This window comes from Cololabis saira, chromosome 20 (assembly GCF_033807715.1).
Source record: "Cololabis saira isolate AMF1-May2022 chromosome 20, fColSai1.1, whole genome shotgun sequence".
Taxonomy (NCBI): Eukaryota; Metazoa; Chordata; class Actinopteri; order Beloniformes; family Belonidae; genus Cololabis; species Cololabis saira.
The window spans coordinates 38,243,141-38,315,229 of NC_084606.1; the positions used below are offsets into that span (position 1 = coordinate 38,243,141).

At 41.6% G+C, this 72,089-nt stretch overlaps 4 protein-coding genes across 4 annotated transcripts in view; 3 read left to right on the forward strand and 1 right to left on the reverse strand.

Annotated features, from left to right (window-relative positions):
• Positions 1 to 3,960: 3,960 nt before the first annotated feature.
• ing2 (inhibitor of growth family, member 2) lies at positions 3,961 to 8,994 on the forward strand. Its single transcript, XM_061709870.1, has 2 exons — positions 3,961 to 4,225; positions 7,258 to 8,994. Exons 1-2 carry the CDS (start codon positions 4,081 to 4,083, stop codon positions 7,959 to 7,961), a joined length of 849 nt encoding a protein of 282 aa, XP_061565854.1. The 5' UTR covers positions 3,961 to 4,080; the 3' UTR covers positions 7,962 to 8,994.
• Positions 8,995 to 15,585: 6,591 nt separating this feature from the next.
• On the reverse strand, positions 15,586 to 25,793 carry rwdd (RWD domain containing 4). The gene is made up of 7 exons (XM_061709758.1): positions 25,590 to 25,793; positions 24,110 to 24,190; positions 23,857 to 23,966; positions 21,143 to 21,293; positions 19,969 to 20,077; positions 18,362 to 18,536; positions 15,586 to 16,093 (listed from the first exon to the last, which is right to left on the reverse strand). Exons 1-6 carry the CDS (start codon positions 25,611 to 25,613, stop codon positions 18,472 to 18,474), a joined length of 540 nt encoding a protein of 179 aa, XP_061565742.1. The 5' UTR covers positions 25,614 to 25,793; the 3' UTR covers positions 15,586 to 16,093; positions 18,362 to 18,471.
• A 1,519-nt stretch (positions 25,794 to 27,312) lies between these two features.
• On the forward strand, positions 27,313 to 41,674 carry LOC133420557 (trichohyalin-like). The gene is made up of 4 exons (XM_061710253.1): positions 27,313 to 27,392; positions 32,994 to 33,087; positions 37,827 to 37,914; positions 41,011 to 41,674. Exons 1-4 carry the CDS (start codon positions 27,332 to 27,334, stop codon positions 41,641 to 41,643), a joined length of 876 nt encoding a protein of 291 aa, XP_061566237.1. The 5' UTR covers positions 27,313 to 27,331; the 3' UTR covers positions 41,644 to 41,674.
• Positions 41,675 to 68,905: 27,231 nt separating this feature from the next.
• Positions 68,906 to 72,089, forward strand: part of LOC133420880 (uncharacterized) — a 130,353-nt gene continuing 127,169 nt past the window's right edge. Inside the window, exons 1-2 of the mRNA XM_061710761.1 lie at positions 68,906 to 68,923; positions 70,187 to 70,301. Of these exons, the coding sequence (XP_061566745.1) occupies positions 68,906 to 68,923; positions 70,187 to 70,301 (133 nt within the window). The remainder of the gene's footprint in view (positions 68,924 to 70,186; positions 70,302 to 72,089) is intronic.

A 72,089-nucleotide genomic window follows, 5' to 3' on the forward strand; every position in this document is an offset into this window, starting at 1 on the left:
TCTTTTGCGTTACCTCGCAATATTTTTGCGCTTTCTCGACATTAGTTTTGTGTTCTCTCACATTAAGGGCATGGGCAGGTCATACAGCATTGTCATTCTAGTACTACAAGGTACTACTAAAAGTAAATATTCCACATCATTATTGCGAAAGAATGTAAAACTTATTGGGAGGTAATGCAAAGTATTGTGAGATAACGCAAAAGTGTAGTGAGAGAACACAAAAACTATTGTGAAATAACACAAAGTATTTGTGTGGTAAAGCAAAAACTATTGTGAGGTAACGCAAAAGAAAAAAGATGTGCCCCTGTCCCCCGAAGGGGCAAACCTGTCCCCGAAACCCTGGACAGAAAACATTATGAAAAAGTATATGAAAAAATATAATTCCACTAGTTAGTTTAGTTTAGTTTATTTCAGTCATGACATCACAAAAAAAAGAATAAAAATGACAACAAGGAAACAAATATACTGTTCAAAGGAAATATTCCAAAAAAGTTTCCAATATACAAATAACTACGGAATAGTATCAGCGTCATGCAGGAGAAAAAATATTTGAAAAGGAAGATCTTTTTTTATTGTGCACTTCGAGAAAAAAGTTGAAATGTCGAGAAAAAAGTTGAAATGTCGAGATTAATGCTGAAATACAATTTCAAGAATAAAGTCGAAATTTCAACTTTATTCACGAAATTTTGACTTTTTTCTCAACATTTCGACTTTTTTCTCGAAATTGTATTTCAACATTAATCTCGACATTTCGACTTTTTTCTCGACATTTTGACTTTTTCTGCATAATGAAAAAAAAATCTTCCTCATCTAAAATATTATTAAAATTTTTCTCCTGCCTGGCTCTAATACTCTTCCATATTCCACAGATGAGCACAGCACATTTAATTTTATTATAAACAACTACAGACACACAGTATGAGTTGCTTTTATGCAACCCTTTGAATTTTCTTTCTGATAGTAAGAATTTTGTTAAATTGGGCCTTTTATATTCCTGCTCCTTGGTCCCGATATGAAACAAATGGTCAAATTTGGGCTCAGCATAATGTTTTTACACCATGTCTTGGAAAATTCCCCCAATGTTTTTGTTTTTTTTTGGGGGGGGGAATATGTTATGATGGTACTGTCCAGCAACGCTGTGGTTTGAAGGGTTTTTTTTTTTTATTGAAACATAGATACAAACAAACAAGGCACATAATAGTCTTATCAGAATTACAAACTTTTGCCTTGGGTTGAGCAACATCAGTATTACAAAATATACACTGAGAATCTAATTATTGTACAACATAAAATAAAAATGAAAAAAAAAATAATAATAACTCACAAGAACCATCTCATATTAAATCATATATTTCAAGTAAAGAAAACAGTTTGAGGGATTTCTTTTCTTTAACAAGACTCAAGGACTTAAGAGCTTTAGCTCATTTCTCCAATGGGTCAAACACGGTTTGGTCTTAAAAAAATCTACATTTGTGAATGAAGAACTTTCCCAATAACACCAAACTATTAAAGACAAAGTCCAAATTCTTGTCTTCAACAAAAACACCACTGTTTCTTGACTGATAAATGTATCTCAATGTCCTTGGACTGTAGCCAGCTCTGCAGCTCACTCCACAAATACTGCACTGAATCACAATGAAAGAAAAGATGTCGCAAAGTTTCAATTTCCCACAATTATTCAATTCAAAATTAAATTTTAATCTTTAAAAACTCGTTTGTTGGGTAAATTTCATTTAAAATTTTGAAGTTTACCTCTTTTATTTTCGGTGGAAGTGGAAATGAAATTTTTTTTTCTTATTTTCCTAATCACTTTTCTACGGAAGAGTATTAGGGCCACTTAAAAAAAAGAAAAAGAAAAAAAAAGTCAGAATTCTGACTTTTTTCTCAAAATTCTGAGATTAAAGTCAGAATTCTTACTTTTTTCTCAGAATTCTGAGATTAAAGTCAGAATTCTGACTTTTTTCTCAGAATTCTTTTTATTTTTTTTAAGTGGCCCTAATACTCTTCCGTACTCTTCCGTACTTTTCCACTTCAAATTCCTTTAGGATATACCATCTTTTTATTGGGTTAGGGTAATATTCTTCTAGCAAAATGTTTCTAATGACTTTGTTAGTACAGGACTCAAAAGTACTCAATATAGTACTCAAAACAAGTATCTCTAATATCAGTCTTCTAGTACAGGACTGTCTCAGAAAATTAGAATATTGTGATTTTCTGTAATGCAATTACAAAAACAAAAAAAATATCATACATTTCGTTTCATTTCATTTTTATTTATTCTGATCATGGAAATATGCAAACAAAAGAAACAAACAAGTAAAATGACAACACAATCAAAAGCTTATTCCATAGGAGCAGGAAGAAGAAAATCTTATTCTACCTGCCCCGCCCTCAAAACTAAACTGAACAATTATAACAGATGGTCTGCACAATTACTTAGTTAACATCACAAAGAAAAAGAAAAAAATCAAAGATAGATGGTCTGTCTCCATACGCATATATTATACATTTTAACTATTTCATCCATACATTGCTATTTTTTTCTCTTTAAATTTCTTTTTAAACTGAAATATGTTTATACATCTCTTTAAATCATAATGTAATGAATTCCATAACTTAATTCCAACAATTGAAATGCTCATCTGTTTTAAAGTGCAAATAAATGTTTAAAATTAAATTTTCTACGACTATCTTCATTATTTGAACTGAAAGTAAACATGTATTGTAAGTTTTCTGGTAATGCTTTACATTTAGCTGTTACATGATTGTGAGTGTCTGTAACTTAACCAAATCATGGAGTTTCAGTAATCTTGATTCAATAAATAATCTGTTGGTGTGTTCTCGGTAATGCCTATTGTAAATAACTCTAAGTTACATTCTGGATTCATTACAAATCAACTGAAATATTGCAAGCCTTTTATTATTTTAATATTGCTGATCATGGTTTACAGCTTAAGAAAACTCAAATATCCTATCTCAAAAAATTTGAATATTCTGGGAATCTTAATCTTAAACTGTAAACCATAATCAGCAATATTAAAATAATAGCTACATTTAACAGTGAAGACAGTTATATTTGCTGTTTTTGTTGAAGACAAGAATATGGACTTTGTCTTTAATAATTAGGTGTTATTGGGAAAGTTCTTCATTCACAAATGTAGATTTTTTTAAGACCAAACCGTGTTTGACCCATTGGAGAAATGAGCTAAAGCTCTTAAGTCCTTGAGTCTTGTTAAAGAAAAGAAATCCCTCAAACTGTTTTCTTTACTTGAAAGAAGATTTAATATGAGAAGGCCCTTGTGAGTTATTTATTTTCTTTATTTTTTTTTATTTTATCTTGTACGATAATTAAATTCTCATTGTATATTTTGTAATACTGATGTTGCTCAACCCAAGGCAAACGTTTGTAATTCTGATATGACTTTTACAGGACTGTCTCAGAAAATTTGAATATTGTGATAAAGTTCTTTATTTTCTGTAATGCAATTAAAAAAAAAACTAAAATGTCATACATTCTGGATTCATTACAAATCAACTGAAATATTGCAAGCCTTTTATTATTTTAATATTGCTGATCATGGCTTACAGTTTAAGAAAACTCAAATATCCTATCTCAAAAAATTAGAATATTCTGTGAATCTTAATCTTAAACTGTAAACCATAATCAGCAATATTAAAATAATAAAAGGCTTGCAATATTTCAGTTGATTTGTAATGAATCCAGAATGTATGACATTTTTGTTTTTTTAATTGCATTAGAGAAAATAAAGAACTTTATCACAGTATTCTAATTTTCTGAGACATTCCTGTACATTTAAAGTCACAAAAATGTAAACCTTTAATGCAGATCTGTCCGGGGTTCAAAGGTGCCGCCTCGGAAAAGCGACGAATGAGAGGAAACTGTACAACACCATATAAGGAAAATACACACGCATGCGCACTAGCGTAGTTTTGTTTGAAGTGAATGCTGTTTGGAACAGCCCTACAAGCTGCAAAGTCGCCAAACATTGGATTTTAACAGCACATTTTCCCTCATTTTCTCTCCGTTTTTATCGTGCTCCTCTATGTGGCATCGAAACAATGTTAGGCCACCATTATCAAAATGTCGATAAGTCGCAACAACTGGTCAACTATGTGGAAGATTATCTGGAATGTGTGGAGTCCCTGCCTTTGGACATACAAAGAAATGTTTCTCTGCTGCGAGAGATTGATGCAAAGTATCAAGGTACTGTGTTTACATGCTTTATCGTTTTAATGCAACACAAAGAACTGACGGCAAATGGAGAATAGTGTGCAGAAATGGTGGAGCAGGCGTGAGCCTTGTGTTCCTCTCATGCACAAAGCTCCTTGTTCCTTCCTTCTTTTCAGGAACAATGTTTTAACTGTGTGAGAAACAACATAGTGTTGGATAAAGAAGTCAGAAATCCATCAGCTGCTGTAAGTCCTGAGAGCCTCCTGTCTGTTTGCTGGGAGAGAATAAACTCAATGAAAACAAAGTCATCATTTAATTCAGTGTGAAATGGTGCATTAGCTTTTCCGATCATGCTGTTTTGTCCAAAACACTTTATCGCAAATTGTGCCCCGATGTCCTGGTTCTGCTGCCACTAGTGTTGCGGGAGGATTACTGGTCAGACGCCGCAGAAATGCTCCACTAAACCCAGCTATTTACCGGAATAAAACCACTCTTTTGTGTTTTAACATACGCCGAACCCCAGAACGCAGAATATAGATCAGTAGGATATCGATAACCTTGTTGATTGTTGTGCGGATCCTTGTTTGGTGATTAAATTCACCAAAAACACTCGTTTTCATTATGTAATCTGGCGCTAGCTTCGGGATCCGTATAAATGCTTTGGGCACAATTTATTTTGATGTGAAACACTTTGCTCTTATCAGAGAACAAGCAGGCTTTCTGTTGGCACCGGGATTACTCTTGTCAGGTTATAACAAAAGCTTTCACTACAGGAAAACAATCCTCATTGTGGATTCATGTAGAAGCAGGAATGAGCAGCGGTTGAGAAGTAAAACCTCCGTTTGTAAAGAAAACACCAAAGGCCCCCTCAAGCCGGACAAAACACGGCATGGACTGCGTTTTGCATGTTTAATAACTAGATTTTACAGCTCGGCGATCCCTAACGAGGTGCTTTTTCCTCCATCTGCTCCTTGGAGTGTGAGCTGCAGAGCTGGCTGGCTGTTCTCCCGACCCCCCCCATCTCCCTGACGTAATTTCCTGTAGGCAGTTCTCTGCAGCCCCCCCCCCCCGTAGACGTTTATCCGTATCCGCCCCATGGAGCTGCTGCGATACGTCAACGACGCCGCCATATTGGATGTGGCAAGACTGCGCTGTAAACTAATACAAGTAAATGGACTTATTTTCATAAAGCGCCTTTCTACGGAGAAATTATGTATTTATTCATTCACACACGCACTAATATACTTGGGAAACAGTTAGGCACCAAATATAATATATTTAATTTTCTCAGATGGCAAAAATAAGAACTTTATTGATCCCACATAGGAGTAATTCATGTTCTATCAGCTGTAGAGAACAAGGTAGTGCCGAAAAACAATATATATCTCCCTCACAAAAATAAGAAAAATAGAGAAACATATTTTCTCATCAACAAAGTAAATATTTTACATAAACATATTTAAAAATTTTCAAGTAACAAAATAACATTTGAACCATTTTTCAGATTTTGTCAGTTATTTTATGTCTGAAAAATGGTTCAAATATGTTATTTTGTTATTTGAATTTTTTTTAATTTGTTTTGTTGATCTAAGAAAATTAAATATATTATATTTGGTGCCTATCTGTTTCCCAAGTATATTAGTGCGCATGTGAATTAATAAATGAGAAGTAAAATGTCTTTGTAGAAAGGCGCTTTATGAAAATCCCAGTGCATTTACTTGTATTAGTTTACAGCGCAGTCTTGAACATGTTTTTTAGAGGCTTCTCTTTTACTATTGCGGTCTAGGGGAAAAAAGCTTTCTGGGCCCCATGGGATTTTTTGTTGCAGTACCGCGGTTGGCCACTGGGAAAAATCGGCGTGCCTTCTGAGTGCGAGATTCGGGGGCTGGTTGACCTGCCATTTACCTGCCATTGTTTATGTAATAATTGCTCGGGGGTTTATGTTCTGGGTCTCTGGAAAGCGTCTAGAGACAAATTCTGTTGTAATAGGTCAGGGATCGGCAACCCGCGGCTCTGGAGCCGCATGCGGCTCTTTAGCGCCGCCCTAGTGGCTCCTGGAGCTTTTTCAAAAATGTTTGACCTTTTTTCTTTTTTTTTGCTTTTTTTTTGCTTTTTTTCCTTTTTTCTTTTTTTCTTTTTTCTTTTTTCTTCTTTTTTTCACTTTTTTACTTCCTCTTTCCTTTCCTTTTTAATCTCGACATTTCGACTTTTTTCTCGATATTTGGACTTTTTTCACGAAATTTTGACTTTTTTCTCGACATTTCGATTTTTTCCTCGACATTTTGACATTTTTCTCAACACTTCGGTATTTGTCTTCATTCTAAGGTTTATACAAGACTTTTCATATTTTGCGGCTCCAGACATATTTGTTTTTTGTGTTTTTGGTCCAATATGGCTCTTGCAACATTTTGGGTTGCCAACCCCTGTATTATGGCCCTTTTGCACTAGTCCTTACTCGGCCCGACTCGGCTCGTCACGCCTCTACCCATGTGTTTTTCCACAGCCAGGTGAGAAGTGTGCAGGTTGTGGTGAATCTGCTGTGACGTGCTCGATTGCGCAACCGCTTTGTTCATGTCGGCGCTGATGAGAAATCAGCTGGATCCGCGAGCGGCTGAGAGTAAAACAGCCCGTCTACATCCCTTTTCTAATTCTCTCCTCAGCCACCAGGTTTATGAACATCTGCACCTCAGAGTTGGATCACCAAACAGACGTTTTGCGCTGTATAATAAAATCGCCGCGAGCCGCGAGTCGCGCTCGCGCTGACTCCCGCTTCCTGATTCAAACGTCTGACGGCCCCGCCCCCCGACCAATCAGTGGCGAGGAGGGTGGTGACGTCAGAAATAGTCCCGGCTCAGCCTGCAAAGAACCTCGCCAGAATGGTTACAGAAATAGTATCGGCTTGGAGCGGCTCTACCCGTCTCAGCCCCTAGTGCAAAAGCACAAGACGGGGCCGTGGCGGGTAGAACCGAGCTGAGGCGGGACTAGTGCAAAAGGGCCATTAGACGCTATACAAATACAATTGAATAGAATTGAATTGACAGCTTCATGTGTGTGTCCTCTTGCAGAAGTCCTGAAGGAGGTGGACGAAGTGTTTGAGAAATACAAAGCCGAGCAGGACGCGGCTCAGAGGAAGCGGCTGCAGGTCCAGCTGCAGCGAGCCCTGATCGTGAGCCAGGAGCTGGGCGACGAGAAGATCCACGTGGTGACCCAGATGACGGAGCTGGTGGAGAACCGGTCCCGGCAGATGGAGTCCCACTCCCTGGTCCTGCAGGAGCCGGGGGAGCCGGAGCGGGTCAGCGTGGAGAGACGCTCCAGCAGCGTCCCGGAGGCCCCGGCCCCGGAGCGCTCCTCCACCCGCCGGCCCCGCCGCCAGCGCATCAGCGAGAGCCGCGACCCGGCACACCCGGCCGCCAACGGCTCCCTCCTGGACGACTCCCTGGAGGAGCTGTCCCTGCCGCCGCCCCGGGAGAAGAAGTCCAAGTCCTCGAAGAAGAAGAAGCGCAAGGCCAAGCAGGAGCGGGACGCGTCGCCCGTGGACTTCGCCATCGACCCCAACGAGCCCACCTACTGCCTGTGCGAGCAGGTGTCGTACGGGGAGATGATCGGCTGCGACAACGACCAGTGCCCCATCGAGTGGTTCCACTTCTCCTGCGTGGGCCTCACCTACAAGCCCAAGGGCAAGTGGTACTGTCCCAAATGTAGAGGGGACAACGAAAAGACCATGGACAAAAGCCTGGACAAGAACAGAAAAGACCGCCGGTCCAGGTAGTGATGAGTCTGGAGGGAGAGAAGACTGTCACACGCTGGGGATAAATGACTTTTTGGTCGTATCGGAGCACAATTAAACATCATTTAGCTACGGAAGAGTATTAGGGCCAGGCAGGAGAAAAATAAAAATAATATTTTAGAGGAGGAAGATTTTTTTTCATTATGCACTTTGAGAAAAAAGTCGAAATGTTGGGAAAAAAGTCAAAATTTCGTCAATAGAGTTGAGATGTAGAGAAAAAAGGCGAAATTTCGACTTTATTCTTGAAATTGTATTTCAACATTATTTTCGACATTTCGACTTTTTTCTCAAAGTGCACAATAAAAAAAAAATCTTCCCTTCTCAAATATTTTTTCTCCTGCCTGGCCCTAATACTCTTCCGTATTTAGCAGTGTAGCACCCTATTATGTAATAATTTCCTGAAAATGTAATAAAACTTGCACTTAACTCAATCAAAAATGTAATAAAACCCAATAATGTAATAACTTCACCAATAATGTAATAAAATATCCTGACTGATATTGTAATAACATTTTTACCAATAATGTAATACCTTATTATATTATTGGGAATTTATTACATTTTCAGGTGGGTCTATTTTTTTCTTCCCAAAACTGATAATGTAATACTTGACCAATAATGTAATATATATGTTAATTTTCAGTCCAGAGTTCTACATTTTGTGTTTTAAGTATCTAAGAATGTTATATACGCTGGATTTGAAACACCAGAATGACTATTAGGTTAAATCGCGGAGCACAATTAAACATAATTTAGCAGTGTAGCACCCTATAATGTAATAATTTCCTCAAAAACGTAATAAAACCAAATAATGTAATAACTTCACCAATAATGTAATAAAATATCCTGACGGATATTGTAATAACATTTTTACCAATAATGTAATACCTTATTACGTTATTGGGAATTTATTACATGGAACTCAAAGTCTGCAATTTAACCCAATAGTCATTCAGGTGTTTCAAATCCAGCGTATAAAACATTCTTAGATTCTTAAAACACAAAATGTAGAACTCTGGACTGAAAATGAACTATTACATTATTTGTCAAGTATTACATTATCAGTTTTGGAAAAGAAAAAAAAAAGACCCACCTGAAAATGTAATAAATTCCCAATAACATAATAAGGTATTACATTATCGGTAAAAATGTTATTACAATATCAGTCAGGATATTTTATTACATTATTGGTGAAGTTATTACATTATTGGATTTTATTACTTTTTCGATTGAGTTAAGTGAACATTTGATTACATTTTCAGGCGTTATTACATTTTCAGGAGATTATTCCATTCTAGGAGCTACAAAGCAGCAGCACTTATGATTAAATCAAGAGCAAACATTGATGGATTTGTTCTGACGGCTCCAGCTGCTCAATCACTCACTTGAAGCTGTCATGCTGTGATTTCTATTTCTTTCTTTTTTTGGGACATAAAAATGAAAGCATCCTCAGATATATTATACCTTTACTTTGTGAATTAAGGGCCTACTAAAAATATTCCTCCTAATGCTCATTACTTTCTTCACTTTGGGGCCGAGCTGTATCGTTCTTTGTTTTTGAAATTCTTAAGAGTATTCTGTACTTTGAATCTGTGTCTAAACTCTTTTTATACGGTAAAGGCTTGTAGAAGATGGTCTACAAATGTAATATGTTTATAAGAGACTCATATTTAATTTAGAAGCTGATTGTGGACGAGCACGAGAAGAGAGTGTCACGTTTGTGTTTTCGGTGGTTCTCTTTCACTGTTGTGTACATTTTTAAATTCATTAAAACACTTGTCACTCAGGTGCCATTCCATTTTCATTTGTTGTGAAATTTGTAATATACTTGGGAAACAGTTAGGCACCAAATATAATATATTTCATTTTCTCAGATGGCAAAAATAAGAACTTTATTGATCCCACATAGGAGTAATTCATGTTATATCAGCTATAGAGAACAAGGTAGTGCCGAAAAACAATATATACCCCCCTCACAAAAATAAGAAAAATAGAGAAACATATTTTCTCATCAACAAAACATATTTTACATAAACATATTTAAAATTTTTCAAATAACAAAATAACATATTTGAACCATTTTTCAGATTTTTTTCAGTTATTTTATTGTCTGAAAAATGGTTCAAATGTTATTTTATTGTCTGAAAAATGGTTAAAATATGTTATTTTGTTATTTGAAAAATTTTAAATTTGTTTTGTTGATGAGAAAATATGTGTCTCTATTTTTATTATTTTTGTGAGGGGGATATATTTAGTTTTTCGGCACTACCTTGTTCTCTATAGCTGATAGAACATGAATTACTCCTATGTGGGTTCGATTTTCATTTGTTGTGAAATTTGCAAAAAAACGAGTTTCTGTCTTTGTCGTCACTTTTATTTCATCCACACATTTTTGCTAATTTTATTTTTACATTTTACAAAAAAAAATAGCTAAAACAATATTATAAAAGCCATTGCAGTTTGTCAGCTAGAGAGAAATTGAGAAATTGTTTACTTTTTGAAATGAACTAATAATGGCTTAAGTGAGGGAATATGACTTTGGTGGTGGGGGGGTTTAAAAAACATTTCAAAGTAAAAGAATCATAGGTCTTGTATTACAGGACTGTCTCAGAAAATTAGAATATTGTGATAAAGTTCTTTATTTTCTGTAATGCAAAAATTTCATCCATTCTGGATTCATTACAAATCAACTGAAATATTGTAAGCCTTTTATTTTAATATTGCTGATCATGGTTTACAGCTTAAGAAAACTCAAATATCCTATCTCAAAACATTAGAATATTCTGGGAATCTTAATCTTAAACTGTAAGACATAATCAGCAATGTTAAAATAATAAAAGGCTTGCAATATTTCAGTTGATTTATAATGAATCCAGAATGTATGACATTTTTGTTTTTGTAATTGCATTACAGAAAATAAAGATTCTAATTTTCTGAGACAGTCCTGTATTAGATGGTGAGTGTGAGTGTCTCCCCTCAGCCTGCCAACTCAGAGAAGGAGGAAAGCAACCAGATTCTGCAGTGTCTGTACAGCCGCCCGGATGAGCCGTCCAGTGTCATGTGATAAATAAATAAATAAGACGGGACGGACTTTCAAAACTACTTTTCTGTTTTCAGCGGCCGTTTGCAGGATGGATAGTGAAGAGGTAATGTATTTATTTTTGGCTAAACAATATAATATGACGATGTTGAAAATCCAACTTGGTTTTATTAGTGAAGTCTCCCCCGCCCCCCCGTCCTGTTTCACCTTTTTCCTGTCACATTTTTTAGAGGGACTTTGTCATAAATTAGTAGTCCAACATGCTTACTGACAAAATAAAAAAATACTGTATAACCTGTGAATAACTGAATTCCCATTCCTTATATCCTTATATACAGGCAGGTAGAAGCAGCAGAGGGATGACCAGAGGTGGGGACCGCAGGCAGGTGGAAGCATCAACGGGATGACCAGAGGGGGGGACCGCAGGCAGGTGGAAGCATCAACGGGATGACCAGAGGGGGAGACCGCAGGCAGGTGGAAGCATCAACGGGATGACCAGAGGGGGGGACCGCAGGCAGGTGGAAGCATCAACGGGATGACCAGAGGGGGAGACCGCAGGCAGGTGGAAGCATCAACGGGATGACCAGAGGGGGGGGACCGCAGGCAGGTGGAAGCATCAACGGGATGACCAGAGGGGGGGACCGCAGGCAGGTGGAAGCATCAACGGGATGACCAGAGGGGGGGACCGCAGGCAGGTGGATGCAGCAACGGAATGACCAGAGGGGGGGACCGCAGGCCAGCATGCAGCTCCCGAAGCTCCGGCCCTCTACTGGTTTCCCCTGAATGATGATGGTGACGGCTTCTCCTAACTGTCTCTGTTTATGTGAGAAAGTCACGATCATCTCCTTTGTTTTATTTATGTTAAGCTCAAGGCAGGAGCTGCCACACCGCTCCACAAAGTCCTGCAGGGCTGAGCCGCGGTGTCGTCTCTGGCCGGAGAGGACAGGGGACAGGGACAGGAGGATCTGCAGTCATCTGTGTACAAGATGTAGAGGAGTGGAGAGAGGACACATTATTATTATTATTATTATTATTATTATTATTATTATTATTATTATTATTATTATTATTATTAGTAGTAGTAGTAGTACTATTATTATTATTATTATTATTATTAATAATAATAATAATAATAATAATAATAATAATAAGGCACCTTTCAGGACACTCACTTTTTTTTTGTTTATTTTGGTCATCCAAAAAACAATGTTATTACATCGGTGCAACCAGTACTGGAGATGAGGGGGGACGGCATCCCCCCCGAAATAAAAACGGTCCAAATCATCCCCCCCTGAAATAAAAACGGTCCAAATCATCCCCCCTGAAATAAAAACGGTCCAAATCATCCCCCCTGAAATAAAAACGGTCCAAATCATCCCCCCCTGAAATAAAAACGGTCCAAATCATCCCCCCTGAAATAAAAACGGTCCAAATCATCCCCCCTGAAATAAAAACGGTCCAAATCATCCCCCCCTGAAATAAAAACGGTCCAAATCATCCCCCCCTGAAATAAAAACGGTCCAAATCATCCCCACTGTAAAACTGCCATCCCCCCTTTCCATCCCTTATGTCATTTCATCAATGAATGTGGTTTTACTGCTATTTCAACATTTAGAGTCATCACCAGAAAAATAACACCAGAAAAATAACTTATTTGACAATTTTCACCTGTTTCAAGTACATTTTCACTTGAAATAAGTAGAAAAATCTGCCAGTGGGACAAGATTTATCTTCTCATTACAAGCAAAAAAATCTTGTTCCACTGGCAGATTTTTCTACTTATTTCAAGTGAAAATCTACTTGAAACAGGTGAAAATTGTTGTTTTTTCCAGTGATGAGTCTTGTTTTAAGTGTAATGAGATTTTTTTTACTAAAATGAGACATTTTAACTAGAAATAAGACAAATATTCTTGTTAAGATTGTGAGTTTTTGCAGTGATCCATGTTACTTATCCTGTGAAGGACAGAGTCATATTGATAAGTTCAGAAAAGTGTTTTTTATTGTTGTGTTTTGATGTATTTGATGTAAGCCCAGTGGATATTTAAAGCTTACAGAAGGCTGCATTTAACTGCTGCTATGTCATTCCTGCAGTATTTCTGCAGCTGTTTTGGTCACTGCTATTATTTGTAATATATTATATTATTTGTAATCAGCACAAATTATCTGTCTCCATATGATCAAATCCACCATCCCCCCTGATTTTTTTTACGACTCAAGTACTGCTCACGCTGATGTTACATTCAAGTTGTCAAAGACTAGTAAAAACAGAAACAACTCACCACAGCAGGTCCAGTCTCAACATCCCGTATCAAACCTGCAGGAACTTCTAGTCTCCTGTTATCTCCTGTTATCTCCTGTTATCTCCAGCTACAGGTCATCATGACTCCTGATGCTCATCACGGCTCAGAAACCTCAGAAACCTCACTAACACAGGAAATCAAGGATGTTAATGATTCAAGATAACTCTCTTCTGTGTCATAAAGGAGTTTTTAATAGTCTTATTTACTGCAAAATGATTGTCTTTCATGAGCGATCCTTGTAACCGAATACCTTTTTTAATTGTGACATTTTTATTATTCTAATGGTGAAATATAAACTGAAAGAAACTGTGACCTTATATTATACTTTATATTAAGCCAAATAATAAGTTGCGCTTTCTTTCTGTCAAGGTTAAGATAGTACAGCTTGTGCTCTTATTTTCAAACATCTATTTAATAAATAGATTCCTTTGATTGGATGTAAAGAATGTTTTATGTGAACTAACGCTGTTCTTCTAAGTAGAACTGGAGACAGAGAAGTTTAGCAAATGTGCAAGTTAATGAATGAACGTGCTGACTAAAGGGCTTTCTAGAACTCTTTTACCGTAAATCAAACGCATGACACGCAGACGTGAGTTCATCCAGACTCAGTCACACGCTGCTGTTTCTGAGAGGGTTGGGACTAACTAAACTACTTTTGATTTCATTCACTTGTGATTCCGTCTTAAATCATGACGAGGAAACAGAGAAACAAGACAAATAATTGTTCTTGTTTGATTTGTCCACATTAACGTCTACATTTAATTTGGGTTGCTGCTTATATTTACGTGTTTCTGTTTGTATGTGAGTAACTGAGTGTGTGTGTGAGTGTGTGTGGGTGTGTGTGAGTAACTGAGTGAACTGTGAGAAACCTTGGTGTTGTTTTCGACCAGGATTTGTCGTTTAAACCATATGTTAATCAGGTTTGTAAAATAGCGTTTTTCCATCTCCGTAATATTGCAAAGATTAGGAAAATCCTCTCGCAGAGTGATGCAGAAAAACTAGTTCATGCATTTGTATCTTCTAGACTGGATTACTGTAATGTGTTGTTAGCAGGATGTCCAAGTAATTTGCTGAATAGGCTCCAGCTGATCCAGAATGCAACAGCACGAGTGCTGACAGGAATCAGCAGGAAAGACCACGTCTCTCCAGTGTTAGCGTCGCTCCATTGGCTACCCGTAAAATTCAGAATCCAATTTAAAATGTTATTACTTGCGTATAAAGCCCAAAACGGCTTAGCTCTGCATTATTTGCAAGACCTGATAGTGCCTTATGTTCCTGGCAGAGCTCTCTGTTCTCGGAGTGCAGGTTTACTCGTAGTTCCTAGAGTATCTAAATGTAGATTTGGAGGGGGGGCGTTCTGCTATCAGGCACCATTACTATGGAACCAACTTCCAATCTGGGTTAAGGAGGCTGACACCACCTCCACCTTTAAAACTAAACTTAAAACCTTTCTGTTTAGTAAAGCCTATAGTTAGTGTTTAGTAAATCTCTAGCTGGTGTTGGTAAATCTCTATTTAGTGTAAACTCTAGTGTGTTAGAGTCGCTCCTGTAGTTTCTTGTGCTGGCCCCCCCTTTCTTCTCTTTTTTCTCTTTTGTACATGGTGCAGCATTTTCTGCTGGTGGCGAAAAGCATCTCTGAATGCACAACACTGGATCCTGCAGTGTGGGAGTGAGAGGGGCAGGATAACGGCCCGGTCAGGCGGGGAGAGATTTGTCCGTCAAGACTCCTCTCCCTGGCCCTGCCCCTTCTCAACCTTTCCCCGACCCTGCACCTAACCTGGGGCTTGATGATTGGGCCGGAGCTTCGGGAGATGCGTACTGGCCTGCGTTCCCCACCCCTGGTCATCCCACTGCTGCTTCCACCTGCCTGCTGTGCTGCTGACGTCCCCCCCAGTCTGGCCCTCGGCAGGAGGGTCCCCCCTTATGATCCAGGTCCTGGTCCAGGTTTCTTCCCTCCTAAAGGGGAGTTTTTCTTGCCACTGTTTGGCTTAAGGTTTTTCTCCCACTAGTGGAGGTTTTACCTGCCATTGTTAATGTAATAAATGCTCGGGGGGTTTATGTTCATGTTCTGGATCTCTGGAAAGCATCTAGAGACATCTGTTGTATTAGACGCTATATAAATAAAATTGAATTGAATTATCGTGGGCCACATATCGCCACAGTATGGAATCGTGAGTTGCCCGTATCGTCCCACCCCTAATCCACAAACTTATGTAAAATTGACAAAAATAATCAGTAAATGACAAAAGGACATCGGACAAACGGCGGAAACAAAATCCATTTTATTTACATATAAAATTGAAGGATTACCGTTTTCACAGGGGAAAAAGTTACTTTATCAAAATAAAAATAATGAAGAGTAACATTTTCTATGTCATTTAAAAAAATCTTTTCAAAGTCACGCGGTACCTTAAAGTAACAGAAGGGTCTTAAGCAGCCGCTCCGGGTTCCTGTGGAACAACAACCGTCTAGCAGCAGCGACTACAGCCAGGAAACACCAGAACCAAATCCTAACAGCAGTTTTCTGTTCCCCGGACTTCTGTGCACAAACACCAGGAAATAAGCTCAGAAATCCCCTAGGAGCCGGTGTGTTTGTGTTTCTGCAGCCCCTGCTTTGGTTTTTCTACGGTGGAAGCAGCAGCAGCAGCAGCAGAGCGGGACGTGAGGCTCTGCTGGAACGTGAAGGCGTCTGTAGGGGAAGCAGCCACCGCTGCAACACGCTGACACCTCTGCAGATTCCTCTAGTCCTCCTCCTTCCCTCCCGTTTTACTCAGCTGCAGCAGAGACAACAGTCACATTTCACAGGCCGTTTCAAATCCAAGAAGAAAGAACCTAATAGGGCTTGGTCACCAAGGTGCATTCTGGGACGCGGCGGCCATGTTGGCAGCCTCGTGAGTGTAAACAAACAGCAGGGTAGTAGCACCAAGTGAACAGACGGATCACAAAAAAAAGATGTTGGATGCCGGAAAGCAACTGGAATTTACCGGGATACCTTAAACAAGGAAGCCAGGGAGCGGTATATGGAGAAAATACGGTTTGGATCCATATGAAATCCCTACTAAAGAGTGGAGCTCCTCGTCAGAGCTGCACTCTTTAGAAGGATTTACTGCCGCAGTTTTGCACAACCCACGTCTTACTACCTTGTTTAGGAGTGTTTGGCAGCTGCTTTGGTAAATGTTTGACTCGCCATGTGTTTCAATAAATTAGTATAATAGTACAACATACAGTACATGTTTTGTATTACTTGTATTACTTTTTTTCTTTGACTGCTATATTATGCTGAAGAGGCTCCGAGGCGTGAGCAATATTTTTGTTTTCCTTGTGGGATTATTTTTTTCCTCTGCAGATACAAATAGAGTTAATATCTTTTCCTCAACAAACTAGTTTTATCTGAAGATTGGGGTTAATCGCACAGCAGAGAGCTGGCCAGCAACTGCGTTTAGCTGGAGAAGTGGGGAATAAAACCTGTATGAATGATCCGACCCCGATCGTGTGCGTGTTAGTTTGTGATCATGTGAGGAAGGTTATGTTTGGTCGTTTTACAGCCGACGACTCTTTTACTCTGTTATCTCAGATACTCGGCCTCCGTGGTTCTGCCTCCAAGCAGGAAAGCGGTGAAAATTTAAACCATTATTGATCGTTTCCCCACGTCTGTTACGAGGAGCTGCTGCAGCCACAACACAGCATCGGGTTACCATGGTTACAGAATAACGGAAAGTAACCATTACAAGTACCGGTAGGCTAAGACCGTGTCCTAACTGCATGCCAGTGTCCGACTATTGCGTCGCACTGCGTGGCATCGGACGCTCTCTGTCCACACTGAACGCGTCATCGTCCCCCACGTTATTTTGATTGACAGCTGAAACTCTCTTTTTAAAAGGCTGATTTATGGTTCTGCCTTACACCAACGCAGACCCTACGGCATAGGTTACGCGGCGACACTCACCGAACTGTGCGCGTCGCTGCGTAACCTACACCGTAGGCTACGCCGTAGATTTTACGCGGAATCATAAATCAGCCTTTATTCACTGCACTACCCGCCTGTGCGCTTCTGAAAGAAACTCCTAAAAGAGTAAAGAGACAAGTAAAAGATGGGTGAGTACTTGTAATCTTCCTACGTTTGTACTTTCTAAACAGAAATCAAGCTTGATATTGTGATATTTAAATGTTCTTCTATTTTCTTCCTGTTGCTCGAGTTAAAAGCCAGTTTAAAGCGCTGTAGGAAACAGTCATGATGAGGAACGGCTGATCCAGTTAGTTGAAATGAGAAGTTATCTCTATGATACCTCCTCATTTCACTACAAAAACCTCAGTAAAGTGGTAGAAAGAAATGGGACGCACAGCTCAGGAGATCGGGAGCGCAGAGAAAAGGGCCTTCTTCTCTTTTTTCTGATTAAATGCATCCGAAATAGACAAACAGGCGATCTATGAGTAACTTCAATGAGAAATAAAACACAGAGAGAATATGGATAAAAGGAGGTGCCGGATCCGATCAAATCGGTACTGGATCTTGTTCCGGCAGGATCCGGCACAAATTGAGCCCTAATAAGATTCTTATTATTATTATATCTTATTATCTTATCAGAACCTTCCAGCTCCCTGGTGATCTCCCTCCAGCAGCTGCCACTTTATTGAGGTTTTTGTATTGAAATGACTGTTTCCTACAGCGCTTTCAACCGGCTTTCAACGCGAGCGACAGGAAGAAAAAAGAAGCAGGGTGTCCGACAAATGTCCAGCTCAAAATGGCGAACCACATCGCGCCGCGCTGCGCCGCGCTGCGCCGCGCTGCGCCGCGCTGCGCCGCTCGCAACCAGTATGGACAGTGCAATAAAAAATAAAGCAATGGAATTGTTTTTGACGCCGACGCTCGCTCGCGTCGCATGCAGTGAGGACACGGTGTAAGACACAACGAAGAGGGAGCACGTCTGTACACAGTGCAGTGGTCTGAAGAGCTGCTCAGGTAGCATCCAACATGGCGGCTCCGCCAGGTAATGACGTCAAGACAACCAAGCCCTATAGGTACATGGATGTTTTGTACTTACATGCTGGAGTGTGATGAAGCAGCAGCCACCCCGGGGGAGAGAAGAGACGGGTCACAAAGTCAGTAATCAGACTGCAGAGAGGATGAAGTTCAGCAGCGTGTGGAGGGAGTTCAGGAAACACCTACCTTGACCACGTCCACCCAGTTCCAGCCTCGGGGCAGCTCCCCCTTATGATCTGGAAGAAAAAGGCTTTATTTCATGTGCCAGCTTGAAATAAGAGACGCACCGATCAATCGGCAACCGATCGGTATCGGTCCGATAATGGCCCTATCAGTTTTGATCTGAGCTGATTAGACATTTGAAAGTTTCTCACACCTTGTGTGACAGGACTGTCTCAGAAAATTTAAATATTGTGATAAAGTTCTTTATTTTCTGTAATGCAACTAAAAAAAAACAAAAATGTCATACATTCTGGATTCATTACAAATCAACTGAAATATTGCAAGCCTTTTATTATTTTAATATTGCTGAAAAAATTCAAAGACACAAATCGCCTTTTTACTTTGACTTAAACTCGGGTCAATACAAACAAATGGTGTTTAAGCACCTTTATAACACACAAATATGGAGAAGTGGAACAGAAGCCTCCTTCTCATAGTGTTCATTTTAATAGCTTTTGTTTTAAATGGTTTTAAACAGTTAAAGTGTGCAAGTGTTGCATAAGGAACAGCTGTTGTGCTGCGCCCTCTGCTGGATGTACAAATACCACACGCTCAATACATGTTAGTACTACGACGGAGGATTAGGGCCAAAGTAAGAAGAAAAGAAAAAGGAAATTACGAGAATGAAGTCATAATGTTGCGAGAATAAAGTCGTAATATTACGAGAATAAAGCCGTAATATTACGAGAATAAAGCCGTAGTATTACGACTTTATTTCTCGTAATATTACGAGAATAAAGTTGTAAAATTACGAGAATTAAGTCGTAATATTATGAAAATTAAGTCGTAATATTATGAGAATAAAGTGGTAATTTACGAGAATAAAGTCGTAATATTACAAGAATAAAGTGGTAATTTATTAAAATAAAGTGGTAATTTACTAGAACTCTAACAGGAAGAGCTTCTTCTCTCTGTGTTAAAATGAGGAATATTGAGCATCTTGTGACGTTATATTTTGGTATCGGTTTGACAAATAAGGAAATACTTTTGGCACATCAGCATTGAATTATTATCAGTATAAGGACTTTAAAATGATTGTGCAAACGACCGCGTCTATTTGGAAGAAAGAACCACAGACTTGGAAGAAATTGCGTCTTTTGTGGAAAATCTTTCTGATCGTCCTCATTGTTTCCTGAGAAACAACAAAACCTCTTTGAATGGCAGCAGATGGAACCACCGCTAGTATTCTATACTATACTATACTATACTATACTATACTATACTATACTATACTATACCAGACAGCTCCTCTTCCACAAAAGATGGATGTGCTCTTCCTGTTAGAGTTCTCATGAATTACGACTTTAGTCTCGTAATATTACGACTTTATTCTCATAATATTATGACTTTATTCTTGCAATTTTAAGACTTTATTCTCATAATTTCCTTCTTTTTTTTTTGGTCTTAGTTTAAACGACCTCTCAGTAAAACACGATGGTGCTGCACCTGTCCTGCTGATGATTCTCCTCTTCTGCGCTTTAGTCAGCTGTTCCTTCTTCTCCCTCTTCTTCCCCGTCAGGGCGGTGGTCGTCACCTCGCTGCTGGACGTCAGCGTCTGCAACACAGAGAAACAATGACTGCAAAACAATCCGCAAAACAATCCACAAACCTGATTAATGTATTCTACCATGTCTAAAATGTGAGCGGTAGCTACATCCTGCAAACAATACTCATAAAAAAGGTATTTGACATGGAGATAGAAAAGATGCATCTAGGCCAAAGTTTCCCTGCACCATTCAAGTCAATTCAGGCAGGTGCAAGCAGCAGCGGGATGACCGGGGGTGGGGGCCCAGGCAGGTGCAAGCAGCAGCGGGATGACTGGGGGTGGGGGGGACCGCAGGCAGGTGGAAGCAGCAGCAGGATGACCGGGGGTGGGGGGGACCGCAGGCAGGTGGAAGCAGCAGCAGGATGACCGGGGGTGGGGGGGACCGCAGGCAGGTGGAAGCAGCAGCAGGATGACCGGGAGAGGGGTGAGGCCCAGGCAGGTGGAAGCAGCAGCAGGATGACTGGGGATGGGGGGGGACCGCAGGCAGGTGGAAGCAGCAGCGGGATGACCAGAGGGGGGGGGGGGGGGGGGGGGCGCAGGCAGGTGGAAGCAGCAATGGGATGACCGTTGTTCTATAGCTGCAACTATGACTACTGACTCTAACACACTAGAGTTTACACTACCTAGAGATTTACCAACACCAGCTAGAGGTTTACTAAACACTAACTATAGGCTTTACTAAACAGAAAGGTTTTAAGTTTAGTTTTAAAGGTGGAGGTGGTGTCAGCCTCCTTAACCCAGATTGGAAGTTGGTTCCAAAGTAATGGTGCCTGATAGCAGAACGCCCGCCCTCCAAATCTACATTTAGATACTCTAGGAACTACGAGTAAACCTGCACCCTGAGAATGGAGAGCTCTGACAGGAACATAAGGCACTATCAGGTCTTGCAAAGCATCATTTATGTTTCCAGCTTCTACGTTAAAGAAACCAAAATATAACAACTACTGACTATTGTTTCTAGAAAAGGGCATTAAGAAAAGCTTGAAAAGCAGAGTCAGTGCAGCTGTTGCTGCTGGTTTACTGTAAACAGGAAGTGAGACAGGTTAAAGAAGGAGAGAGGAGCGGTGAACTGACCACGGCGGTCACCAGGGGCTTGTGGCTCTCCATCAGCTCGTCCTGGTTCTCCTTGGCCCACTCAAACAGGGTGAACATCATGGCCGTGCCCAAGTTGGCCTCCACCTGCTCCTCCAGCTTGAGCAGGATCACACGCTTCGTCTCCGCAGAGCTGTTTTCAAATCAGCAAAATAGAAATGAAACAAAGAAGAACTGTAGCCGAGAATAGCAGAGGTGTGTAACCACAGAAGCAAAAACCCGGGGAAAAATAAATGAAAAAAGGAAGTGTTCACAGCGACGTTGTCTTCCAAAACAAGTACAGAAACCACTTGGCTCTGCCCTTTAACCTCTTCACTCATTCTTATTATAGCCTGAAGTCAAAACTAAAGACATAACTGTTTTACAGGACTGTCTCAGAAAATTAGAATATTGTGATAAAGTTCTTTATTTTCTGTAATGCGATTAAAAAAACAAAAATGTCATACATTCTGGATTCATGTATGTATCATGAGTTTTCTTAAACTGTAAGCCATGATCATCAATATTAAAATAATAAAAGGCTCGCAATATTTCAGTTGATTTGTAATTAATCCAGAATGTATGACATTTTTGCATTACAGAAAATAAAAGGTCTTTATCACAATATTCTAATTTTCTGAGACAGTCCTGTAGAGTAAAAACAAGGGTGACACCAAAAGAATTATGCCTGAAGTTCAGCAGGCGACAAACCTTCTGTAATAAGGTTACAGAAACTACAGAACGTGCCATGTGATGAATGCTTACGTGTATAACGGGCCTAGAAAAATAGAGATGAAGCTGAATTGAAGCGGTGCGTCTGCTTGTGATGACGACAGCAGCAAGAAAAATCATGCATCAATTTGGTATCGAATGTAATCAGATCTTCATCTAAGGAGCTTTTCCACTAGAACCTACTCAGCCCCACTCCACTCGGTTTGGTTCTTTCCCACTGGGGGTCTAACGTGCCGAGTAGATACTTTTCTGTATCTATTCTGTCAAGGTTCTAAGCTGCTGAGTCGGCTGGGATCTAGACTTTACTGAAATGTGGGGACCTTTCTTTGCCTATGCAGAGAAAGTACCTTCCCAGTTACACCGGAATAAGATTCCACTTTATTTTTATTTCCCTTTTGTCGCTTTTAGCGAAATATGGTTGAGGGAGCATCATGAGCTGAATTTGCTTGACAGACTCTGGACTACTCTCCATCATTGACTGCTGTGTCGGCTCGCGTCGGCTGTGTCGGGCTCTGTCGGGCTCACTAGACACACCGCAAAGACGACACCCGACGGCGAACTAGCACGTACGTTCTGCGCATGCGTGAGAGGTAATTCCCCTCCATACCAGCAGGCAGCGCTAGTCTGTATTCAGCGGCTCAAGGAGGAGGACAGCGCTTTTTTTCAAAGCTTTATTGAGAAAACACAAGTGCAATACAAAACAGACAAACAAAACTCTGACCAGAACAGATCTGATCAAAACAGACAAACAAAACTCTGTGGAGAATTACTGCTGGCTGAAATAAATCATTTAGGAAGATAAATGTTGGTTTAATAGATGAAATCTAACAGTTGTAGCTACGCCTGTTAAGAAATTTGCTCCGAAAATTTTGGGATTTTCTGCCTGCCGGCTCCGGAGCTGATTTATGGTTCCGCGTTAAATCGACGCAGAGCCTACGGCGTAGGGTACGGCGTAGGGTACGGCATAGGGTACGGCATAGGGTACGGCATAGGGTACGGCATAGGGTACGGCATAGGGTACGGCATAGGGTACGGCATAGGGTACGGCATAGGGTACGGCGTAGGGTACGGCGTAGGGTACGGCATAGGGTACGGCATAGGGTACGGCATAGGGTACGGCATAGGGTACGGCATAGGGTACGGCATAGGGTACGGCATAGGGTACGGCATAGGGTACGGCGTAGGGTACGGCATAGGGTACGGCGTAGGGTACGGCGTAGGGTACGGCGTAGGGTACGGCGTAGGGTACGGCGTAGGGTACGGCGTAGGGTACGGCGTACGGCGCGCGTCGCCGCGTAACCTACGCCGTAGGTTCTGCGTTGGTGTAACGCAGAACCATAAATCAGCCTTTATTCTGGCGCGGTTTGAAAAGACAAGCGAGTGATTATGTACATTCACTGAGTGAATATTATGAAAGTAAATTATTTATTTCTCGCTATTAATGTTTTTTTTTTTTTTTTAATTCAGTCCGCAAATGACGACGAAAAGCATTCTGGGAATTTCTGGGAACAGCCAATCACAGAGTGAGCTGTTTGACCGACGGCCGACGCCGATTACACATGCGAATCGGCTGAAAAGCTGCCGACGGGCGCCGACCTGAGGCGACGTGCGGGACACACCGGGGAAACTAGCCCGACAGACGCACAGACGCTCATCGACGGCCCGACGGCCGATTTTCGGCTTGGTGTGTCAGGGCCTTTAAACTCACATCCTAAAAACTGAGATAGGATTTGTCTGGGAACCCTCATAAACCCTCAAGATATGGAACCCAGTTCTGTTAAACCTTAGGATGTGATGGACGCTTGCTCTTCAGAGTAACATCTTCCTGTCCTGGGAAATGTACGGTTAGAACTACCGTAAAGCAGTGGAATATTAACATCTATATCTGTATATTGTCTTGTCTTACTGATTTTGTACTTATAAGTTACTTACTGTACCTGTATGTATAAAAAAATGTGCTATAAATAAAATATTCAAAAACTCACATCCTATTGTTGAAAAAAGCCTCCAGGGAGATGTTTGGGGCCGTCTCCGGGTACAACTCTGGCCACGTGATGTCCAGGATGAACGCTTTGGTGTCCTCCAGGTCTCCTATCTGGTGGACAACATAACAATAAAAAAAAACAACCGAATTTGTTAAAAACAATCTGTGAAAACTGTAAAAGAGAAACAGAAACTTTGATTTTGGGTTAAAAGGATGTGTGAACAGTGACACGTGAAAGAGAGACTTGTACTAACTCGAAACTGGAAAGAAACCGGACTGATTTCCTTGAAACCTTCATCTCCCTCGTAGATGGAGCGAAGAGCTTCCAGCTCCATCTGCAAACACAGGAGAAGAAACGTCACGATGTCATTCTGTCTGAAACATCATTTAGAAATATCAGCAATTCACTTCCTCACTGCACCTTAATGTTGTAATCAGTACTGGAGTTGAGGGGGGGTGAGGGGGGATGAGGGGGGATGGCATCCCCCCCTGAAATAAAAACGGTCCAAATCATCCCCCCCTGAAATAAAAACGGTCCAAATCATCCCCCCCTGAAATAAAAACGGTCCAAATCATCCCCCCCTGAAATAAAAAACGGTCCAAATCATCCCCCCTGTAAAAACTGCCATCCCTCCTTTCCATCCCTTATGTCATTTCATCAATGAATGTGGTTTTACTGCTATTTCAACATTTAGAGTCATCACCAGAAAAATAACACCAGAAAAATAACTTATTTGACCATTTTCACCTGTTTCAAGTAAATTTTCACTTGAAATAAGTAGAAAAATCTTCTAAGATTTATCTTCTCATTACAAGCAAAAAAATCTTTCTACTTATTTCAAGTGAAAATCTACTTGAAACAGGTGAAAATTGTTGTTTTTTCCAGTGATGAGTCTTGTTTTAAGTGTAATGAGATTTTTTTACTAAAATGAGACATTGTAACTAGAAATCAGACAAATATTCTTGTTAAGATTGTGAGTTTTTGCAGTGATCCATGTTACTTATCCTGTGAAGGACAGAGTCATATTGATAAGTTCAGAAAAGTGTTTTTTATTGTTGTGTTTTGATGTATTTGATGTAAGCCCAGTGGATATTTAAAGCTTACAGAAGGCTGCATTTAACTGCTGCTATGTCATTCCTGCAGTATTTCTGCAGGTGTTTTGGTCACTGCTATTATTTGTAATATATTATATTATTTGTAATCAGCACAAATTATCTGTCCCCATATGATAAAATCCACCGTCCCCCCTGATTTTATTTTACAACTCAACTACTTTTATAAACTGAATGGGTTCAGAAATGCTTTACAACAGAGTTCTAAACTTGTAAGTATGACTATGACAGTTTATGATGCCAGTAGTTTGTGTAAAACTTTATCAAATCAACTCACTTTTGAGAGTTTAATGTGGCATTTTTCCTGTTAGTCATCGTTTATGAGATTAGAAAGAAAAACCTGTGGTTTTTTAACTGTTGTTTTTGCTTTGCAATGCCATTGTACACTGGATAAGGACATATATGAAAACATATTTGCTATTTAAAGCTTTAAAGTTTAAACACATTTGTACTAAAAATCATGGCGATCTAAAGCCTGATTTATGGTCCTGCGTCACACCGACGCAGAACCTACGGCGAGGGGTGCGCGTCGCCGCGTAACCTACGCCGTAGGCCTGCGTCGGTGTAACGCGGAACCATAAATCAGCCTTAACATGCAGCTGGAACACCATTCATTCGTACCTCCTGATCCTCGTTTGCTGTCATGCTTCCGCCTCGGTTTCTAGATCAAATACTTTGCATGTAGAGATCCAAACTAACAACTATATTGTTAACAACCCATGTATGTCATTAAAATGTGACTAGCTTCATAATATCACACAACTGTTCTTCTTCTTCTTCTTCTTCGTTTTCCTGTTTCTGTTCTTCTTCCTGCGCTTCGTCTTCTTCTTCTGCTCTTATTAACGGTTGCCAAACAATGAAATCGGTGAATTACTGCCACCTACTGGTAGGAAAAGAAAGTAGGTGGTAATAACGACAGCTCCAACGAATACAGGACTTTCTCAGAAAATTAGAATATTGTGATTTTCTGTAATGCAAATACAAAAACAAAAATGTCATACATGCTGGATTCATTACAAATCAACTGAAATATTACAAGCATTTTATTATTTTAATATTGCTGATTATGGCTTACAGTTTAAGATTAAGATTCCCAGAATATTCGAATTTTTTGAGATAGGATATTTGAGTTTTCTTAAGCTGTAAGCCATGATCAGCAATATTAAAATAATAAAAGGCTTGCAAGGGAAATTGAAACTTTGCAACATCTTTTCTTTCATTGTGATTCAGTCCAGGGACATTGAGCTACATTTAACAGTGAAGACAGTTATATTTGCTGTTTTTGTTGAAGACAAGAATATGGACTTTGTCTTTAATAATTAGGTGTTATTGGGAAAGTTCTTCACTCACAAATGTAGATATTTTAAGACCAAACCGTGTTTGACCCATTGGAGAAATGAGCTAAAGCTCTTAAGTCCTTGAGTCTTGTTAAAGAAAAGAAATCCCTCAAACTGTTTTCTTTAGTTGAAAGAAGATTTAATATGAGAAGGCCCTTGTGAGTTATTTTTTTATTTTTTTTAAATTTTTTTATGTTGTACTCATGTTGTACTGTAATCAGCACAAATTATCTGTCCCCATATGATAAAATCCACCATCCCCCCTGATTCTTTTTACAACTCCAGTACTGCATATTACGGAAGAGTATTAGGGCCATGCAAGAGGAAAAGAAATTGAGAGTGGAAGATTTTTTTTTATTGTGCACTTTGAGAAAAAAGTCGAAATGTCGAGATTAATGTTGAAATACAGTTTCGAGAAAAAAGTCGAAATTTCGTGATTAAAGTTGAAATTTTGCCTTTTTTCTCCACATTTCAACTCTATTCACGAAATTTTGACTTTTTTCTCGACATTTCGACTTTTTCTCAAAATTGTACTTCAACATTAATCTCGACTTTTCGACTTTTTTCTCAACATTTCCACTTTATTCACGAAATATTGACTTTTTTCTCGAAATTTCGCCTTTTTTCTCCACATTTCAACTTTATTCACGAAATATTGACTTTTTTCTCAACATTTCGACTTTTTTCTCAACATTTCGACTTTTTTCTCGAAATTGTACTTCAACATTAATCTTCACTTTTCGACTTTTTCTCGACATTTCGACTTTTTTCTTGACATTTCGACTTTATACACGAAATATTGACTTTTTTCTCGAAATTTCGCCTTTTCTCACCATAATTTCAACTTTATTGTAGATAGAATATAGACCAGTGTGGCTCAGAGCTGTAATGACACAAAGAAACCAGTGCGAGGCAGCAATGCACTAATCTGCCGGAAATCTAAAGAAGAAGAAGACGAGTCGACTTGCTTGAAATCCCGTCTCCCATCATGCACCGCGGCCCAACACGAGACAACAACAGAGCAACATGGTGGAAGACGGAGGAGCCTCCTCGGTGGTGGTGCTGGTGGAGGCGGACGAGTACAAATGTAAGACTTTGCCGTCTCCTATTAACATTATTATTAACATGGCGACAACAGTAAACTGCCATGGGACTAATATTAGTCCAATATTCGCTTTATGTACTTAGGCTCGCTGTCAGTACTTCATTTACTTGTGCGAGTTAAATACCATCATCACCTAGTGTAGGTTTCCCATTTATTTATATATATTTATATATATAGAGACAGTACTCGAGTTGTAAAAAAAAAATCATAAAAAGTAGGGGGGATGGTGGATTTTATCATATGGGGACAGATAATTTGTGCTGATTACAAATAATATAATATATTACAAATAATAGCAGTGACCAAAACAGCTGCAGAAATACTGCAGGAATGACATAGCAGCAGTTAAATGCAGCCTTCTGTAAGCTTGAAATATCCACTGGGCTTACATCAAAATACATCAAAACACAACAATAAAAAACACTTTTCTGAACTTATCAATATGACTCTGTCCTTCACAGGATAAGTAAAATGGATCACTGCAAAAACTCACAATCTTAACAAGAATATTTGTCTTATTTCTAGTTAAAATGTCTCATTTTAGTAAAAAAAATCTCATTACACTTAAAACAAGACTCATTACTGGAAAAAACAACAATTTTCACCTGTTTCAAGTAGATTTTCACTTGAAATAAGTAGAAAAATCTGCACGTGGAACAAGATTTTTTTGCTTGTAATAAGAAGATAAATCTTGTCCCACTGGCAGATTTTTCTACTTATTTCAAGTGAAAATGTACTTGAAACAGGTGAAAATTGTCAAATAAGTTATTTTTCTGGTGATGACTCTAAATGTTGAAATAGCAGTAAAACCACATTCATTGATGAAATGCGATAAGGGATGGAAAGAAGGGATGACAGTTTTTCAGGGGGGGGATGATTTGGACCGTTTTTATTTCAGGGGGGGATGATTTAGACCGTTTTTATTTCAGGGAGGATGATTTGGACCGTTCACTGCAAAAACTCAAAATCTTAACAAGAATATTTGTCTTATTTCTAGTGAAAATGTCTCATTTTAGTAAAGAAATCTCATTACACTTAAAACAAGACTCATCAGCTTGTAATGAGAAGATAAATCTTGTCCCACTGGCAGATTTTCCTACTTATTTCAAGTGAAAATTGTCAAATAAGTCATTTTTCTGGTGTTATTTTTCTGGTGAGGACTCTAAGGTCCAGTCCCAATCCCCCCACTAGTCCTACTTTTCAGTCCTACCCCTAATTTTTTTTTTTTTTTTAACTTACTCCTCTTCCGTGGCTCTCTCGCGGTAAAAACTTCTTCTTATAATTACTCATGGGCCATTCTGACACCATGTGTTGTCTGTCTTAATATATAAGTATATAGCAGACGAGGCGTGTAGCTGGTCTCATCAAGACGTTTATTCCCAGACCGTTATAATTAGGGTTGGGCGATATATCGAGATTTTAATATATATTGATATATTTTCAAACGCGATATGGTACGAGCCAATATCGTTTATATCGATTAAAAAAAATATATATTTATATATATATATATATATATATATATATATATATATTTTTTTTTTTATGATTTTGATATAGCTTATTTTGTGACAAATTGACTTGAATGTTTTATTTGAGACTTGCACAAATGTTTTGTTATTTGCACAACTGTCAACCTCAGTGGAAAAGTCTGCCTGTTACTGTCTACATTGTATTAATTGCACAGTGTATTTTAATTTAATTGTTATGCAGGAAAGGGATATTTTTTTTATTTTATTCAAGAAGCATTTTTATTCTATATATGCAGGCAGTTTATTTTTATTTCATTTGTTTTATACATTTTGATATTGTGCAGACCTCTGTTAATAAAGGAACCTGTGTGACATTTGGCACGAGGCTTTGTATTAAAACTGACTGTTTTTTTAAGGGTTTGCCTCAGAAAAAAATGAAGCTAACAGAGATGCTAACAGAGATGCTATGCTATAATGCTTTGGGGGAAACCCCAATTATGGCACAGAAAAAATATCGAGAAAAATATCGAGATATGACTTTTGGTCCATATCGCCCAGCCCTAGTTATAATAACCGACTGCTGGCTGTCATGGCAACAACACCAACTGACACTTTCAGCTGGCGCTCTGCTGAAGCTACTGCGCATGTGCTAAGCACCTAGGGCATGCTGGGTAATGGAGTTCGTACATAGCAATCCATACAACACAGGTAGTGGTGTCCCAATTCCTCTTTTCATCTAGGGGTAGTGGAGAAAACGAGGGCTAGTGTGTATCAATCTAGACCAGGGGTCGGCAACCCAAAATGTAGAAAGAAAAACAGAACAGAAACACAAAAAACTAATATGTCTGGAGCCGCAAAAAATGAAAAGTCTTGTATAAGCCTTAAAATGAAGACATCACATGCTGCATGTTTCTAAATTAGTTAGAACTGGTGGGGAGATTTATGTTTCATTATGCACTTTGAGAAAAAAGTCGAAATGTCGAGAAAAAAAAAGTCGAAATGTCGAGAAAAAAGTTGAAATGTCAAGAAAAAAGTCGAAATGTTGAGGAAATAGTCAAAACTTCGAGAAAAAAGTCGAAATGTCGAGATTAATGTTGAAGTACAATCTCGAGAAAAAAGTCGAAATGTCGAGAAAAAAGTCAAAATTTCGAGATTAAAAAGGAAAAAAAGGTCAAATATTTTTGAAAAAGCTCCAGGGAGCCACTAGGGCGGCGCTAAAGAGCCACATGCGGCTCTAGAGCCGCGGGTTGCCGACCCTTGATCTAGCCGTACGGATCAAGAGATTTCAGATGCTGACCGAGGGCCAGAAAAATGTGCCAGAATGCTTTACGTTGTCATTTGCAGACTGAATCAAAAAAAAAAACCTAGTGGACATTTCTTATTTTTTAGTGAATAAAATCAATATTTTGAGTTAGTTTCTGCTTAAAAATAAGTTTTGATTACATTTCTAGCGAGAAATATATATTTCACTTTCATAATATTCACTCAGTGAATGTACATAATCACTCGCTTGCTCGTTTTTGCGAAGTCTTTTTCAAACCTCGCCAGAATAAAAGCTGATTTATGGTTCCGCGTTACACCAACGCAGAGCCTACGCCGTAGGTTAAGCGGCGACGCACGCCGTACCCTACGCCGTAGGTTCTGCGTCGATTTAACGCGGAACCATAAATCATCTCCGGAGCAGGCAGGCAGAAATCCCGAAATTTTCGGAGCAAATTTCTTAACAGGCGTAGCTACAACTTTTAGATTTCATCTATTAAACCAACATTTATCTTCCTAAATGATTTATTTCAGCCAGCAGTAATTCTCCACAGAACTGCAGGTTTCTCCCCGGGACGACGGCGCAGGTTGACCCGGCGATCACGTCTGTACTCCGGCTGCTGCTGCTCCGAGCCGGCGGCTCTTCTCCCAAAACATCGGGTCAAATTTCTTAACAGGCGTTATTTGGATAAACTGAGCCCAGGTTGGGGATTAACGGTTACTTTTACGCCTGAAAAAATATTAAAACTTAATAAAGTGGCATATTAACAGCGCTACAGCTGAAATTAAAACAGCTTTTGGCTCTCAGCTTCCTGATTTTATGGGTGGTGCTGAAAGTAGGAGTAGTGGGAGTATTGGGACAGACCCCTGGGAAGATTTCAAGTGCCCTAAAATCTGTGGCTTCTTTTTTAGGGGTAGTGAAATGACATAAGGGATGGAAAGGGGGATGGCAGTTTTACAGGGGGGGATGATTTGGACCGTTTTTATTTCAGGGGGGAAGATTTGGACCGTTTTTATTTCAGGGGGGGGATGATTTGGACCGTTTTTATTTCAGGGGGGGATGATTTGGACCGTTTTTATTTCAGGGGGGATGATTTGGACCGTTTTTATTTCAGGGGGGATGATTTGGACCGTTTTTTATTTCAGGGGGGGATGATTTGGACCGTTTTTATTTCAGGGGGGGATGATTTGGACCATTTTTATTTCAGGGGGGGGGGGGTGATTTGGACCGTTTTTATTTCAGGGGGGGGGGGGGGTGATTTGGACCGTTTTTATTCCAGGGGGGGATGATTTGGACCGTTTTTATTTCAGGGGGGGGGGGGGGTGATTTGGACCGTTTTTATTTCAGGGGGGGGATGATTTGGACCGTTTTTATTTCAGGGGGGAAGATTTGGACCGTTTTTATTTCAGGGGGGGGATGATTTGGACCGTTTTTATTTCAGGGGGGGATGATTTGGACCGTTTTTATTTCAGGGGGGGATGATTTGGACCGTTTTTATTTCAGGGGGGATGATTTGGACCGTTTTATTTCAGGGGGGGATGATTTGGACCGTTTTTATTTCAGGGGGGATGATTTGGACCATTTTTATTTCAGGGGGGGGGGTGATTTGGACCGTTTTTATTTCGGGGGGGGGGGGTGATTTGGACCGTTTTTATTCCAGGGGGGGGATGATTTGGACCGTTTTTATTTCAGGGGGGGGATGATTTGGACCGTTTTTGATTTCAGGGGGGGATTGATTTGGACCGTTTTTATTTCAGGGGGGATGATTTGGACCATTTTTATTTCAGGGGGGGATGATTTGGACCGTTTTTATTTCAGGGGGGATGATTTGGACCGTTTTTATTTCAGGGGGGAAGATTTGGACCGTTTTTATTTCAGGGGGGATGATTTGGACCGTTTTTATTTCGGGGGGGATGATTTGGACCGTTTTTATTTCAGGGGGGATGATTTGGACCGTTTTTATTTCAGGGGGAGGATGATTTGGACCGTTTTTATTTCAGGGGGGGATGATTTGGACCGTTTTTATTTCAGGGGGGGGATGATTTGGACCGTTTTTATTTCAGGGGGGATGATTTGGACCGTTTTTATTTCAGGGGGGGATGATTTGGACCGTTTTTTATTTCAGGGGGGATGATTTGGACCGTTTTTATTTCAGGGGGGAAGATTTGGACCGTTTTTATTTCAGGGGGGATGATTTGGACCGTTTTTATTTCGGGGGGGATGATTTGGACGTTTTTATTTCAGGGGGGATGATTTGGACCGTTTTTATTTCGGGGGGGATGATTTGGACCGTTTTTATTTCAGGGGGGATGATTTGGACCGTTTTTTATTTCAGGGGGGAAGATTTGGACCGTTTTTATTTCAGGGGGGGATGATTTGGACCCTTTTTATTTCAGGGGGGATGATTTGGACCGTTTTTATTTCAGGGGGGATGATTTGGACCATTTTTATTTCAGGGGGGGGGGATGATTTGGACCGTTTTTATTTCAGGGGGGATGATTTGGACCGTTTTTTATTTCAGGGGGGAAGATTTGGACCGTTTTTATTTCAGGGGGGGGATGATTTGGACCCTTTTTATTTCAGGGGGGATGATTTGGACCGTTTTTTATTTCAGGGGGGGATGATTTTGACCGTTTTTATTTCAGGGGGGATGATTTGGACCGTTTTAATTCCAGGGGGGGATGATTTGGACCGTTTTTATTTCAGGGGGGATGATTTGGACCGTTTTTATTTCGGGGGGGATGATTTGGACCGTTTTTATTTCAGGGGGGGGATGCCATCCCCCCTCATCCTCCCTCAACTCCAGTACTGGATATATCTACATATAAATATATACTTATACTATTATAGGGACAGATGTGGACACAGAGACCCTCATCAGATGGCGATCCGCAAATGACTGTCTTTTCAATGGGCGACGAAACGCGGCACGGAAGGGTTTTGAGTAAGTCCACGTTTTGTTGTAGCTCTTTATTAATCAAACGTATTATTGAAGTTTCACGGAGGAAGGTGGCATGTTTAGCACAGTTTCCTCACAACCACCTTCCAGGGTTTCTGGCTCAGCGTCTGTGTGGAGTTTCCACCAAATTCCATCCTTCCTCCTAATGAGTAGCAAACACAGTATGTGAGATTTTTTAGTGCGTCCGAAACATTAGAACGTACTCAATAGTATGTACTATCCATACTCATTCTGGAGAAATGTATTAGTGTGGATTGATGGACACTAGCTAAGCAGAAACTTCCCACAATGCAATGCAGCGGTGTTTGGTTGCTAAGTGATGCGTACAGGACTGTCTCAGAAAATTAGAATATTGTGATTTTCTGTAATGCAATTACAAAAACAATTCAAGCTGCAAGCAGCGATGAACGGGCCCTCGCACTCACGGCCAACGCCCCCCATAAGCATATCAGAAATGACACCACCCACGACTTCCTATGTCAAACCATTCAAAAGTTATAGCAGAAAAAAGGGACAACCAATCAGAAGAAGGGGCGGGGCTAATTCAGGCCAATGAAGGCCAAGGACTCAATACAGAGTCCAATGACACCACCCACGACTCTCTATGTCAAACCATTCGAAAGTTATAGCAGGAAATGTAGACAACCAATCAGAAGAAGGGGCGGAGCTAATTTTCACCAATTATGGTCAAGGACTCTATACCGAGTCCCATGACACCACCCACGACTCTTTATGTCAAACCATTCAAAAAGTTATGGCAGAGAATAGTATTCTAGGGGGCGCTGTTGAGCCGTTAGGCCACGACCATTAATGGAAACCATGAAATATCAAATTTATCGCCAGGCCTGGCTTGCATGCAAAATTTGGTGAATATCAAATATGGACCAATCAGATGAAGGGTGGGCACGCTTTTTGGCGTCTAGCGTCGCCACGGTAACGCTTTTGAAAGAGAAAAGTAATGCGTGGGTGTCGGAGGATGGAGACACACATTTTGATGTATAACACACTTGGGGGCACGTTACGGTTCGGGCTGAATTAACTGCCGAAGGAATGGCATAAATTTCGCCAAAATGAAGCGATTAATTCAAAATGGCTGACTTCCTGTTCGGTTTCGGGCATGACCCCAAGAGACTTTTGTTTAAGTTGCGCCATGATACAGGTGTGTACTGATTTTCGTGCATGTACATCTAACCGTATTGTGGGGCTTGAGGCACAAAGTTTTCTAGGGGGAGCTGTTGAGCCGTTAGGCCACGCCCATTAATGCAACCCATTAAATATCAAATTTTTCACCAGGCCTGGCTTGGTGCAAAATTTGGTGACTTTTTGGGCACGTTTAGGGGGGCAAAAAGGCCTTCCTTTTGTCAGAACAATAAGAAGAAGAAGAAGAAGAAGAATTCCTGCAAATACAATAGGGCCTTCGCACTGCAAGTGCTCGGGCCCTAAAAATGTCATACATTCTGGATTCATTACAAATCAACTGAAATATTGCAAGCCTTTTATTATTTTAATATTGCTGATCATGGTTTACAGCTTAAGAAAACTCAAATGTCCTATCTAAAAAAATTAGAATATTCAATTCAATTCAATTTTATTTATATAGCGTCTAATACAACAGATGTTGTCTCTAGACGCTTTCCAGAGATCCAGAACATGAACATAAACATAAACATAAACCCCCGAGCAATTATTATATAAACAATGGCAGGTAAAAACTCCCTTAGTGGGAGAAAAGCCTTAAGCCAAACAGTGGCAAGGAAAAACTCCCCTTTAGGAGGGAAGAAACCTTGAGCAGGACCAGGCTCATAAGGGGGGACCCTCCTGCCGAAGGCCAGACTGGGGGAGTCAGGGACGTCGACAGCACACAGCAGGCAGGTGGAAGCAGCAGCGGGATGACCAGAGGTGGGGGGGGGGGGGGCGTCAGCAGCACACAACAGTCATGTGGAAGGAGTAGCGGGATGACCAGAGGGGGGGGGGGGGGTGCAGGCAGGCGGAAGCAGCAACAGCAGACATCCACGTAGGCAGGTGGAAGAAGCAATGGGATGACCAGAGGTGGGGGGAGGGCCGGGAACACAGGCCAGAACGCAGCTCCTGAGGCTCCGGCCTGCAAACAATTATTCTGGGACTCTTAATCTTAAACTGTAAACCATTAAGCCATTAAGAGGTGGGATAGGCTCCAGTAAACCCCCATGACCCCCAACTGAAGTCAGCAGCAGCTTTACACAATTAACCCCTTAACAGTTTAACCCTGGTACTGTCTTTGGGTCAAAATGACCTCGTTCCTTCTTTCCTCCTGCTCTCTCCTTCCTTCTCCCTTCCTTCTTTACTCCTTTCCTTCTTTCTTTTCTCCCTTCCTTCCTTCTTTTTTCCCTTCCTTCCTTCTTTTTTTCCCTTTTTTCCCTTCCTTCCTTCTTCCCTTTCATCCTTCGTTTTTTCCCTTCCTTCTTCTTTTCTCCCTTCCTTCCTTCTTCTTTTCTCCCTTCCTTCCTTCTTCTTTTCTTCCTTCCATCCTTCTTTTCTTCCTTCCTTCCTTCCTTCTTTTTTCCCTTCCTCCCTTCCTTCCTTCTTTCCTCCCTTTTTTTCCTTCCTTCCTTCTTTCATTCCTTCCTTCTTTTTTCCCTTCATTTTTCCCCTTCCTTCTTTTTCCCTTCTTTCCTTCTTTCCTCCCTTTCTTTCTTATTTTCTTTCTCCCTTCTTTCCTTCTTTTTCCCCTTCCTTCTTTTTCCCTTCCTTCCTTCTTTCCTCCCTTCCTTCCTTCTTTCCTCCCTTCCTCCCTTCTTTCCTCCCTTCATTCCTTCCTTCTTTTTTCCCTTCCTTCCTTCTTTCCTCCCTTCCTTTCTTTTTTCTTTTCTTGCTCCCTTCCTTCCTTCTTTTTTCCCCTTCTTTCCTCCCTTTCTTCCTTTTCCCTTCCTTCTTTCCTTCCTCCCTTCTTTCCTCCCTTCCTTCCTTCTTTTCTTCCTCCTTACTTTCCTCCCTTCTTTCCTTCCTCCCTTCTTTCTCCCTTCCTTCCTTCTTTTCATTCTTCCTCCTTCCTTGACCCGAAGACAGCACAAGGGTTAAAGTTATTCTATGCAACTTCCTAGAGCTAGCAAGATTTGAAAGTGGCGCCTCCTCTAAGCCCCCCTACGACCCCCCCCCTGCCCCCACCCACGGGCGCTCCGTCCAAAGCCACGCCCCCACAAACACGAACGCGCATACGATTATTAAACATTTTGGACAGCACATTTACAGCAAAACTACCCCATGTCTCATTCACCTGTAAGCGAGGCCGGTTTAGGGGGGGCAGGGGGGGGGCTGTGCCCACCCAAACGTGCATCCTGCCCACCGGCGTCTCCATCCCGGAGAGCGCCGGTGCACGGCACGGCAGCGCTGCGGTGCCGTGCACGGCACGGCAGCGCTGCGGTGCCGTGCAGCCTCTAGAGCCACGGCTACGCCGTAGGCTACGCCGTAGGCTACGGCGTACCCTACGGCGTAGCTGTGCCAACAGAGCCTGCACCGCAGCGCTGCCGTGCCGTGCACCGGCGCTCTCCGCTCTCGCCGTGATGGAGACGCCTACATCCCCACGGACCCCATACAGCTTCCGAGCCGGCGCTGCGGCGGCTCTTCGTGTCCCCGCGGGCTGCCCGGACCTGCGCTCTGCTCCCCGCTCTCACACAGCGGGACCGAGCTGCTCTGGAAATAACTACATAATAAATAACTACATACTGGGCTCCGTGGCAGAGGGGAGGGAGGGGGTTACACTGGGACACTGTGAGCCCAGGAGGACCCGTGGGAAGTGGACACGGGGGGCTATAAGCGAGTGCGCGCATGGGACAGGGCGGGGGGGCGTGGTTTAAAATGAAGGCATCTGATTGGTTCTTTCCCTTCCTGGACCTGGACCAATCCGTATCATTCGGACCGAATGGGCGGGGCTTAGAGGTGCCTCTTTCAAAATTCTTGCTAGCTCCTCCGGATCAGGGAGAATAACTTTTAAATGCAGTAAAAATCCGTCTGTGGTTTTAATCTCTTTTAGTATATAGTATGTATATATCTATATATCGGGGCGGCAGTATCTCAGGTGGTAGAGCGGGTCGTCCAATGATTGGAAGGTCGGCGGTTTGAATCCCGCTCTGTCCCAGTTTGCTGTCGTAGTGTCCTTGGGCAAGACACCTTACCCACCTTGCCCCGTGTGAATGTGTATGAATGTTGGTGGTGGTCGGAGGGGCCGTTAGGCGCGATATGGCAGCCACGCTTCTGTCAGTCTGCAGGGCAGCTGTAGCTACAAACCTAGCACCTGTGGCTACAAACGTAGCTACCACCACCAGTGAGAATGTGTATACTATGAATGAATAATGATCTCTGTAAAGCTCTGGGTGCCTTGAAGGAGCTATATAAAACCAAGTCATCACTATTATTATTATTATTATTATTATTATTATTATTATTATTATTATTATTATTATTATAGTGTAGTTTACACTGGGGCTCAGTTTTGGAGTCCCTGGACTTGAAAGTTTTAGCCCTCAAACCAAAAAGAGGTGTTTCTTATTGACATGACAGTGTTTAGCTTCTATTTGAATGGCTCCTGTAATGAATCTAGGAAATTAAGATCACTTCTCAAAGTACTACTGCGCCCTATATTATAAAACATGTATATTATATTATAAGACATGTCATTGTGAGATTAGATTGTGTGAATGATTTATTTTGGGGAAGATGATAATCCTTTTTCCGTCTTTTTCTACCAGGGTGTACGTCAGCGAGCACGGTCTGGTGGGAAGAGTTGAGCCCAACAAAGTGAAGAGGAAGTGGGAAAACCTCAAACAAAAGTACAGGGCAAGTACAGCTAGTATACACGTATAAGTATATAAGAATATAAGTACAGCTAGTATAGACGTATAAGTATATAAGAATATAAGTACAGCTAGTATACACGTATAAGTATGTAAGAATATAAGTACAGCTAGTATACATGTATAAGTATATAAGAATATAAGTACAGCTAGTATACACGTATAAGTATATAAGAATATAAGTACAGCTAGTATACACGTATAAGTATATAAGAATATAAGTACAGCTAGTATACACGTATAAGTATATAAGAATATAAGTACAGCTAGTATAGACGTATAAGTATATAAGAATATAAGTACAGCTAGTATAGACGTATAAGTATATAAGAATATAAGTACAGCTAGTATACACGTATAAGTATGTAAGAATATAAGTACAGCTAGTATACATGTATAAGTATATAAGAATATAAGTACAGCTAGTATACACGTATAAGTATATAAGAATATAAGTACAGCAAGCACCGGTTATTCCTCATGTAACATGAGCTGATGGTTGTGTCCAGAAGTAAAATAAACTCTCTCTGATTCAGTGTTTTATTTTCCTTAACCCTTGTGCTGTCTTTGGGGGAAGGAAGGAAGGAAGGAAGGAAGGAAGGAAGGAAGGAAGGAAGGAAGGAAGGAAGGAAGGAAGGAAGGAAGGAAGGAAGGAAGGAAGGAAGGAAGGAAGGAAGGAAGGAAGGAAGGAAGGAAGGAAGGAAGGAAGGAAGGAAGGAAGGAAGGAAGGAAGGAAGGAAGGAAGGAAGGAAGGAAGGAAGGAAGGAAGGAAGGAAGGAAGGAAGGAAGGAAGGAAGGAAGGAAGGAAGGAAGGAAGGAAGGAAGGAAGGCAGACAAGAGGAAGGAGAGAGCAGGAGAAAAGAAGGAAGGAATGGAAAAAAGAAGGAAGGAAAGAAGGGAGAAAGGAAGGGAGAAAAGAGGAAGGGAAGAAGGAAGGAGAGAGCAGGAGGAAAGAAGGGCGGAAGGAAGGAGAGAGCAGAAGGAAGGAAGGAAGGAAGGAGAGAGCAGAAGGAAGGAAGGAAGGAAGGAGAGAGCAGAAGGAAGGAAGGAAGGGAGGAAATAAGGAAGGAAGGGAGAGAGCAGGAGGAAAGAAGGAGGGGAAAAAGGAAGGGAGGAAGGAAAGAAGGAAGGAAGGGAGAAGGAAGGAGAGAGCAGGAGGAAAGAAGGAAGGAGAATTAGGTCATTTTGACCCAAAGACAGTACAAGGGTTAAAACCAGCAACAGTGACCAACAGTTTTCCAAACAGTGACAGTGATTCTTGTTCATCTCCAGGAACTGACCGTTTTCCTAACATGTGTGTCTTGTGTACATGTGTATATCTATATCTTTATTATGTATATACAGTTGAGGACGATATTATTAGCCCCCCTATGGAATTTTAAGTTTTTTCAAGTTTCTGGCAAGATCCTTTTTAGCAGAGCAAGGCGGTTCTAACAGAGCATTCCTGAACATACAATGAGTCATTATATGGGCCAAAACATTTATATTTGTGCACCAAAACATTATTATGTAAGAAAAAGCTAAAATGACCAGGGATATTATTATTAGCCCCCTTTAAGAAATTACCATTTATTAAGTCATCACACAAGCCACTTTTATGCAGTGATGTGCTTAACCTTCACAGGTGATGTGCATAAAGGTCAGGTCAAACAGGTGATTGCACTCAATTCAGTTAAGTTAATTAACTCAAGCCAAAACATGGTATAAAAGCCTCATTATGGAGCTGGCAGTTGAGGAAGCAACATGCCAAAAACAAAGGAGATCAGTGTGGACCTCAGAATAAGTGTATTAGACGCTATATAAATAAAATTGAATTGAATTGAATTGAATAAGAATTATAGATGCCCACAAAGCAGGGGAGGGATATACGAAGATATCCAACCGTTTCCAGGTGTCAAGGACTGGAGTGAGAGGCATCATTCAACGCTCCAAAGACAGCAACACAGTGCAGAACAAGCCTGGCAGAGGTAGAAAGAGAAAGATTTCAGAGAGACTGGAGAGGAAACTGGTGAGAGACGTGTCTAGAGACCCCAGATTAACTTCCAAGGCGCTGGCAAATGACTTGGCCACATCAGGAATCATTGTCTCGAAGAAGACCATAACTAGAGCTCTGCACAGGAATGACCTACGAGGGTGCAGACCAAGAAAAACCCCACTTTTGAGGATGAGGCACCTTCAAGCCAGACTTCAGTATGCTCGAGACAACCTGGAGAAAGATTATTCATACTGGAAGCGTGTCTTATGGTCTGACGAGACTAAACTAGAGCTCTTTGGCCACAGGGACACTGCTTACGTTTGGAGAAAAAAAGGACAGGCATTCAACCCAAAGAACACCATCCCCACAGTGAAGCATGGTGGTGGGAGTATTATGCTGTGGGGATGCTTCAGTGCATCTGGAACAGGAAATCTTGTCAAGGTGGATGGAATCATGAATAAAGAAAAGTATTTGGCTATTTTGAAAGAGAACCTTAGGCAGTCAGCTGTGAAACTGGGTCTGAGACGTCACTTCATCTTCCAACATGACAAGGATCCTAAACACACCTCCCTCTTGGTGAAGAACTATCTCCAGACGACCAAAGTGAATGTCATTGAATGGCCTGCACAAAGCCCTGACTTAAATCCAATAGAAAATCTGTGGGGTGACCTAAAGAAACATGTCAATGCCAGGCACCCATCAAATCTAGAGGAACTGGAGAGATTTGCCAAAGAAGAATGGGCCAGGATTCCTCAAATGAGGTGTGAGAGACTTGTTGTAAACTACAACAAACGTCTGCAGGCAGTAATACAGCAAAAAGGATACACAATTGACTATTAGGGCGTGGGGGGCTAATAATTTTGACCCTGGTAGTTTTTGTGTTTTGTACAATATCTTCATTTCTGAGTGGAATATTAAATAGTGTAAGCATCCAAAATAAAACTACGAAGTCTACAAAAAGCTGTGTTCAGTTTATTTTGCTCTGGTTAATATCACTTGGAAAACACTTAGAAAACAAGCACTATTTTGTAAGGGGGCTAATAAAATCGTCCTCAACTGTATGTGTCCAGGAACTAAAGGTTTTCCTAACATGTGAATCTCCAGGAACTAAAGACGTCCAGGACGGGCGTGGGCATGGAGGGGGAAGAGACCACGGCTACTTCCTGGAAGTGGTTCTCCCTCATGGACGAGGCTCTGAGCCGCCGACACAGCATGGTGTCCCCCGTCCTGGTGGACGCTTCGTCCATCCAGGACATGTTCGTGGTGTCTCCTCTGTCCTCCTCCAACATACACTCTGGGCTGGAAAACCAGGCCAAGCGCAGGAGGAACCCAGACTGGGTGAAGATCCTGGAGATGTCCGACAGCGACGACGTCAGGAAGAAGCTCTGTCAGGACAGAGAGGAGGTGAAGGAGAGGGCAGCGCTGGACAGGGAGGAGAAGAGGGAGAGGGAGCGGCTCGAGAGGGAGGAGAAGAGAGAAGAGAAGAGGGAGAGGGAGCGCTTGGAAAGAGAGGAAAAGAGGGAGAGGGAGTGGCTGGAACGGGAGGAAAGGCGGGAGAGAGCGTGGCTGGAACGGGAGGAGAAGAGGGAGAAAGAGAGGGTGGACAGAGAGGAGAGGAGGGAGCTGCAGTGGAGGGAGTGGATGGATAAGAGGGACAAGGAAACTGCAGAAAGAGAGGACAGGAGACAACGGGAATTCATGACGTTTATAGAAAATGTATTTAAAAAACCATGTTAAAATAAAAAGGTCAAAATTGAATTTTCCTTTTTGGCTCCTGTATTATTTAAGATTATCATATTCAGGACTGTCTCAGAAAATTACAATATTGTGATAAAGTCTTTATTTTCTGTAATGCAATTAAAAAAACATCATACATTCTGGATTCATTACAAATCAACTGAAATATTGCAGGGTCTTTCTGTGTGGAGTTTGCATGTTCTCCCCGTGCTTGTGTGGGTTCTCTCCGGGTACTCCTGCTTCCTCCCACAGTCCAAAAACATGCATGCTAGGTTAATTGTAGTGATGCACCGAAATGAAACTTTGTGGCCGAAACCGAAAATAATAATAAACACTTGGCCGAGTACCGAACAATACCGAACATGGTTCTTCGCAGTTTTTCATTTATTTTGCCAATTTTTTCACCATTGCATAAATCAAATACATTTGATTTAGGCATGCTTTTAAAAGAAAAAAATCTTTTACAAAATTACAAGGTAGAAAACATTTGTTGAACATAAAAAACTGAACATTTTTCAATTTCCCAGCATTTCTTAAATATTCCAGCAGACATTATACCAGCAAAGAACAATAACTTAAAATAAATAAATTAGCTAAATAAATTTTGTGGCCATCTTTGAGCTTACGTTAGGCTTAACTGACTGAACATTGTAACATAGGCCTTAAAATAATAAAAATGCATTAAAGCGCTCAGGGTTTTTTATCATTTCAAATGATAAATCAAACTTGTAGCTGAAAGACTTTGCAGATGTGCCCCCTCTAGATATTTGAGCAGAACATTCATTGCAAACAGCCATTCTTGTATTATTCTTTGCCACTCTAAAATACTTCCACACTGCTGACATGTTTGCACCGCACCACTTCACTCCACGCTCTTCCACGTTTGATTTCGTCATCTAAACGCACCTGTAATAGATTGATTTATGTTGTTTTGGTTCCACCTCCTGGTGAATGTTAGGTAAAATTCTTATGTGGTTAGTTTTTGGTTGGCCAACGCTTTATGTGGTGCGCAACAGTTACGGAGCGGCCAGTGTATTTCCTTATATTACAACGCCGTTATTAATTGTTCGGTTTTTTTCCCACTTATTCCACCGAACACCGAAAGTGTTTTTTTTGCCATTTTCGGCCGAACAATTTCGGTTACCGAACAATCGGTGCATCACTAGTTAAAGGAGCATGAGGCTCCTTTTAAGAAATGAGACTCTCTAGCGCCACCCTTCACCACGACGGCCGTTGGGGGTACTGCAGCCAACAGTGAAGCCGGCACGGGAGAACGGGGAGAACGTGCATGCAGCGTCATGTGACGTTACATCCGCAGCCCAGCGCGGGAAATTTGGGCCCGAATTGCGGCAGGATTTATGAAAAAAATTTGTATACGTTTTAAGTTTTCTAGTAATAATGTCAGATAAAGCGTTCCAAACCAAAAAGAATAAGCCCTCTAGCGTATCTCTCCTTTGCCTTGAACAGGCTGTGTGCTGCAAAATGTGCTGCAATTCTGGGTCCGAATTTCCCGCGCTGTCCTGTGGTTGTGACGTCACATGACGCTGCATGTGCGTTCTCCCCGTTCTCCCGTGCCGGCTTCACTGTTGGCTGCAGTACCCCCAACGGCCGTCATGGTGAAGGGTGGCGCTAGAGAGTCTCATTTCTTAAAAGGAGCCTCAAGCTCCTTTTAAGATTCCCAGAATATTCTAATTTTTTGAGATAGGATATTTGAGTTTTCTTAAGCTGTAAGCCATGATCAGCAATATTAAAATAATAAAAGGCTTGCAATATTTCAGTTGATTTGTAATGAATCCAGAATGTATGACATTTTTGTTTTTGTAATTGCATTACAGAAAATCACAATATTCAAATTTTCTGAGACAGTCCTGTAATACAAGACCTATGATTTTTTTTACTTTGAAATGTTTTTTAAACCCCCCACCACTAAAGTCATATTCCCTCACTTAAGCCATTATTAGTTCATTTCAAAAAGTAAACAATTTCTCAATTTCTCTCCAGCTGACAAACTGCAATGGCTTTTATAATATTGTTTTAGCTATTGCTATTGCAATTCACAGAAACAACTGGATTCCAGGAACCGAAACGTGGATTTGTGGTTCCCATCTTGTATCAGGTAATGTTGGATTTTTGGGTAGCTAACGTTAAACGGTCAAATCATAAAGTTCAGTGTCGTCATCACTTTAATTTCTATAACAAATCCTGCCTTGAAGTCGGACCAAGCGTCAAGACTTTTGTAAGCCTTAAAGCTTTGCTTCGTGTATTTCCCCAGCGTAGAAATTAAGTACATATAAATATCAGGAAACTGGATTCATGGCCAAATATTAATGTCCATGGACCACTGGTTCTTGGTAACTGTACCAAATATTAATGTCCATGGACCACTGGTTCTTGGTAAATGTACCAAATATTAATGTCCATGGACCACTGGTTCTTGGTAACTGAACCAAATATTAATGTCCATGGACCACTGGTTCTTGGGGTAACTGTACCAAATATTAATGTCCATGGACCACTGGTTCTTGGTAAATGTACCAAATATTAATGTCCATGGAACAATGGTTCTTGGGGTAACTGTACCAAATATTAATGTCCATGGACCACTGGTTCTTGGTAACTGTACCAAATATTAATGTCCATGGACCACTGGTTCTTGGTAACTGTACCAAATATTAATGTCCATGGAACAATGGTTCTTGGGGTAACTGTACCAAATATTAATGTCCATGGACCACTGGTTCTTGGTAACTGTACCAAATATTAATGTTCATGGACCACTGGCTCTTGGTAACTGTACCAAATATTAATGTCCATGGACCACTGGTTCTTGGTAACTGTACCAAATATTAATGTCCATGGACCACTGGTTCTTGGTAACTGTACCAAATATTAATGTCCATGGACCACTGGTTCTTGGTAACTGTACCAAATATTAATGTCCATGGACCACTGGTTCTTGGGGTAACTGTACCAAATATTAATGTCCATGGACCACTGGTTCTTGGTAAATGTACCAAATATTAATGTCCATGGAACAATGGTTCTTGGGGTAACTGTACCAAATATTAATGTCCATGGACCACTGGTTCTTGGTAACTGTACCAAATATTAATGTCCATGGACCACTGGTTCTTGGTAACTGTACCAAATATTAATGTCCATGGAACAATGGTTCTTGGGGTAACTGTACCAAATATTAATGTCCATGGACCACTGGTTCTTGGTAACTGTACCAAATATTAATGTCCATGGACCACTGGTTCTTGGGGTAACTGTACCAAATATTAATGTCCATGGACCACTGGTTCTTGGTAACTGTACCAAATATTAATGTCCATGGAACAATGGTTCTTGGGGTAACTGTACCAAATATTAATGTCCATGGACCACTGGTTCTTGGTAACTGTACCAAATATTAATGTCCATGGACCACTGGTTCTTGGTAACTGTACCAAATATTAATGTCCATGGACCACTGGTTCTTGGTAACTGTACCAAATATTAATGTACATGGACCACTGGTTATTGGTAACTGTACCAAATATTAATGTCCATGGACCACTGGTTCTTGGGGTAACTGTACCAAATATTAATGTCCATGGACCACTGGTTCTTGGTAACTGTACCAAATATTAATGTCCATGGACCACTGGTTCTTGGTAACTGTACCAAATATTAATGTCCATGGACCACTGGTTCTTGGGGTAACTGTACCAAATATTAATGTCCATGGACCACTGGTTCTTGGTAAATGTACCAAATATTAATGTCCATGGAACAATGGTTCTTGGGGTAACTGTACCAAATATTAATGTCCATGGACCACTGGTTCTTGGTAACTGTACCAAATATTAATGTCCATGGACCACTGGTTCTTGGTAACTGTACCAAATATTAATGTCCATGGAACAATGGTTCTTGGGGTAACTGTACCAAATATTAATGTCCATGGACCACTGGTTCTTGGTAACTGTACCAAATATTAATGTCCATGGACCACTGGTTCTTGGGGTAACTGTACCAAATATTAATGTCCATGGACCACTGGTTCTTGGTAACTGTACCAAATATTAATGTCCATGGAACAATGGTTCTTGGGGTAACTGTACCAAATATTAATGTCCATGGACCACTGGTTCTTGGTAACTGTACCAAATATTAATGTCCATGGACCACTGGTTCTTGGTAACTGTACCAAATATTAATGTCCATGGACCACTGGTTCTTGGTAACTGTACCAAATATTAATGTACATGGACCACTGGTTCTTGGTAACTGTACCAAATATTAATGTCCATGGACCACTGGTTCTTGGTAACTGTACGGGTCACTGTCAAGTCCAACTGACTTTAATTTAAGCTGATAATCGTCTGTTATCCCGTCTTCTCCACTAGTTGTAGCTGTTTTTGCCACTCACACCAAAAGAAGGGTGTTTATGAGAAAAACTTCAGGAATTGATAGATGTAGTGTAAAGTTTATTGATATTAGAATTAGTAAAATTATTATAATGATAGCAGTGACTGAAAATATATTACTAATGTATGGTATTATTCAGATTCAGATTACTTTTTTATAGGCTTTATAATTGGAAGTGCTCTCCACTTCCACTTGAAAAGCTCTTTGGAAAATTTGACTCCTGGGAAAATCTGGCTGTTCAGCTTAGGGGTCCTTCTTTCAATGACCTGCTGTCTCTGTGAGCATTTAATAATTGTGGGATACTTTAACATCCATGTTTACAACCCCCAAGATGGGGCTAAACAACTATGTGGGGTGCTAAAAAGTTTTGATTTGACTAAACATGTGTAATATGTTTATATCAGTCCGAGAGCTCCTCTTCTACTTTTCTTCTCATTTTTGCCTTAAGTAAGTAAGTTCATATTTGTTTCTGTGCAAACGTGCATATACAGTATGCATCAGTAGGGCCTGCTCTTACACACCGACTCTTACAACTGTGGAGTTGCCGTCAGGCCTCCTTTTCACATCAGCTGATGAATTGGCGAGACACACACACACACCATCCTGTAATGCGGAAGTAATCGCAAAACCAAAATATTCTTGTCCGACGAAAAGAATCAGCAAGTTAAATTGTGGAATCGCAAAATCATAATGATAATTGCAATATCATGTGGCAGAGTTTAGTCTCAAGCACAGTTTGGATGTCCTTTCGTGTTTGTTTGTCTGTTTAACTTAAAGTGGCCTTTAAATCAATAATTGTGATCCGATCACAATCCAGAATGCTTTGATTGATGGATGACATGAAATCATCACCTCAGCTTTATTTAAAATACTTAGCCTGATAGTAGGAATAATTTTTTGGCACACATGAAGTCAAATGAAATCAAAGTCTCCATTTGAATAACACAGATCTACTACTTAACTAATGTTGCTTTATTTGATCACTAGGTGTCAGTATTTAATCACAGATCTCCCACAGCTATGTATCTATGGCCTTCACTATAAAATGATCATAATAAAATCAGGAGAAATAAACTGCAAGGGAAAAGCTGCAGTCACCTTCAATTTATATGCTGCACTGAAATAAATCTAGCTTCACCAGCTGTGATTTCTGCTAATCTTTTCCTCTTCAGTACAAAGAATTAGTCTGTTTCCTCTGGATTTCACTTTGATTTTAGGGCAGTAGCAACTGAGGCAGGAGAAAGAAACTGCCTCTGAAAACCAGTAGACCAGGGGTCGGCAACCCGCGGCTCTAGAGCCGCATGCGGCTCTTTAGCGCCGCCCTGGTGGCTCCTGGAGCTTTCTCAAAAATGTTTGACCTTTTTTTTCCCTTTTTTCTTTTTTTTTTCTTTTTTTTCTCTTTTTTTCCTTTTTTATTTTTTGTTCTTTTTTTCCTTTTTTTTCTCTTTTTTCTTTTTTCTTTTCCTTTTTATGGCATGCAGCTATTTAGCGCCGCCCTAGTGCCTCCCTGGAGCTTTTTCAAAAACATTTGACCTTTTTTTCCCTTTTTTCTTTCTTTTTTCTTTCTTTCTCTTTTTTCCTTTTTTTCTCTCTTTTCTCTTTTTTTTTCCTTTTTTCCTTTTTTTCTCTTTTTCTCTTTTTCTTTTTTCCTTTCCTTTTTAATCTCAACATTTTGACTTTTTTCTCAACATTTCGACTTTTTTCCTCAAAATTTTGACTTTTTTCTTGACATTTCAACTTTTTTCTTGACATTTCAACTTTTTTCTCGAGGTGCATAATAAAAAAAAAAAATCTTCCCCCAGTTCTAACTAATATAGAAACATAAGGCTTATACAAGACTTTTCATTTTTTGTGGCTCCAGACATATTAGTTTTTTGTGTTTTTGGTCCAATATGGCTCTAAAACATTTTGGGTTGCCAGCCGCTGCAGTAGATAGAAATACAACCAGTAAAAGTTAATAGGTGTGGCTGGCCAGGCTATAACCAAACCTCTGAGAAGATCAACAGGTATATCAATGATAAGAATACAAATAAGAATAAATCAAATGGAGCAGGTCACTCAACATCAAATATGTTTGCTGCGCATAAAATTAAGATAAAACTTCACACAATCACAATCGGAACATTCTGAAAATATTTACTGATGTACATTTTATAATTTCTTGAAAAACTAAATGCCATATCAATGTTCACAGACGTATACAGTGCAGTATGAAACAGAGTGCATTATGTACTGGAACACATCTCAGTTACCACGTCACATAAAACACAAGAAGAAACTTTCACCCACTGAGTCCTGCTTTATGAGGTTTAGGAGAATAGGTGCAGCATTTCTTTATTAAACAAAACCCAAACACACAAAACAAGAGTCCAACCCGCTGCCCTGCAGTGGCTGTTTCCTGATGGAAGCTTCTATATCTTTTCTGAGGCCTTTTTAAAAGCTCAGGGTTAGAAAAAGGGAAGCAGATAAGACTGTAGATCTCAGCTACGAAAGCTGCCACAGATTTGAGGATTTACTTCCGTCTCAGAGCTGGTAGGCAGAGCTGACAGTGCACCTTAAATCCTACCTGATTTGTCACGCTGGGGGGATTTTTGAGGTTTCAGAAGTGACTCGTCATATTAGAAGTCGGATCAACGCATTTACATTTTACTAGGCAGTATTACGCAGTACATACTTCTTTTCTAAATCATTCCTAAATCCTGAGAACCGTGACCTTGACGACTGAGAATCTTTCACCAATAAGTACCTAATAAGTCAGTAGTTTGTGCTTTCCTTGAATTAAAACTCTAATATGTGTAATAGGATGCAATATTTTAGTGTTTTACAATTATATTTTGTTTTATTATTATCAGTACAGCTATCAACCAAATGTTTTGTTTACAGATATACAGGACTGTCTCAGAAAATTAGAATATTGTGATGAAGTCCTTTATTTTCTGTAATGCAAAAATGTCATACATTCTGGATTCATTACAAATCAACTGAAATATTGCAAGCCTTTTATTATTTTAATATTGCTGATCATGGTTTACAGCTTAAGAAAACTCAAATATCCTATCTCAAAGAATTTGAATATTCTGGGAATCTTAATCTTAAACTGTAAACCATAATCAGCAATATTAAAATAATAAAAGGCTTGCAATATTTCAGTTGATTTGTAATGAATCCAGAATGTATGACATTTTAGTTTTTTTAATTGCATTACAGAAAATAAAGAGTTTTACATGAGGTAAATGTATATATTGGTTCTATAACTATTGTTGTCGACCGATAACTTGTGCTGATGGTGTACCAATTATTATTATAATTATTTTTAATTTAATTTAATTAATTAATTTATTTATTTATTTATTTATTTTAGGTTTTATTTGCGACAGATAAATTTAATAAAAATACATAAAATGAGTAGAATGACTATTTTAAACGGCTATTGTTTCTTGCTATTGTCTGTCTCTTTTGCAGAAACTGATTTAATGTTGCTGTTGTGTTCTTGCAGTAGCATTAGTAACCTCCGTATACTCAGCTTTATGATGCTCTTGAGATGTTTTATCAAGTTGCTGGTATTAAAAGACGTGTTCTCCTTCCCTCCTCTTGACACCTTAGCAGCAGTAGCTTCAGTCTGTCTTGCTTCTGTCGTCGTCCCTTATTTTGAAACATGTCCACACTGCTGACGTCCCGCTGCATTAATTGTCTCTATGTTGCCTGAAACGTCTCACTCATGTATCACTCTCTTCTCACTCATGTATCACTCTCTTCTCACTCATGTATCACTCTCTTCTCACTCATGTATCACTCTCTTCTCACTCATGTATCACTCTCTTCTCACTCATGTATCACTCTCTTCTCACTCATGTATCACTCTCTTCTCACTCATGTATCACTCTCTCCTCACTCATGTATCACTCTCTTCTCACTCATGTATCACTCTCTTCTCACTCATGGATCCCTCTCTTCTCACTCATGTATCACTCTCTTCTCACTCATGTATCACTCTCTCCTCACTCATGTATCACTCTCTTCTCACTCATGGATCACTCTCTTCTCACTCATGGATCACTCTCTTCTCACTCATGGATCACTCTCTTCTCACTCATGTATCACTCTCTTCTCACTCACGTATCACTCTCTTCTCACTCACGTATCCCTCTCTTCTCACTCATGTATCACTCTCTTCTCACTCACGTATCACTCTCTTCTCACTCACGTATCACTCTCTTCTCACTCACGTATCACTCTCTTCTCACTCATGTATCCCTCTCTTCTCACTCACGTATCACTCTCTTCTCACTCATGTATCCCTCTCTTCTCACTCACGTGTCACTCTCTTCTCACTCACGTGTCACTCTCTTCTCACTCACGTGTCACTCTCTTCTCACTCACGTGTCACTCTCTTCTCACTCACGTGTCACTCTCTTCTCACTCATGTATCACTCTCTTCTCACTCACGTGTCACTCTCTTCTCACTCACGTATCACTCTCTTCTCACTCACGTATCACTCTCTTCTCACTCACGTGTCACTCTCTTCTCACTCACGTGTCACTCTCTTCTCACTCACGTGTCACTCTCTTCTCACTCATGTATCACTCTCTTCTCACTCACGTGTCACTCTCTTCTCACTCACGTATCACTCTCTTCTCACTCATGTATCACTCTCTTCTCACTCACGTGTCACTCTCTTCTCACTCATGTATCACTCTCTCCTCACTCATGTATCACTCTCTTCTCACTCACGTGTCACTCTCTTCTCACTCATGTATCACTCTCTCCTCACTCATGGATCACTCTCTTCTCACTCATGTATCACTCTCTCCTCACTCATGTATCACTCTCTTCTCACTCATGGATCACTCTCTTCTCACTCATGTATCACTCTCTCCTCACTCATGGATCACTCTCTTCTCACTCATGGATCACTCTCTTCTCACTCATGTATCACTCTCTTCTCACTCATGGATCACTCTCTTCTCACTCATGTATCACTCTCTCCTCACTCATGTATCACTCTCTTCTCACTCACGTGTCACTCTCTTCTCACTCATGTATCACTCTCTCCTCACTCATGTATCACTCTCTTCTCACTCATGTATCACTCTCTCCTCACTCATGGATCACTCTCTCCTCACTCATGTATCACTCTCTCCTCACTCATGTATCACTCTCTTCTCACTCACGTGTCACTCTCTTCTCACTCATGTATCACTCTCTCCTCACTCATGTATCACTCTCTTCTCACTCATGTATCACTCTCTCCTCACTCATGGATCACTCTCTTCTCACTCATGTATCACTCTCTTCTCACTCACGTATCACTCTCTTCTCACTCATGTATCACTCTGACTGCAGCTCAACATCTCCCCCTGTAGTGGGAGCAGCCTGGACAGTGTGGAGGGGGTGGCAGAACAAAGGACAAGGAGGAAGCTGCAGCCATCATGGACAATCCCAGCCACCCCCTAAATGGTGAACTGATGAGGATGAGGAACCTTCAGCCACAGACTTGTCCCCCCCGCCAGAGCACCAAGGGCCTGATTTACTAAGATCCTAAATAAAGAGTACTAAATTGCGTGTGCACTGAAAAAGTTTGCACGTGCTGTTGTTGTGTGTTTTGCGGGTGATCAACTAAGAATGCTTGCGCAATTGATAACAGGTGCAAACCGCAGTATTTAAATGAGGTGTTGCGTGTCTTACGGTTTGCGCCATGGAGAGTCTGGATGGAAAGCAGGATAGTCGCAAGCGCAAAATGAAATTTGACGAGTTGGAGTTAGAGATATTAGTGGAAGAGGCAAATAAACACATTCATGAACTACAGCAAAGAAATTTAAACATTACCAAAAGAAACGCAATATGGGAGAAAATCTGCGATAGAATAAATGCAGTTGGTAAGACAAAAAGAACGGCAGATGAGGTTAAAAGAAGGTGGCAAGATATAAGGCGAAGAACTAAAGAAAAAGTGGCCTTTAATAAAACTTGTGCAACCATTTTTAAAATAGCATGTAGCAGAATAAAGACTCTCTCTCTGCGTATTCTTTGATTTTGGCGATGTCGCCTCCTTGCCACAATAACAGCAGCCATCGGTGCGTAATGCTGGGCAGATTAGCACCTTCCTTTCCAACGTATTAAATACAGACGCAATCACAATCCCCGCAATAACTTTCAGGCTTGGTAAATCTCATTGCGTGTGGTAAATGAACTTATTTGCATTTTCCCCTCCCAGTATTTAGGATTTCTGCCGGGTACGCGCCATATTGATTATTCATCAGGGCAAAAGTACTAAATGAACAGCGTGTGCTATTTTGCTCATTTGAGAGGCGCAGTCCTCTTTGCACGCTGTTAGTAGATCAGCTTGCACATTGGTTTGCGGGTGATGTCAAGTTTGCACACGTTTTTACGCACGCAAACCTTTAGTAAATCAGGCCCTAAGTGTTTTGGGCAGTCATTTGTGCCTGTGGCCATTAGGTTCCACAACAAGGCGTTGCCAACGGACCACCAGACAGGGGAGGGATCTGAGGACTGGTGTTTTTGCACACTTGCACTTTTTGCACATGTACTGGACTTTTATTCTTTTTAACAGTTTTTTTTTTAACAACTAATCTACTATGCTTTTTTTTAACTTAACTCTTTTTAACTTATTTTAACTCTTCTTAAACTGTTCTGTTGCTGGCTGACAAACCGAATCTGGACAATAAAGGTTTTCATTCATTCATTCATTCATTCATTCATTCATTCATTCATTAGAGTCACTAATCAGTAACTACAACAACAATGAAGTGGTATCGGATCATTTTTGCGAGTACAAGAATATGTGAGCAGTATTGGCCTTGATACTGATACCAGTATCGGTATCGGGGCATCCATAATGCTGTCGCTTGTTATCAGCAGAGGTGGTAGTAACGAGTTACATTTACTCCGTTACATTTACTTGAGTAAGTTTTGGGAAATGTTGTACTTTTAGGAGTAGTTTTGAATCACTATACTTTTTACTTTTACTTGAGTAGATTTGTGAAGAAGAAACTGTTCCTCTTACTCCGCTACATTAGGCTACGTTGAGCTGTTACTTTTCTTTTATCCCTTTTATCCGCGTACGCGTCAATCTCATGACATCACTGAGTGATTCTTTGGGAAAAATGTTTGTTTTTGCATGTTTTGTCACATTTACACAGACTCAAACACACACAGAGTTTCTATGAGTTCATGTTTGTTCTAGTTCTGATGGTTAAAAAAGAAAAGTACACAGGGTTCAGAATGCATCATAGCACAGAGACAGCACTTGTTCGAGTCACGAATGACCTCCTTATGGCCTCAGATAAGGGATTAGTGTCCATACTGGTTCTACTGGACCTCAGTGCTGCTTTTGACACTATAGATCATGGCATTTTACTGCACAGGTTAGAGCATGTTGTTGGGATTAAAGGGACAGCTCTATGTTGGTTTAAATCATACCTATCTGACAGGTTCCAGTTTGTTCATGTACATGAGGTTTCTTCAGAACAGTCAAGGGTCTGTTATGGTGTTCCGCAGGGTTCAGTGCTAGGGCCAATCTTGTTCAGTTTATACATGCAGCCGTTGGGAAGTATAATCCAGAATCACGGCATACACTTTCATTGTTATGCTGATGATACGCAGCTCTATTTGTCTATGAAGCCGGATGAAACAGAACCGTTAGTTAAACTTCAGGCATGTCTTAGGGACATCAAGGACTGGATGTCCAGAAATTTCCTGCTTCTAAATTCAGATAAAACAGAGGTTATCATTCTTGGTCCAGAGCATCTTAGGAAGGGATTAGATGGTGTTGCGACGGCTTCCAGTGCAACTGTGAGAAATCTTGGTGTTATTTTCGATCAGGATTTGTCGTTTAAACCATATGTCAATCAGGTTTGTAAAATAGCCTTTTTCCATCTCCGTAATATTGCAAAGATTAGGAAAATCCTCTCACAGAGTGATGCAGAAAAACTAGTTCATGCGTTTGTATCTTCTAGACTAGATTACTGTAATGTGTTGTTAGCAGGATGTCCAAGTAAATTGCTGAATAGGCTCCAGCTGATCCAAAATGCAGCAGCACGAGTACTGACAGGAATTAGCAGGAGAGACCACGTCTCTCCAGTGTTAGCGTCGCTCCATTGGTTACCCGTAAAATTCAGAATCCAATTTAAAATTTTATTACTTGCGTATAAAGCCCAAAACGGCTTAGCTCCGCATTATTTGCAAGACCTGATAGTGCCTTATGTTCCTGTCAGAGCTCTCCGTTCTCAGAGTGCAGGTTTACTCGTAGTTCCTAGAGTATCTAAATGTAGATTTGGAGGGCGGGCGTTCTGCTATCAGGCGCCACTACTATGGAACCAACTTCCAATCTGGGTTAAGGGGGCTGACACCACCTCCACCTTTAAAACTAAACTTAAAACATTTCTGTTTAGTAAAGCCTATAGTTAGTGTTTAGTAAACCTCTAGCTGGTGTTGGTAAATCTCTAGGTAGTGTAAACTTTAGTGTGTCAGAGTCGCTCCTGTGGTTTCTTGTGCTGGCCCCCCCTTCTCCTCCCTTTTCTCTCTTTTGTCCATGTTGCAGCATCCTTTGCCGGACACCGGAACCTGCAGGTGGTCGTGGGTGGCTTGTAGCTTGCATTACGGAGCACAAGTCTTTCCCCGACCCTGCACCCCAACCTGGGACTTGCTGATTGGGCCGGAGCTTCGGGAGCTGCGTGCTGGCCTGCGGTCCCCACCCCTGGTCATCCCGTTGCTGGCCCCCCTTCTCCTCCCTTTTCTCTCTTTTGTCCTGCAGGTGGCCGTGGGTGGCTTGTAGCTTGCATTACGGAGCACAAGTCTTTTCCTGACCCTGCACCCCAACCTGGGACTTGCTGATTGGGCCGGAGCTTCGGGAGCTGTGTGCTGGCCTGCGGTCCCCACCCCCGGTCATCCCGTTGCTGCTTCCACCTGCCTGCTGTGCTGTTGCCGTCCCTGACCCACCAGTCTGGCCCTCGGCAGGAGGGTCCCCCCTGATGAGCCCGGTCCTGCTCAAGGTTTCTTCCCTCCTAAAGGGGAGTTTTTCCTTGCCACTGTTTGGCTTAAGGTTTTTCTCCCACTAGGGGAGTTTTTACCTGCCATTGTTTATGTAATAACTGCTCGGGGGTCATGTTCTGGGTATGGGTCTCTGTAAAGCGTCTAGAGACAACTCTGTTGTATTAGACGCTATATAAATAAAATTGAATTGAATTGAATTGAAAGGCTGGACATTTTGTGCTACTTGTGCTTAATTTATTTTTTTATTCTGTTATTATTTTATTATTTATTAAAGTACTTGAATTTACTTTAGGATTCTTTTACGTAATTTAAGCAATTTTTTATTAATTTTCATTTATTTTATTATTGTATTGATTTAATTTTCCTGAAGATGATTATTTTGTACTTTTGTTTGTTTGAATGGTTGTGTTAAAAAAATAAATCAGACGTTACTCAACAGTTACTCAGTACTTGAGTAGTTTTTTCACCAAGTACTTTTTTACTTTTACTCAAGTAATTATTTGGATGACTACTTTTTACTTCTACTTGAGTCATATTATTCTGAAGTAACAGTACTTTTACTTGAGTACATTTTTGGCTCCTCTACCAGCTCTGGTTATCAGTGAAGAGTTTAAAGAGGCTTCAGCTGTGATTTTCCACCTTTAACTGAGCCCTCTCTGCAAACCAACCCCTTCACTACACTGGTACCGAGTCTCAGTTCCTGCCATTTCCTTCCATGCAAATCTTAGAAACATGTGCTGAAAACACTGGGCCCTCCGGTTCAGGGACACACATCTCTCACATTTTCATTATTACCATGGGCTTGTAGAAAAGTGGAATATTTAAATATCTTCTTTGAGTGCAATCCTCCATCACACAATGAATAAAGTGCAATTATTGTACGGCAGGAGCTGGATACAAGGTTTGTATCATCTCTTCACTGTTCTTAATTAACTTATCCACTATATAAAAGATTTGTGGCATATAGGGCAAACTCTAAATTGGCTGAGGGAAGTATACACAGTACTGGAGATGAGGGGGGATGAGGGGGGATGGCATCCCCCTGAAATAAAAACGGTCCAAATCATCCCCCCCTGAAATAAAAACGGTCCAAATCATCCCCCCCTGAAATAAAAACGGTCCAAATCATCCCCCCTGAAATAAAAACGGTCCAAATCATCCCCCCCTGAAATAAAAACGGTCCAAATCATCCCCCCTGAAATAAAAACGGTCCAAATCATCCCCCCTGTAAAACTGCCATCCCTCCTTTCCATCCCTTATGTCATTTCATCAATGAATGTGGTTTTACTGCTATTTCAACATTTAGAGTCATCACCAGAAAAATAACACCAGAAAAATAACTTATTGGACCATTTTCACCTGTTTCAAGTCAATTTTCACTTGAAATAAGTAGAAAAATCTGCGGGACAAGATTTATCTTCTCATTACAAGCAATAAAATCTTGTTCCACTGGCAGATTTTTCTACTTATTTCAAGTGAAAATCTACTTGAAACAGGTGAAAATTGTCGTTTTTTCCAGTGATGAGTCTTGTTTTAAGTGTAATGAGATTCTTTTTACTAAAATGAGACATTTTAACTAGAAATAAGACAAATATTCTTGTTAAGATTTTGAGTTTTTGCAGTGATCCATGTAACTTATCCTGTGGTTGTGAGATGGCGCCGCCTACGGCTGCTGTGTTGGTTCTGTGTACTGCGCTCTGTTTGTTTTATGTTTGTGTTGTACCTGTTACCTGCCTTACCTCTTACACTAAAGAGGAGCTCTGGCTCATCGGGTGTTCCACCCCATCGGACATTTGTCCCACTTTACTCACCCGCTCCACGGATTTCTTGGATATTCTGGTGAAGGGAACCGCGTTTTTCGCCAGGGTTGTGCGGTGGACTAGGCGGCAACGGGGAAAGCGAGGTGGCTGCCTGGTTCGCCTCCGCCAGCGGGGATTACGTCCACCCCTTCCTGGAATATTCCTTGGAAACGTGAACTCTATTCCTAATAAAATGGATGAACTCCGGTGGCTGGTTGCAAGGAGCAGCGACTTCCAATCCACGGCCGTTTTTGCTGTTGTGGAGACCCATCTGACCCCATCGATTCCTGAAGGGGCTGTGGAGCTGGATGGCTTTTCCGCGTTCCGCCCGACAGGGACTTCGAAGCGGTGGGCAAGACGCGTGGCAGTGGACTGACGTGACAGTGCTTCTCCAACACTGTTCCATGGACATTGAATCCCTCTTTATCCTCTGTCGCCCATTCTACTCCCCCCGTGAGTTCAACTCGTTCATACTCGTGTGTGTTTACATTCCACCGGACGCTGACGTCACCGCAGCGGTAGACACACTGACAGAACAGCTGCCGAGTACTGAACGCAGCCACCCGGACAGTTTTGCTGTAGTTTTGGGAGACTTTAACCAGGCTCATCTCAGCCGGGCTCTCCCCAAATACAGGCAGCAAATTACATGCCCAACTCGGGGTGTGAACACTCTTGACCACTGCTACTGCACCATTCGCCAGGCTTACCACTCTGTCCCCCGTGCCGCACTGGGCAACAGTGACCACCATCTCATCCACCTGATCCCTCGCTACAGGCAGAGACTAAAACTCTCCAAACCTGTAGTGCGGCATTTCAGAGTGTGGTCCAGTGAGACATGTGAGAGTCTCCGCGCCTGGCTGGAGAGGGCAGGCTGTGACCAGGAGTTTGTCCAGTGGGCGGGGCCTGATGCTGGGAACAACTTGGATGAATACACGGACACTGTGACATCGTTCATCAGCCTCGGCGAGGAGATGTGCGTTCCCCTCCGCTCCAGGAAGACCTTTAATAATGACAAGCCCTGGTTTTCTGCCCACCTCAGGCGGCTGAGGTCGGAGAAGGAGGCGTAGTGGGGATGCGGATCGGTTCAGACAGGCCAAGTACGGGTTCGCTAAGGCAGTGAAGGCCGCTTCCTCCTCTGTCTGGAAAGGCCTGAAAACCATCACGAACTGTAAACCAAAGCCCCCTCAGACATCTGACAACCTCCCCCTGGCAAACAAGCTCAACGAGTTTTACTGCAGGTTTGAGTGTGAGAGGTTTGCCTACAGAGCCAACAGATCCGCAGAGGATGCTGTGAACATGGCTCTGCACTACGCACTCAAACATCTGGACACTGCAGGCAACTACGTCAGGTTCCTGTTTGTGGACTTCAGCAGCGCCTTCAACACCATCCTCCCGTCCGTCCTGGAGAACCAGCTCTCCCTGCTGCAGGTCCCAGTCCCCACTAGGAGGTGGATCATGGACTTCCTCACCAACAGGTCCCAGCGGGTGAAGCTGGGGAAGTGCATCTCCAACCCCAGGTCCACCAGTACCGGCTCCCCGCAGGGCTGCATTCTGTCGCCTCTCCTATTCTCCCTGTACACCAACAGCTGCGTTTCCCTCCACCCCTCGGTCCAGCTCCTAAAGTTCCCTGACAACACCACCGTGGTGGGCCTCATCTCCAGGTGACACCACCCTGGTGGGCCTCAACTGAAAAGGCAGCCGGAAAATTACTGAGCTGCCTGCAAATTGTTGATTTGATTTGGCCTTGATGGAGCGGCTTGGCAGGCCACTTCGTCACAATCTCCCTGGAGGAATGTAAACATGACGCTCTGCACCCAACTTAACCCTCCCCCTCTCTCACAAACACCTGCGGATCTCCCTCCCAGAACTGTACCGCTGCCTGATAACATCAAGGACTTTTGGCTGCATTCTGGGCGAAGGTTCTCGGACTTATCGCGTCACAGACTCTCACACACACACTGTCACACCCCCCTCCCCATATTCAGCGCCTTCCTGGCACCCCCCTCTTATCAGCCCCTCCCTCACAGACTCCGGGTTTGAGTGCCAGCTGGCAATGGCTGCGGCCCTCAATTGGAGGATCTGTGTCCCCCCCCCCCCCGACCTGCCCATATCGTATACCCATAAGCTATGATGTTGTACTGTTGTGTGTATGTTGCTTTTCTGTGCTGAGGTGTTTTTTTGCACCTTGACACTAGGTATTAATACACAGTGTGAAGATGCCTTTTTTTCCCTCCTCCCCCCTGTCCCAGTGTTATCCTTCCTCTAAAAATGGCGTCCGTATTAATGGTGCCATCGGTGTAAACCGGAGTCAAGTTCTCTTGTCTGATTTATGTCTGACCTGGCAATAAAGCTTTTTCTGATTCTGATTCTGATTCTGATTCTGATCTCCAGGTGACACCACCCTGGTGGGCCTCATCTCCAGGTGTGACGAGTCGGTTGCTGAGTTGGTGCTGTCACAACAACTTGGAGCTTAACACCCGCAAGACAGTGGAGATGGTGGTGGATTTCAGGAGGAACACAGCCCCTCCCCTTCCCATCGTGCTGGGAGACACACAGGTGGACTCTGTGGACTCTTTCCGCTTTCTGGGAATCAACATCACCAGGGATTTGAAGTGGGAACTGAAATTCCACGGCCCTCCTGAAAAAAGCCCAGAAAAGACTGTTCTTCCTCCGACAGCTGAGGAAATTCAGGCTGCCAAGGTCCATGATGACCCAGTTTTACACAGCCATCATTGAATCCATTCTCACCCACTCCATCATCACCTGGTTCCCCGCTACAGCTGCAAGGGACCTCCACAAGCTGCAGCGAGTGATACGCTCTGCTCTGCAGAGAGAGTGATTGGCTGCCCCTTGCCCTCCCTGAAGTCTCAGTACGACTCCAGGGCCTTGAGGAGGGCTAGGAAGATCATGATCCCTCTCACCCTGGCCATGGCCTCTTCACCGTCCTCCCCTCTGGTAGGAGGCTGAGGCTACCTAAGGCTGTGAAAGCTGCCACAGACTCAGCTTTTCCCCTCAGCCGCCAGGCTCATCAATGACTCGGGTCCCCCCCCCCCCCCTCCCCCCTCACGCTCCTTAGTGACAAAAAATAATCAAACTGGACTACAATTTATTGTATATGCCTGCACTTTATTTTTGTTTATTCCTTCACTGTGGTGTTGTGTCTGTGATTTATTTATTTATACGTGAAAATAATATTCCGAGTGCGCACACTGTTACCAACGTGACAATTTCCTATGTGTTACACAAATGGCAAATAAAAGCAATCTGAATCTGAATCTGAAGAACAGAGTCATATTGATAAGTTCAGAAAAGTGTTTTTTATTGTTGTGTTTTGATGTATTTGATGTAAGCCCAGTGGATATTTAAAGCTTACAGAAGGCTGCATTTAACTGCTGCTATGTCATTCCTGCAGTATTTCTGCAGGTGTTTTGGTCACTGCTATTATTTGTAATATATTATATTTTTATATTTTATTTGTAATAATATTATATTATTTGTAATCAGCACAAATTATCTGTCCCCATATGATAAAATCCACCACCCCCCCCTGATTTTTTTTTACAACTCCAGTACTGAGTATACTTCCTCTTGAGATATGATGATTCAAATAAACACCTTCCTCACCCGCATTGCTCAGAATAACTCATGCATTTCTGTGCAGCGGAGAAAAGAGGAAGTGTGTGACCTTTGTTCTTGTGTTTTAGCAGGTGAAGGGTAAACTTTAGGCAGGGTCTCTGTCATTCGGGTATCCAGCTAAGCCCTGATTGATAAAATTGGGCCTGTGTTGTGAGAAGTGCTCCCCAGACATGTATACTAACAACATTAGCAGAGAGGAAGGAATTGTTCAAAAATCTACCTTTCATGCACTGAATAAATAGCACATGCACATCTGATTCCTAAAGAAACAAACTGTGAAAATGGCATGTGTGAAAATGGCATTTTAGTGGAGAGAGAGCATTTTCTAAAGGGTGAATGCAGAAAACAAACAGGCTGCTTTTTTCTTGTCACCTTGTGATGTGATGCTGCTTTTACACCCAGTGTTGTCAGATGTTTTTCCTTGGTGACAAAAGCCAAGAAACTGTGAACTTTTAAACAACCTTGTTGACTCGAGCATCAAGGTTCAGTCGTGTGACGGGACGTTGCAAGTTCTGCCAGAATAAGCAGCAGTTTGGACTAGGAACAAATCCACCTTCCAGCAATTATTGATTAACAGGCAGAATCTTTTTCTTTTCTTACCTCACCAACAGATTATTTATTGAATCAAGATTAACTGAAACTCCATGATTTGGTTAAGTTACAGTCACTCACAATCATGTACCGTATTTTCACGACCATACGGCGCACTGTGTGGAAAGGCGCACCCTCAGTTTTGTGTGTCATTTTTGGTTTTAAAACACACATACGGCGCACCGACCCAAAAGGCGCCGTCTACAGAGACGGAGCTGCACACACACGCGTTGCAAAACACACACACGCTAAAAATAGAGCGGAAGCAAAACTTAGTTTGATATTTTATTTCACTTTTCACATCAATCAAACCCTTCAAAGGTTCATATTCTGTTTCTGCATTAAAAAATAAAAAAAAACCACCACATAAACCTGTCTCAGCCACCAGCCCTTTTCATTTCACTCTGGCTGGAAAAGTCTGTTTAGGCAACGCTTTTCTTTTAAAAATCACCATCGGCGGCAGTTTCTGTCCATCAGCGTGGCAGGCAAGCACAAGAGTAAATAAACTTTTCATACCCCGTTGTGCTGCGGATCCCGACCGCAGCGGTCCCGGGGCCCGCTCCCCCCACGCTGGTCCCGCGTCCCGGGTCCCGCTCCCCCGGGTAGCAGGGGCTCCCGGGGAAAGAGCACCGGCATTTCAGCCGGATCTGCCCCGGGGATGCGGCGATCAGACCCCGCAAACCCACGGCAGGTGCTTCCTCGGTTCCCGACATGCAAAACACACACGCGCTGCAGGACACACACACAAGTGTGCTTATTTAAATAGAGTGACTTAGTTTGATTGTATTTTATTTCACTTTACACATCAAGCAAATCCTTAAAAGTCTTCATCATCTGTTTCCGCATTAATCAGCTCAGCTGACGCGGCGGCCCGTATTTTACTCACGCGTCCGTCTCTTTCCTCTTTCCACAAGCGAAATCCATCCTCTTCTTTGTGTGATGTTTTTTAATCCAGTATCAGTCAGTCCAGTAACAAAGCAATTTTGACTTGGCACGCATTGACGCTGGCATTGGGCTGCTCATAGGTGTTGATGCTCCAAAGGCCATGGAACCGCTGAGAGTCATAAACAGTGAGGGTAGTGGGCCCTACGCTGTTGAGACTCTGCTGGGATGGGTCATCAACGGTCTTCTTGGCTCAAATGGAAGTGGAGATGGAAATTCTGGTGTGGTGCAGGTCAATCGAATTTCCATAGAGGACCTGTTAGTCCAGCAGTACAACCAGGACTTTGTTGAACAACACAGCAGTGACAAGGATGAGATGTCAGTTGAAGATCGGCAGTTTGTGGACATAGTGTCGAAGTCAGCTGTGCTGAAGAACGGCCATTACAGCTTGAAGCTGCCTTTCCGCAACTCGAATGTGTGCCTGCCCAACAACAAAGCCGTAGCCCTGCAAAGAGCACATCACCTCATAAAAAGGTTCAAGAAAGACCTGAAGTTCTTTAGTGAGTACAAGGACTTCATGAGCGATGTTATCTCAAAAGGATATGCAGAAGTGATTCCACAAGATCAGCTGGGACATGAATATGGGAAAGTGTGGTTTGTACCACATCATGGAGTCTATCACCCACGTAAGAAAACCTTACGTGTGGTGTTTGATTGTGCATCAGCATATGGTGGAACCTCCCTGAACAAGGAACTTTTGCAAGGTCCCGACTTGACAAACTCACTCTTGGGTGTGTTGCATCGATTCCGCCAGGGCCCCATAGCATTCATGACCGACATCGAAGGAATGTTCCACCAGGTGAAGGTGGCTAGTGAGGATGTCAACTTCCTGCGCTTTCTCTGGTGGCCAGATGGGGACATCACCAAAGATCTGGTTGAGCACAGAATGACTGTCCACATCTTCGGAGCTGTGTCATCTCCAAGCTGTGCCACATTTGCCCTGTTGAAAACAGCTGATGACCACCAAAATGAATACCCACCTGAGGTAGCGAACACCGTTCGACAGAATTTCTACGTTGATGACTGCTTAAAATCTGTCAACACAGTAGACCAGGCAACATCACTGTACCAACACCTCACAGAGCTGTGCGCTAAAGGAGGATTCTGCCTCAACAAGTGGGTAAGCAACCATCGGTCTGTCCTGGCTGCCATCCCTGAAGATCAACGGGCTAAAGGCGTAAAAACATTGGACCTTGACAAAGACCAGCTTCCCATGGAGAGAGCACTTGGAGCTCAGTGGAACGTGGAACAGGACACATTTACCTTCAGCATAGAGGTAAAATCACACTCAGTCACCCGACGTGGTGTCTTGTCCATCGTTAGCTCGGTGTATGACCCTTTAGGTTTCTTGGCACCGGTTGTACTCCCTGCAAAACAGCTCTTGCAAGGCCTGTGCAAGACAAAGCTGGGATGGGACGACCCAGTACCACAAGAAACGGCTCAAGTATGGCAGAAATGGCTGGACGAGTTACCGCTACTGGATGCATTCAGTATCAACAGAAGCTTTGCACCCAAAGAATTTGAACAAATAATGGCAGCACAGTTGCACCATTTCTGTGATGCTAGTGAATCTGGGTATGGTTTGGTGTCTTACCTCCGGCTATCGAACACCAGGGGAGAAGTGAGCGTCGCCTTTGTCACTGGAAAGTCCAGGGTAGCACCACTGAAGCAAACAACCATACCCAGGTTGGAACTTGCAGCAGCAGTCTTAGCTGCACGCATGGACAAGATGCTGAAAACAGAATTAGAACTTTGCAGGGAAAAGTCAGTCTTCTGGACAGACAGCAAGACAGTTCTTCAGTATATTGGCAGCAACACAAAGAGATTCAAAACATACGTGGCAAACAGAGTCTCCATAATCCGAGAGCTGTCAGAAGTGGAGCAATGGCGGCACATCAGTACCAAACTCAATCCAGCGGATACAGCATCACGTGGTGTGCGGGCTGAAGTTTTCCTTCGAACCTTGTCGTGGATCAATGGACCATGTTTTCTCTCCAAACCTCAATCACACTGGCCAGGAACAACCGAAGTGGATGGTGTTCCTGATGCTGACCCGGAAGTTAAGGGTGAGATAATTGCCTGTGCTGTGGCGCTGGACGAGAAGGAAAGTCCCACAGGCAAACTCTTGGCCTACTTCTCCAAGTGGACAGACCTCACAAGAGCTGTGGCCTGGATACTGAAGTATAGGGAGCTACTGCATCAGCGAAGCAAGCAAAGAAAGCAGACTTCCCCCGAACTCAAATTAAACCGGAGAAGTAGCACTTCAAGACTGTCTGTGGATGATCTGAGTGGCGCTGTGAAGGCCGTTGTTTGTTTTGTGCAGCAGCAGACGTATCCAGAGGAAATTGAAGCTTTAAAGAAGGGCACTTTGAAGAAAACCAGCCATCTGTTTAGGCTTGACCCTGTGTTGGTCGATGGAGTTTTGAGAGTCGGCGGTAGGTTGAGCAGGTCTGCTCTTCCTGAAGAGACAAAGCACCCGATGATTCTGCCAAAGAACAGTCATGTCACAAAACTCATTCTGCGTCACATCCATCAGAAGGTTGGTCATGGCGGCAGAAATCACATGCTGTCTACTCTTCGTCGTCGGTACTGGATACCGCATGCCAACACTGCTGCCAGAGCTGTCATCAGGGAATGTTTGGATTGCCAACGACAACGGCAGAAACCTGGTGAGCAAAAGATGTCGGACCTCCCTGTAGACAGAATCACAGCAGACCTCCCACCATTTACATGCGTCGGAGTGGACTACTTCGGTCCGATGGAAGTGAAAAGAGGCCGAAGCACTGTGAAGAGGTATGGTGTCCTGTTTACATGTTTGACATCTCGTGCAATCCATCTTGAGGTGGCTCACACGTTAAACACTGATTCATGCATAAACGCCATACGGAGGTTTGTCTGTCGCAGGGGTCAGGTCAAAGAGATAAGATCCGACAACGGAAAAAACTTTGTCAGCTCTGACCGTGAACTGAAGCAAGCCGTCAGAGAGTTTAATTTAGACAAGATGCAAGACTCTCTCATGCAAGACGGTATCAAGTGGAGCCTGCTGGTGGAGCCTGCTGGTGGAGCCTGCTGGTGGAGCCTGCTGATGGAGCCTGCTGATGGAGCCTGCTGGTGGAGCCTGCTGATGGAGCCTGCTGATGGAGCCTGCTGATGGAGCCTGCTGATGGAGCCTGCTGATGGAGCCTGCTGATGGAGCCTGCTGGGGTCTGAAGTCTACAGCTACATGTACACTGACAAACACGCCTCATCATACTTGCATTCAGTACACTAATGCACGATACAGTTTCTCATAATGCACATACCCTTTGCACACATGCATGCATTTCATTATGCATGTCATTTTTGTTTTATTTTTGAGTCCTATGGAAGAGGAACGAAGACCTCGGTTTGCCTTCTTTAAGGCTTATGGACTAATGTAAAGACATTTAGTAGTAAAAAGAAAAAAAAAAGGTTGCAAAATACTGCACATAATGGATGTAAAACATGCTATGTTTAGGACTCACTCCATCCTGGTAAGGCTACTTTGTGTGTTATGGCTATTCAATTTAGTTTGTAATTAATCGCTAAGCAATAATTAGGGGCCGGAATGTTGTAGCCATTTCTTCATTTCTTATGCCTTAGTTTAGAAAAAGGTTTAGTTCAGGATGTTTATGAAGTTGATCTGTTACTTTGAATTATCTTGACTTGGTAATTAGTTTATGTTAAACAGTACCTGAGTTTATTTATTGTTGGATGGGTGGGGCCGGGACACACCCCTCATTATTGGGACCGGTGTGGTGTGTGGGTGTGTGTGCGTCAGTCAGGCGGAAATGTCAGACAGGAGGCGGCTGTGGTTAAATGCCAATTTTGACCATTTCACGCTGTTTTTACTTTTCTATATAGTTTTCGTTTCGTTGGATTTTTCCCTAATTGTGGAGCCGCATGGATTTATGATTGTAAGCCCCTTTTATGGAAATAAATATTGGAAAAAAGGAAAAAGTCGCAACAGTGAAGTGTGTAAAATCACCACGGTTTTGCTTCCCGTCAATGGCATCGTGTTCCTCGGATGCCAGGACAGGAGTATCATTCACGTCGCAACTCACGGGTGCTTCACCCGCCCCCTTCTCTTTTTACCGTTCTCATGGTGGCCGGCCTGACATTACCGTAATTCAGGTAATAGACACGGCGCACCGTTTCTTAAGGCGCCCGGCACATTTAAAAAAAAAATAAAAAATGTATGTGCGCCTTATGGTCGTGAAAATACGGTAACAGCTAAATGTAAAGCAGTACCAGAAAACTTACAATACATGTTTATTTTCAGTTCAAATAATGAAGATAGTTTAATTAGTTTAATTTAATTTTAAACATCTATTTGCCCAAACAACTTTAAAGCAGATGAATGTTTCTGTTATTGGAATTAAGTTATGGAATTCATTACATTATGATTTAAAGAATGTATAAATATATTTCAGTTTAAAAAGAAATTTAAAGAGAAAAAATAGCAATGTATGGATGAAATAATTAAAATGTATAATATATGTGTATGGAGAGAGATCATCTATCTTTGATTTTTTTCTTTTTTTTTTCTTTGTGATGTTAACTAAGTAGGAGCGGCAGTAGCTCAGGTGGTAGAGCGGGTCGTCCAATGATCGGAAGGTCGGCGGTTCGAATCCCGCTCTGTCCCAGTTTGCTGTCGTAGTGTCCTTGGGCAAGACACCTTACCCACCTTGCCCCGTGTGAATGTGTATGAATGTTGGTGGTGGTCGGAGGGGCCGTTTGGCGCGATATGGCAGCCACGCTTCCATCAGTCTGCAGGGCAGCTGCAGCTACAAAACGTAGCTTACCACCACCAGTGAGAATGTGTATGAATGAATAATGATCTCTGTAAAGCTCTAAACAAACAACTTTTGGTGGAGTTGTTGAAACTGTTTCCTGTCAAATAACCGCCGGATGCACAGACTTCACACTTCACAGCTTCCTGACAAGCCGCTGTTGCAACAGGTTGGCAGACTTGCTGATGCTGCTGCACACTGGTCTCACTGAGCCCTGAAGAAACCGCATTCTGATATGAGCCTATGACACTTTGGATAAGCAGAAATTAATGGAAAAAGGAATGTATTATAGAGGGTCTGTATTGACGTCACTATATATTTGGTATATTTGGTACAGTTACCCCAAGAACCAGTGGTCCATGGACATTAATATTTGGTACAGTTACCAAGAACCAGTGGTCCATGGACATTAATATTTGGTACAGTTACCAAGAACCAGTGGTCCATGGACATTAATATTTGGTACAGTTACCAAGAACCAGTGGTCCATGGACATTAATATTTGGTACAGTTACCAAGAACCAGAGGTCCATGGACATTAATATTTGGTACAGTTATCAAGAACCAGTGGTCCATGGACATTAATATTTGGTACAGTTACCCCAAGAACCAGTGGTCCATGGACATTAATATTTGGTACAGTTACCAAGAACCAGTGGTCCATGGACATTAATATTTGGTACAGTTACCAAGAACCAGTGGTCCATGGACATTAATATTTGGTACAGTTACCAAGAACCAGTGGTCCATGGACATTAATATTTGGTACAGTTACCAAGAACCAGTGGTCCATGGACATTAATATTTGGTACAGTTACCAAGAACCAGAGGTCCATGGACATTAATATTTGGTACAGTTATCAAGAACCAGTGGTCCATGGACATTAATATTTGGTACAGTTACCAAGAACCAGTGGTCCATGGACATTAATATTTGGTACAGTTACCAAGAACCAGAGGTCCATGGACATTAATATTTGGTACAGTTACCAAGAACCAGTGGTCCATGGACATTAATATTTGGTACAGTTACCCCAAGAACCAGTGGTCCATGGACATTAATATTTGGTACAGTTACCAAGAACCAGTGGTCCATGGATATTAATATTTGGTACAGTTACCAAGAACCAGTGGTCCATGGACATTAATATTTGGTACAGTTACCAAGAACCAGTGGTCCATGGACATTAATATTTGGTACAGTTACCAAGAACCAGTGGTCCATGGACATTAATATTTGGTACAGTTACCAAGAACCAGTGGTCCATGGACATTAATATTTGGTACAGTTACCAAGAACCAGTGGTCCATGGACATTAATATTTGGTACAGTTACCAAGAACCAGTGGTCCATGGACATTAATATTTGGTACAGTTACCAAGAACCAGTGGTCCATGGACATTAATATTTGGTACAGTTACCAAGAACCAGTGGTCCATGGACATTAATATTTGGTACAGTTACCAAGAACCAGTGGTCCATGGACATTAATATTTGGTACAGTTACCAAGAACCAGTGGTCCATGGACATTAATATTTGTTACAGTTACCAAGAACCAGTGGTCCATGGACATTAATATTTGGTACAGTTACCAAGAACCAGTGGTCCATAGACATTAATATTTGGCCACGGTGACATCCGCTGCTAATCCAGGACGCGAGCACACACATCCCACATGGAGGCGCACTGGAGCACTGGAAATCTGCAAAAAGAAAAAAAATGATATTCTCATAATATTACGACTTTATTCTCATAATATTACGACTTTATTCTATTACGACTTTATTCTTGCAACATTATGACTTTATTCTCGTACTTTTACGACTTTATTCTCATTATATTATGACTTTATTCTCGTAATTTACATTTTTTAAATTTTTTTGTCTTAGTTTGGCCCTAATACTCCGTCGTAGAACAGTTAGCAGGAGCAGTTATAAAAACAATCCTGCTGCAAGGCACCACAGTCGCATTTCTATTACCGCATGATTTGCGCGAAACCCAAATATCGTAAAAGGAAAACCTTTATTTGAAAAAACTTGCAAAAACCCATTTGAGATGTGGAGAGTTACGGAGGTACGGAGACAGAACTAGGAGAGTTACACTCATAAAAAGAAAAACACTAACGCCTCGCAGCAGTACCTTTATCTCCAATTCAAAGTTTAACTTTTCTTTTGACAAAAGTGTAAAGAAACGCAACTAATATCATCTCTGTGTCTTATTGGAAAACTAAACTAAAGATGCTTTAAATTAAATTTAAAATGTAGAAACATTTGAACGTGAGCTCATTTCCTAAGGGCATGAAGGACAACGTCTCTGGTTATGAATGTTTTTAATTTTTCAAATTTTCTTTTAGGCGGTTTGTTACTTTTTGCTACATAAATATTTATACAATCATTTTCTTGTATTGGTTTTCTTTAATTGCCCCTTTCTTATTGACTTGAAATATAAAGTACTTGTGTTGATAAATTACATGTTTCAACGTTATTTTAAAATAAAATGCATTGTAAAATGTAGATACATTGATTTGAATGGAGAAACTTTAACCCTTGTTCTGTCTTTGGGTCAAGGAAGGAGGAATGGAAGAAGGGAGGAAAGAAGGAAGGAAGGAAGAATGAAAAGAAGGAAGGACGGGAGGAAAGAAGGAAGGAAGGGAAAAAAGAAGGAAAGAAGGAAGGGAGAAAAGAAAGAAAGAAGGGAAAAAAGAAGGAAGGAAGGGAAAAAAGAAGGAAGGAAGGGGGAAAAGAAGGAAGGAAGAAAAGAAGGAAGGAAAGAGGGGAAGAAAGAAGGAAAGAAGGAAGGGAAAAAAGAAGGAAGGAAGGGAGAAAAGAAGGAAGGAAACAAGGGAGGGAGGAAAGAAGGAAAGAAGGAAACAAAGGAGGGAGGAAAGAAGGAAGGAAGGGAAAAAAGAAGCAAGGAAGGAAGGGAGGATGGAAGGAAGGAAGGAAGGAAGGAAGGAAGGAAGGAAGGAAGGAAGGAAGGAAGGAAGGAAGGGAGTAAAGAAGGAAGGAAGGAAGGAAGGAAGGAAGGAAGGAAGGAAGGAAGGAAGGAAGGAAGGAAGGAAGGAAGGAAGGAAGGAAGGAAGGAAGGAAGGAAGGAAGGAAGGAAGAGAGAACAGAGGAGGAAAGAAGGAACAGGAGAATGAGGTCATTTTGACCCGAAGACAGTACCAGGGTTAAAAGTCCGTCCACCTGTCACTTCAGTTCAGAGTTTAACAGAAAAGGTGCAGATTTCCAGAGCTGCCAGAAACTGCTGTGTGGAAGGTCCCATGATGCAACAGGGCCTCATTTCATACACAAATCTGGCCCATTTCATGAGCGCTGCACTGTGTGCCACCAGAACAAACAGCAGCAAGGCTTCTCTCCTGACACCAGCCAGTCACTGACCAATCCCTGCTCAGAGCAGACTAACACTCCAGCTGAAGAGATGCTGAGGAGAAAGTACCTGGAGTCTGGTGCAAGAGAAAATGGGGTGAAATAAGAAGATGCATGAGATTTATTCAAAAATGCCTTTGCTGTCCAGATAAAAATGCAAAAACTGAAGATGCAATTCGTAACAAGACAGAACTCCAGTCTCCACGTCCAGGCCGCTGAACATTCAGTCATTTACAACAGACCAACTCACCAACCGGTAGAAGCAGCTGTTTTGAAATGGTGAGATACAAATGAAATGCTGAATATTTTACTGAGTCATAATGGCCCTGAGCCTTTCTTACACATGCTTACATAGCTTCTGTTTCAGGCTTCGTTAGTGATATTAAAAAAAAAAAAATAGCTAAAAAGTAGGGGAGAAAAGTAGAGAGGAGATTTGTTGGGATTGAGCTGTAGTGAAATAAGCACTGTGTTCATGGGTGTTGGGATTGATGATCTTTGCTGATTTATTACATTTAAAATAGTTGAAGAAAAAAAAGAAAAAATAATTACCTTAAAATCCTGTGGCCAAATTCAATTCAATTCTATTCAATTTTATTTCTAGAGCGTCTATTACAACAGAAGTTGTCTCTAGGCTCTTGGTTTGGAAGAATAGGTTCACAGGGAAGAAGATGAAACTATCAAGAGGTCGTTTGCGCGAACCTGTCGTTACAGAAAATGTGCCTTTGGCACGTGGTACGTAACATCTGTTTCAGTGTGAAGACACGAGCTGTTTGTGAGGGATTTCTGCTGAACTCAATTCATGTATAAGAAGCAGATAGTTGAGAGCACAAAAGCAGCAAAAGGAGGAGGAAGAAAGATGTTCTGATTTCACATTCTGGCCCATTAACAACATCAGCTATTTTATTCATACAGCAATGAAACCAAAATGAAGCTTTTTGCACGTTGGCTCTTTAATTACCTTTTTAATCACTCAGTCTGTCTTTGCCACATAATTTTTGTACAAGCAATTAGAGCTTGGAATAGATCGTATACCAAGCATATTATTTCTTGAGGAAAGAGTTTATTATCGCAGATGGTTCAAAAGATCCTAAAACTGGATACACAGTATAGTTTATAAACTGAGGAGAGTGTGCAGCCACTGCTGGTATCAGGTGTACACCAAGACATTTAGAGTAAGGGGGATAATGGGAGAGTCTCTATAATGTATAGTATTGTATGAATATTATCTACAGTATAATATCAATACTATTAGTATTAACACATAGCACTTGATAAATAGATGAAGTACACGTTCCGGTATTTGTACAGTGCACATGTGTAGATTAGGTCCAGCTGTTATTGTGGCTCTGACAGAGGAAGATGACTCTTATGTCAAGTGGAAAGGATTTCCTGCACGTTTCCTTGAAGCAGCGGCTTGAATGATTGTTGCTTAAGCTGCTCTTGAGCTTGTTGAGTGTTTTGGGGGGGGTGAAGTTATTGTCTCCTCCTCCACTTCCTCCAGGGTGACGAGATTCCAGCCAACAATTATCAGTTAGTTCAGTCTGCTGACACTGCAGCAAAGAAGACGGTGCTCACCACAACAGAACATCTGTAGCATCTGGTTGCAGTCAGTACTGGAGTTGTAAAAATAAATCAGGGGGGATGGTGGATTTTATCATATGGGGACAGATCATTTGTGCTGAATACACATACACTAAAGTATACATTTTGAGTATATATTGTTTAGTATGGCATTTTGGACGCACTGTATGTAAATAAAATACACATTTCTCGCTAGAAACTTTATTAAAATGCATTTTAATGCCAAAACTATGTTAAAATATTGCATTTTCCAAGAAGAATAAAATGTATGTCAACTTCTGACACCA

Coding starts and splice junctions, on each gene's coding strand:
- ing2 (XM_061709870.1), top strand. CDS start 4,081: ATGTTAGGCCACCATTATCAAAATGTCGATAAGTCGCAACAACTGGTC. Junction 4,226..7,257: donor GATTGATGCAAAGTATCAAG/GTACTGTGTTTA, acceptor GTCCTCTTGCAG/AAGTCCTGAAGGAGGTGGAC.
- rwdd (XM_061709758.1), bottom strand. CDS start 25,613: ATGACAGCAAACGAGGATCAGGAG. Junction 21,294..23,856: donor GCTTTTTTCAACAATAGGAT/GTGAGTTTTTGA, acceptor ATTTGAAAACAG/CTCTGCGGAGACGAAGCGTG. Junction 20,078..21,142: donor AGCCCCTGGTGACCGCCGTG/GTCAGTTCACCG, acceptor TCTGTGTTGCAG/ACGCTGACGTCCAGCAGCGA.
- LOC133420557 (XM_061710253.1), top strand. CDS start 27,332: ATGGTGGAAGACGGAGGAGCCTCCTCGGTGGTGGTGCTGGTGGAGGCG. Junction 27,393..32,993: donor GGAGGCGGACGAGTACAAAT/GTAAGACTTTGC, acceptor ATACTATTATAG/GGACAGATGTGGACACAGAG. Junction 33,088..37,826: donor GCGGCACGGAAGGGTTTTGA/GTAAGTCCACGT, acceptor TTTTTCTACCAG/GGTGTACGTCAGCGAGCACG.